Source organism: Telmatherina bonti (assembly GCF_933228915.1).
Source record: "Telmatherina bonti genome assembly, chromosome: 2".
Taxonomy (NCBI): domain Eukaryota; kingdom Metazoa; phylum Chordata; class Actinopteri; order Atheriniformes; family Telmatherinidae; genus Telmatherina; species Telmatherina bonti.
Window position 1 is genome coordinate 6,019,604 of NC_136620.1, and position 64,164 is coordinate 6,083,767.

Below are 64,164 nucleotides of genomic sequence, written 5' to 3' on the forward strand. Positions count from 1 at the left end.
TTGGTAGGATGGTGCAGGTCTCCGACGATGGTTGGCAGTGGCGGCATAGCGATCCACAGACTGAAGGAGAGCCGAACGAGCCCGGAGCCATGTCCGGTGACAGCGGCGGATGAAAGCTTGGACTGATGGACAGGACACCTCCATTTCCTGAACCTGGAACAAAGGAGGTTGGAAGCCATAAGCACATTGAAACGGAGAGAGACCAGTGGCAGAGCTGACGAGGGAATTGTGAGCATATTCCACCCACAATAACTGTGAAGACCAGGAAGCAGGGTCTTGAGAGGCCATACAACGCAAGGCGGTTTCCAGATCCTGGTTCTTACGTTCAGACTGGCCATTGGTCTGAGGGTGGAATCCTGAGGACAGACTGGCAGTGGCAGCCAAGAGACTACAGAACTCCTTCCAAAACACAGAGGAAAACTGGGGCCCTCTGTCAGAAACAACGTCAACTGGAAGGCCATGAAGGCGGAAAACGTGATGCAGAACCAGCTGTGCAGTCTCTTTGGCAGAAGGGAGTTTAGGCAGAGGCACAAAATGGGCCATCTTACTGAAACGGTCCACGACTGTCAGGACTACGGTGTGGCCGTTGGAAGGAGGCAGACCCGTGACAAAGTCCAACGATATGTGCGACCATGGGCGGTGAGGTACCGGAAGAGGCTTAAGCAGTCCAGCTGGGGACTGGCGGGAGGTCTTGTGTTGGTTGCAGGTGGGACAGGCCTTGACAAATTCCTGGACGTCCTGCTGCAAAGTAGGCCACCAAAACCGTTGGAGGAGGGCTTGTCGTGTGCGAAAGACCCCTGGGTGACAGGAGAGTTTGGATGAGTGGGCCCATAGCAGCACATCAGATCTTAAGGCTGGGGGAACAAACAGACAGTTAGTAGGACAGGAGCTGGGACCAGGTTGACCATCGGTGGCAGCCTTAATTCTCTCCTCTATGTCCCAGGTTAGAGATGCCACCAGGCAAGATACAGGGAGAATAGCAGTTGGGCCAGCAACTGACTCATCTGTCTTTTGGAACTGGCGAGACAGGGCATCTGGCTTAATGTTCCGGGACCCTGGACGATAAGAGAAGGAGAAGTTAAAACGGGTGAAGAACAGGGACCAGCGAGCCTGCCGAGAGTTCAGCCTTTTAGCTGAGCGAATGTATTCTAAATTCTTGTGATCAGTCCAGACAAGGAAAGGCTCCTTAGAACCCTCCAACCAATGACGCCACTCTTCTAGCGCCATCTTAACGGCTAACAGTTCTCTGTTGCCGATGTCGTAATTCCTCTCGGCAAAGGACAAGCGTTGAGAAAAGAAGGCACAAGGATGGAGCTTGTGATCAGTAACAGAGTGTTGGGACAAGACGGCCCCCACGCCGACATTGGAGGCGTCAACTTCGACCACAAACTGCTGCCCTGGGTCAGGCATCTGGAGGATAGGAGAAGAGGTAAACCGCTCCTTGAGTGACTGGAAAGCAGAGGCAGCTGACTGTGACCACTGAAAAGGCACTTTAGAGGAGGTTAGAGTGGTAAGAGGAGCAGCAACAGAGCTGTAGTTGCGGATAAAGCGCCGGTAAAAGTTGGCAAATCCCAGGAAACGCTGGAGCTGTTTACGATTTTCGGGAACAGGCCAGGCCGAGACAGCAGAGACCTTTTCTGGATCCATTTTGACCTTCCCCTTTGTGATTATATGTCCCAGAAAAGACACTGAAGAGACATGGAACTCACATTTCTCAGCCTTGACAAACAGGGCATTCTCCAGAAGGCGCTGAAGGACTGACTGAACGTGATGGACGTGTTGCTCCTTGGATCGAGAGAAGATGAGAATGTCGTCTAGGTAAACAAAAACATACCGATTAAGCATGTCCCTGAGAACGTCATTCACAAGTGCTTGGAAGACAGCAGGAGCGTTTGTGAGCCCAAATGGCATTACAAGATACTCATAATGTCCTGTTGGGGTATTGAAGGCCGTCTTCCACTCGTCCCCCTCCCGGATTCGGACAAGGTGGTAGGCATTACGCAGGTCGAGTTTTGAAAAAATGGTGGCCCCCTGGAGAAGCTCAAATGCAGTGGACATGAGAGGCAACGGATATCTGTTCTTTATTGTAATATCATTCAATCCACGATAACCAATACATGGCCTTAGAGTCTTGTCTTTCTTTTCAACGAAAAAAAACCCTGCACTAGCAGGAGAAGAAGAAGGACGGATGATACCAGCAGCCAGGGAGTCGTTGATATAAGTCTCCATGGCCCTTCGTTCAGGTTCAGACAAGGAGTACAGGCGTCCTTTGGGTGGAGATGTTCCAGGAAGGAGATCTATGGCACAGTCATAGGGGCGATGGGGAGGCAGAGACATGGCCCTTGCCTTATTGAAGACCTGGCGGAAGTCATGATATTCAGGAGGCACTCTGGCGAGGTCAACCAGAGAACAGGAATTGGAGGAGTGAAGCGGGGATGAGGCTTGCTGGAGGCATCTTTGGAGACAAGAAGGACTCCACTCCAAGATGGCCCCAGTAGTCCAGTTGATGTGTGGGTTGTGGAGACGAAGCCATGGATACCCAAGGATGAGTGGCAGGCAGGCAGAACTCAGGATGTGAAACTGGATGGTTTCCTGATGATTTCCTGATGTCAGCAGACGAACAGGAGAGGTCTGATGTGTGACAGTACCCAATACATGGCCATCTAGTGCTCTGGCAGGAACCGGACGGGACAAGGGAATCCGCTCAAGTCCCAGCTGATGGACCATACCCTCGTTAATGATACAGGCTTCAGCCCCTGAGTCGATAAAAATAGGCAAAGTCTTGGGCCCCTCGGGCAGAAGGAGACGACCCTGGAACATGAGTCTCTGGCTGTGAGGAGTTGACAAAGCTGTTGAGCTCACCAGTGCCTCCTCCCTTACTGGTGAGCTTTGGCTTTTACTGGACACCCAATGGCGTTGTGTCCAGCAGCCCCACAATATAGACAAAGATTGGACTTACGGCGACGGTCCTTCTCTTCCGGAGGGAGGTAGGTGAGTCCCAACTGCACAGGTTCCAGATCACCCGTCTGCTGCACTAATGGGGCGGTAATGCCTGAAGGCCGTTGGCAGGGGTGAGGAAGAGGAGATCTCCGGGTTCTCCCTTGGCTCCTCTCCTGTTGACGAGTCTGGATACGATTGTCTATACGTATTGCCAGTTCAATCGCCCCATCCAAGGAGTTTGGGGTGTCATGAGACACCAGCTCGTCTTTAATGTTGTCAGACAGACCATGAAGGAAGGCATCACAAAGGACTGAACAGTTCCAAATACTTTGACTGGCCCTAATGCGGAAGTCAATTGAGTAGTCTGCCACTGTCCTTGTGCCTTGTCTTAGTCCCAGCAGGCCCCTTGCAGAATCAGAACCACTTCTCTCGAACCCAAAGACTTTGCGAAGCTCGGCAGCAAACAGGTCAAAAGAGGAACAAACAGCTGATCTCCTTTCCCACTCTGCCGTTCCCCATAAGCGAGCTCTGCCAGACAGGTGGTTGATGACAAACGCAACCTTCGCCGACTCTGATGCGAAGGTTCGGGGCTGCAGGGCAAACAGAAGAGAGTAGTTGGTGAGAAAGGGACCACAAGTCTCTCGATCCCCTGAGTAACGCTCTGGCGTTCCCACCCAGGGCTCAGGAGTGTCACTGGGCAAAGAGACCGAGGCAGGAGCTGACACATCAGAGGAAGGGGAGAAGAAGCGAGCTGTGAGAATTGAGCCGTCAGTTGTTGCATCTGTGCTGTCAATGCCGCCAGAGAGCGGCCTTGGATCTCAGCTGCTTGTCTGGCCTCCGCAGCCGATGCAGTCAGTATGGCTTCATGTTGCTGCAGAACCCCCTCTATTGTTTCCAGGCGGTTGAGTGGAGTGGGATTGTGCGCTGGGTCCATCTTATGGCCAGATTGTACTGAAATGATCAGAGAAAGGACCCAAAAGCAGCACAAGAGATCTGGGCAGGTTAACAGTCTTTATTTTAGCCACTTGGTGAGGTTCGGTGCTGGAGTTGAACTCTGGTTCCCAATGAGCAGAGCAGAGCAACTTTCCTCTGGGCCGACAGAGTAGACACCTAGCACAACAAGGTGAGTGAAGATCCACAACTCACGGTTGGGGGTCCTCCAGGACAGAAACCCAGTAACCGCTGGGGAGCAGGCTCCAAGGGCAAGGCAGGAAGCGGAAGTCGGGGACGGATCAGGTAGGTAACGGGCAGGCAATTGTGGTCGGAGTGCTGGAAGGTCAGTCATGAGAGCAATGTTGGAGGAAGCAAGGCTGATTGTGACACTGTACACATTTAAACATTCACATTTGCATTTTCACCTCCAAAATGCTCACATTTGAGCTCACATTGACATTCACCTTTTTCACATTTATTCAAGTGCAATTGACTGTGGTAACATTTGCACATTTACATTTCAGCATTCATATCCAGCTTTTTAATTTTACACGTACAGTTCAATCCCTCTTCACATTTATATGTTCAAATCCGACCCTGTTCAGATCAGACCCTCTGTGATATGTGGGTATTAATGACTACAGTAGTAAACTGCTTGTTGTTCTTGGGAACAAGTTTATTGCAAACATACAATCTGCAGATCCTGACTGGCTACTGGGTCTCTAGAGTGTTTCCTCTGCACCGAACTTTGCTAAACTACATGTCCACAAAGAATCTAGCTCCCTGGTGGCCATAAATTTTCATCACAGGTGTCACAGGCAAACACCCGTTCACCTTGCACATTCATTTCTAACCCTGCTGACATGTACGCCTTCACATCTGAATCCATTCCCATTTAATAATTCAAATAGATACAAACTTGAGACTGCTTTAAAAATGGACTGATAATTTTATTTTAATACATTTTTCTCCTTTTTATATCACTACCATTACCTTAGATTTAGTTTATTAATGTAGAGAGAAGTAACTAAAATGGATCATAGTGTGAAGCTGTAGTTCCTTCTGATTCAAACGCTCTCGGCTGAGTGCTTCCAATGTATTCATTAAACTTTGATGCTCCAGACACAGAAAAAGATACCTGGAATATCACTGATACAACAAAGCTTTGGTTATTAATAAAAAAAACTTGAATATGAGAAAGTTTCTAGAGAGCAAGTTAAGCTTATGTTAAGATAATCTAAAGACCCATTTATCATCTAAAAGGAAAACTCAGTATCAGCTGCCTGAGTTGACCCATGTTTCCCAATGGAACCATTATATGCAGGTTCTTATTGTACCACTGTGTGTTTAAGGTCAATATTGGATTTTTAATGCGGCTGCTTGCTTTGCTGTGTCAGGAAACCCTACCAGGAAGCCCCCACCTCGAAGGACTTCATCTAGTGGAACACTTCTTCTGGTTGGCAGGAACAGAAGCATTGGACTTCACAGCCTAGAGTCTCCAGAAAAAATTCCTCTGAGTTTCATAAAAACCAGGATGATTGTGCACCAAAAATTCCTGGCAGAAATTAATCTTTTCAATATAACACAAACCTTTTCTGACTTTGAATGGATATTTCATCTTATCGTTCTTTAATGAGGAAGGTTTTCAAACTTTGTCATGAGGTGTGCTTCCATTATACCTTGAATTGTGCAAAAACTAAATGCAACTGCGATGGACTGGCTAGCTGTCCAGGGTGTACCCTGCCTGTCGCCCAAAGCCAGCCGGGATAGGCTCCAGCTTCCCCACGACCCTGAATTGGATTAAGCGGGTCAGAAAATGAATGAATGAATGAATAAATGAATAAATGTTGCAATAAAAAAAAACACTAATGGAAACACCTACATTTTTAAAAAAAAGTCTCAAATATCGCTAAAAGGTTTTTGTCATGAGGTGGTTTTCAGACGTTTCAATTAAGAGATATATCACAAAAGTGAAATGGAAACACTTTTTTTGGAGTTACGTGTCCCTGGGCGTAACATGGGGGTCAAGTTCATTAGTTTGGAACAAATAACAGCGACTTACAAAGTTTTAGAAAAGAAAAGCTTTGAAAAGCCATAGTAGATTCTCCACAGCAAATAGAAAACCCCAAAATAATGCCATGTTGCGTAAGCCACAATTCCTGAGACTTTTGCACTAAACACTGTTTAATGGAAACACCTGCTTGTCAAAACTTCTAATTATTCGGGATAGCTGATTTGACGGCACAAATTGAGCTTTATTTGGATAGTCCCACTTCACAACAATGTTGTCTCAGGGCTGTTCACAGACACATCAAACCAATTCATAAATAGCAAGGTTAATAAAAACCAACTGATTGCATCGAGACATGACTTGGATCCAATCTCCCATCCTGAGCTGCACGAGGCGACAGTGGGAAGGAAAAAACTCCCCTTTAACAGGAAGAAAACCTCCAGCAGAACCCGGCTCAGGGAGGGCAGCCATCTGCCTCGACTGGTTGGGGTGGAGAGGACAGGAAAGACAGATCAACATGTACAACTGCACTTATTCAGGAAGACCTGCGGAAAAAAGGAGAAAGAGGAAGAAACTGTAACGTCCACAGACCTTTGTCTACGTTCTGCCACCGCAACAGTGTGCATGTTTCTGGGATAAAATCTTGGGAATACTCCTCCAGTCCTGCATCCCGTCCTCTGGATGGATTAAAAGCAGTAGAGATAAAGGAATACATCCCAACATCTAATGTTGTGTTTGGGAGAAGAGAGTTGACATCTCTGTCTGTAAACTATAATATTAATACTATTAATATTAAATAGATACAAGGAAATTAGTTAGGCATTGTTTCAAGACAACTTCCCAAAACTTAAAGACAATGTTAATATTTGGCAGTCATCACTTGAATCTAAACGATGCAAAAGTTATACATTCCCACAGAGGAATACTCTCTTCAGGTAGGTATTAGAGAGGTTCCATATAACCTAAAATGCTTATATTGTATTGCATTTGTAACAGAGCAAGTTAGACAAGTGTTGATCAGTCATTTGTGCTTGATGGGGCCGCAAAATGGTGCTACTGTGGCTGAAAACTCGCTCCACTGAAGCACTGGCATCTCAGTACAGCGAAGGAAGGGACCAACTGAGGTGTCCTGTGCTTCTGATATGTCAAGCTATAGAGCTGGAGAGGCCGCAACATCTTCAACCCTCAGAACGAGTGTGTGTTCAAAACTTCTTTCAGGGTTAGATCAAGCCAGAGCTGATCATGCTGACCTTCATCTCTTTGCTTAATGGGAAAGCAGACAGTGAACGCTTTGTGAAACATTGCCATTAATAACGCAGTCCAATTTATCGTCACCGTTTATTCATATATGGACTCAGAATGCTTGGAGAGTCTTTCAGCTGCATGGAAAAGTTTGGAGCAGAGGGTCAGGGTTAACCGGAACCTGCTCACGTCACTTTAACCAGTTTCAATACATCTACACACCAATTTCAGCTTCAGACACTTCATGTCTTTGTCTTGTCGTTTTCTACTTACGTCAACAAGCACATTCCAACCGTCCATCTTTATCGCTCTGCTCTTCTGCCTCTGTCAGGATGGTGGGGGCTGTTGTCACAACAGTTAACTCACTGACTGCCAAAGACGTCTTTTGGATGGCATTGTTTCCCCTTCTGTCTTGTCCTCCATTTTCTCCTCTTCCCTGCCATCTGTGTCACACACAGTGTGAGGTTGTTCTAGCACCAGCAACTAAAGCTGTCTCCACTGCTAGGAACAACGAATGGGGCCGTAGCACAAGTTCAATTATTTTAAAAAATAGTTCAATACCAAACAAAATGCCTAAAAACAGTCCAATAACAGTCATGAGAAGGGAGCCTGAAAGCAATTAAAAGATAAAAAGTCAAAGAGGCGTCTGGCATGTTCCATGTAACATGGAACATGTAACATGTTCCATGTTACATGTTCCACGTTACATGTTCCATGTTCCATGTTATGTTCCACGTTATGTTCCATGTTCCACATTATGTTCCATGTTCCACGCTACATGTTTCACGCTACATGTTCTATGTTATGTTTCTACGTTATGTTCCACGTTCCACGTTATGTTCCATGTTACATGTTCTATGTTATGTTTCTACGTTATGTTCCACGTTCCACGTTATGTTCCATGTTACATGTTCTGTGTTATGTTTCTACGTTATGTTCCACGTTACACGTTATGTTCCACGCTACATATTCTGTGTTATGTTCCACGTTATTTTCCATGTTCCACATTATGTTCAATGTTTCACGCTACATGTTCCACGCTACATGTTCTATATTATGTTTCTACGTTATGTTCCATGTTCCACATTATGTTCCATGTTACATGTTCCATGTTATGTTCCACGTTATGTTCCATGTTCCACATTATGTTCCATGGTCTATGCTACATGTTCCACGCTACATGTTCTATGTTATGTTTCTACATTATGTTCCACGTTCCACGTTATGTTCCACGCTACATGTTCTATGTTATGTTTCTACATTATGTTCCACGTTCCACGTTATGTTCCATGTTACATGTTCTATGTTACGTTTCTATGTTATGTTCCACGCTACATGTTCTATGTTATGTTCCACGTTATGTTCCATGTTCCACATTATGTTCCATGGTCTATGCTACATGTTCCACGCTACATGTTCTATGTTATGTTTCTACATTATGTTCCACATTCCACGTTATGTTCCATGTTACATGTTCTGTGTTATGTTTCTACGTTATGTTCCACGTTACACGTTATGTTCCACGCTACATATTCTGTGTTATGTTCCACGTTATTTTCCATGTTCCACATTATGTTCAATGTTTCACGCTACATGTTCCACGCTACATGTTCCACGCTACATGTTCTATATTATGTTTCTACGTTATGTTCCATGTTCCACGTTATGTTTCATGTTCCACGTTATGTTCCATGTTACATGTTCCATGTTATGTTCCACGTTATGTTCCATGTTCCACATTATGTTCCATGTTCTATGCTACATGTTCCACGCTACATGTTCTATGTTATGTTTCTACATTATGTTCCACGTTCCACGTTATGTTCCACGCTACATGTTCTATGTTATGTTTCTACATTATGTTCCACGTTCCACGTTATGTTCCATGTTACATGTTCTATGTTACGTTTCTACGTTATGTTCCACGCTACATGTTCTATGTTATGTTTCTACGTTATGTTCCACGTTCCACGTTATGTTCCATGTTACATGTTCTGTGTTATGTTTCTACGTTATGTTCCACGTTCCACGTTATGTTCCACGCTACATATTCTGTGTTATGTTCCACGTTATTTTCCATGTTCCACATTATGTTCAATGTTTCACGCTACATGTTCCACGCTACATGTTCTATATTATGTTTCTACGTTATGTTCCATGTTCCACATTATGTTCCATGTTACATGTTCCATGTTATGTTCCACGTTATGTTCCATGGTCTATGCTACATGTTCCACGCTACATGTTCTATGTTATGTTTCTACGTTATGTTCCATGTTATGTTCCATGTTACATGTTCCATGTTATGTTCCACGTTATGTTCCATGTTCCACATTATGTTCCATGGTCTATGCTACATGTTCCACGCTACATGTTCTATGTTATGTTTCTACGTTATGTTCCACGTTCCACGTTATGTTCCATGTTACATGTTCTATGTTATGTTTCTACGTTATGTTCCACATTCCACGTTATGTTCCATGTTACATGTTCTGTGTTATGTTTCTACGTTATGTTCCACGTTACACGTTATGTTCCACGCTACATATTCTGTGTTATGTTCCACGTTATTTTCCATGTTCCACTTTATGTTCAATGTTTCACGCTACATGTTTCACGCTACATGTTCCACGCTACATGTTCTATATTATGTTTCTACGTTATGTTCCATGTTCCACGTTATGTTCCATGTTCCACGTTATGTTCCATGTTACATGTTCCATGTTATGTTCCACGTTATGTTCCATGTTCCACATTATGTTCCATGTTCTATGCTACATGTTCCACGCTACATGTTCTATGTTATGTTTCTACATTATGTTCCACGTTCCACGTTATGTTCCACGCTACATGTTCTATGTTATGTTTCTACATTATGTTCCACGTTCCACGTTATGTTCCATGTTACATGTTCTATGTTACGTTTCTACGTTATGTTCCACGCTACATGTTCTATGTTATGTTTCTACGTTATGTTCCACGTTCCACGTTATGTTCCATGTTATATGTTCTATGTTATGTTTCTACGTTATGTTCCATGTTCCACGTTATGTTCCACGGTACATGTTCTATGTTGTGTTCCACGTTATGTTCCATGTTCCACGTTATGTTCCACGCTACATGTTCTATGTTATGTTCCACGTTATGTTCCATGTTCCACATTATGTTCCATGCTACATGTTCTATGTTATGTTCCACGTTATGTTCCATGCTACATGTTCTATGTTATGTTCCACGTTATGTTCCATGTTCCACATTATGTTCCACGCGACATGTTCTCTGTTATGTTCCACGTTATGTTCCATGTTCCACGTTATGTTCCACGCTACATGTTCCACGTTACATGTTCTATGTTATGTTTCTACGTTATTTTCCATGTTCCACATTATGTTCCATGTTCCACGTTATGTTTCATGTTACGTGTTCTATGTCATGTTTCTACATTATTTTCTATGTTCCACATTATGTTCCATGTTCCACGCTACATGTTCCACGCTACATGTTCTTTGTTATGTTTCTATGTTATGTTCCATGTTCCACGTTATGTTCCATGTTACATATTCTATGTTATGTTTCTACATTATGTTCCACGTTCCACATTATGTTACATGTTACATGTTCTGTGTTATGTTCCACGTTATTTTCCTTGTTCCACATTATGTTCCATGTTCCACGCACATGTTCCACACTACATGTTCTATGTTATGTTTCTACGTTATGTTCCATGTTCCACGTTATGTTCCATGTTCCACATTATGTTCCATGTTCCACACTACATGTTCCACGCTACATGTTCTATGTTATGTTTCTACGTTATGTTCCATGTTCCACGTTATGTTCCATGCTACATGTTCTATGTTATGTTCCACGTTATGTTCCATGTTCCACATTATGTTCCATGCTACATGTTCTATGTTATGTTCCACGTTATGTTCCATGTTCCACGTTATGTTCCACGCTACATGTTCCACATTACATGTTCTATGTAATGTTTCTACATTATGTTCCATGTTCCACGTTATGTTCCACGCTACATGTTCTATGTTATTATCCACGTTATGTTCCGTGTTCCAGGTTATGTTCCACACTACATGTTCTATGTTTTGTTTCTACATTATGTTCCATGTTCCACGTTATGTTCCACGCTACATGTTCTATGTTATGTTCCACGTTATGTTCCATGTTCCACGCTACATGTTCTATGTTATGTTCCATGTTATGTTCCATGTTCCATGTTATGTTCCATGTTCCACGTTATGTTCCACGCTACATGTTCCACGTTACATGTTCTATGTTATGTTTCTACGTTATGTTCCATGTTCCACGTTATGTTCCACGCTACATGTTCTATGTTATGTTCTAAGTTATGTTCCATGTTCCAATTTATGTTCCACGCTACATGTTCTATGTTATGTTCCACATTATGTTCCATGTTCCACGTTATGTTCCACGCTACATGTTTCATGTTACATGTTCTATGTTATGTTTCTACGTTATGTTCCATGTTCCACGTTATGTTCCACGCTACATGTTCTATGTTATGTTCCAAGTTATGTTCCATGTTCCACTTTATGTTCCACGCTACATGTTTCATGTTACATGTTCTATGTTATGTTTCTACGTTATGTTCCATGTTCCACGTTATGTTTCATGTTACGTGTTCTATGTTATGTTTCTACATTATTTTCTATGTTCCACTTTATGTTCCACGTACATGTTCCACAATGCAACACATCACATGTTCCACGATACATGTGAGATGTTACAGGTTACACGTTACCTGTAACATGTTACATGCTTCTCTTCCTTTAGCTTTGCAGCCACCGTCCAGATCAAAGTCACTTTTCTCCGTTTCCATGGAAATGTTGTTCTTTGTCAGGACCCAGGATAAAAACCGTCTTCTAGAAGAATCTAATTCTCAGTTCTGGTAATATTTTGCACATGAGGTAATTAAAGTGACGCTTACAAGAAGGACTGTGTGAATGGATGCAGTCAACATTCTAACCTCCATGTTTCCGTGTCAACAAGAAGACAGGAAACAACAAGGTGGAAATTTCTTTGAATACAAACTCGTCCACCATGTTGCATGAGTTTCATCTGTAATGAAAGGCATGTTGTCCTTGGAGTTTAGTCCTCTATGACTGGCTGTTTTTCTGTTATTTTGCCTTGTGAAAGAAAATTCCTCTGTGGTTGAAGTGATGAGATTATAATTCAGAATACTGCAAATCATTTTTACTGAAGCTGATTCACACTGAAGTGAATCAACCCACCCAATGCTTTATATTCTTTCATCCAACCAAGGACGTTCATGATGATTCATAAGTGGAAAATATGCCGGATATTGGTTAAATTGACCTTAATTCAGTCTAAAAACTTTACTGCAACATTCCTGAGACAATAAATATGAAGTGGACATGAGTGAATCCCATTTTAGTTTGAAAATAAATGACACATCTAGAATTAAAGACCATTAAAGACAAAGTGAGTCTAGTTGAACACAGAAACAGATAGAAGACCAGTGATACAGGCCACACCGGATGGATGGGCATTAAGTCGTACGTTACAACTTCCTTGTATTCGTTCCAATTCTCTTAACTCCAAACTGCTGCACAGAGCCATATCTCACTGGAACCAGCGCCAACGTCCCACATGTACCATTAAAGTTAAGTTAAAACAGATTCTGACATAATTGCTGCAGATGACGATAAAAGTTTTGCTTCAAAATGTAATCAAATTTTTATTATAATTTCAACTTTTTGGTTTTATTTTTGTTTTGTTGCAAAGAGTCTGCACGGGACCCAACTGTCCAGGTTATGCTCTTAGTTAGGGATAGCCTGGACATCCATTAGTTATGCAGCAATGAGGACATCACCTGATGCAATGAGAAGCACTTTGTTCCATTTTTTTAATGTATTAATGTATAAATATATGACAGTGTTGCCATCTCTAACTTATTTCTCCTTTTTTCCGCAGGTCTTCCTGATTAAGTGCAGTTGTACATGTTGATCTGTCTTTCCTGTCCTCTCCACCCCAACCAGTCGAGGCAGATGGCTGCCCTCCCTGAGCCGGGTTCTGCCGGAGGTTTTCTTCCTGTTAAAGGGGAGTTTTTTCCTTCCCACTGTCGCCTCGTGCAGCTCAGGATGGAGGATTGGATCCAAGTCATGACTCGATGCAATCAATTCTATTATGGGATATGTATGAATTGGCTTGAAATGATGTGTATGTAAAGTGTCCTAAATGATGTTGTCGTAAGGTGGTGCTACACAAATAAAGCTGAATTGAATTGAATTGAATTGAATTGAATTGAATTGAATTGAATTGAATTGAATTGAATTGAATTGAATTGAATTGAATTGAATTGAATTGGATGGATGGATGGATGGATCTTGATTGTCCCAAATGGTGACAAGGTGTCTTCTATAATAACAGGTGATATTTCAGAATCAAACCTCTGCTTCAGACGTTCATCAGATGATCCTCCTTTACCTCCTGTAGCAGATTCAGATCCAGACTGATGTCATTCTGGTGAAAAGAACACTAGAAGCAGCCTGGACGTCCTTCATTAGCATCACAAAGGACGCAGTTTACCATTAATCCTGGATATTCTCCATCACTGCTTCTTCTGACAACCCATGTATGACGTTTCCAGCAGACTCACATCAGACTCATGATTTGTGTGTTGGTGATCTATCACCTGCTTATTATTATAGGATACAGATGTGTGAAACAGATGTGTGGCTGGAAGTAATTATTAATGAGCTGCAGAAAGCAGCAGGTTCATCTCTTAATTCCTGATTCATGACACCAGTCGAGGTTAAGCATGATGTTATCTGCCTGTACGTGTTACCTTACATACACCTGTCCAGTTGCAACCTGGTACCTAAGCAGACTGATAGTCGATCTCCGACTGACCTGGTTTAGTTTCCTGTTGTGTTCTTTTGTATTAACTGGAACACTGTTGAATTTGAAGCCGATCCTCAGAAGACCGATGGACAGAATCTGATGTTTCACTGAAGAACGTTAAATTTCCTCATCCGGTCAAACCAGTCGTTTTTATTAACCTGCAAATAAACTTCCAGCATTTGTCTTCGTTATGTCTGTCCTCTGATTCACATGAGACACAATCCTAAAACCTGTCAAACACCTGTCCCAGGAAACACAGGGCTGGAGGTGGAGACAGAGAACGTCCCAGGAGACAGATGGGCTGGAGGTGGAGACAGAGGATGTCCCAGGAAACACAGGGCTGGAGGTGGAGACAGAGAACGTCCCAGGAGACAGATGGGCTGGAGGTGGAGACAGAGGACGTCTCAGGAGACAGACGGGCTGGAGGTGGAGACAGAGAACGTCTCAGGAGACAGACGGGCTGGAGGTGGAGACAGAGAACGTCCCAGGAGACAGACGGGCTGGAGGTGGAGACAGAGAACGTCCCAGGAGACAGACGGGCTGGAGGTGGAGACAGAGAACGTCCCAGGAGACAGACGGGCTGGAGGTGGAGACAGAGGATGTCTCAGGAGACAGACGGGCTGGAGGTGGAGACAGAGAACGTCCCAGGAGACAGACGGGCTGGAGGTGGAGACAGAGAACGTCCCAGGAGACAGACGGGCTGGAGGTGGAGACAGAGAACGTCTCAGGAGACAGACGGGCTGGAGGTGGAGACAGAGAACGTCTCAGGAGACAGACGGGCTGGAGGTGGAGACAGAGAACGTCCCAGGAGACAGACGGGCTGGAGGTGGAGACAGAGAACGTCCCAGGACACAGACGGGCTGGAGGTGGAGACAGAGAACGTCTCAGGAGACAGACGGGCTGGAGGTGGAGACAGAGAACGTCCCAGGAGACAGACGGGCTGGAGGTGGAGACAGAGAACGTCTCAGGAGACAGACGGGCTGGAGGTGGAGACAGAGAACGTCTCAGGAGACAGACGGGCTGGAGGTGGAGACAGAGAACGTCCCAGGAGACAGACGGGCTGGAGGTGGAGACAGAGAACGTCCCAGGACACAGACGGGCTGGAGGTGGAGACAGAGAACGTCTCAGGAGACAGACGGGCTGGAGGTGGAGACAGAGAACGTCCCAGGACACAGATGGGCTGGAGGTGGAGACAGAGAACGTCTCAGGAGACAGACGGGCTGGAGGTGGAGACAGAGAACGTCCCAGGACACAGATGGGCTGGAGGTGGAGACAGAGGATGTCTCAGGAGACAGACGGGCTGGAGGTGGAGACAGAGAACGTCTCAGGAGATAGACGGGCTGAAGGGGGGAGGTGTTTCTGTTGTCTCTGCAGGGACAAGTGTGTTAACAATCCTTTCCCTAAAATGTGTCTTTAACTCTCCTCTGGATTTAGGACCTGCAAGACTTGTTCTTACTCCTCCTCCTGCTCCTGCTTAGCAGCTCAGCAGTGAACCTGGTGAACCTTCATCAGGCCTGGGGACAGAGGTTGCCCAGATGTGAATGTGGTCCTGGTGCCTACAGCAGGATTAATTAATGTGTTAATTAGTCCTGCAGATGTCAGAACATGTGAAGCATCTTCCTGTGATTTCAGCTTTGTGTGGAGTTCACAATCGTTCATCCCTCTATTTACACTTTAAGATGAATGGATGGATGGATGGATGCATGGGTGGATAGATGGATGGATGGATGGATGGATGGATGGATGGGTGGGTGGGTGGATGGATGGATGGATGGATTGATGGGTGGGTGGATGAACGGGTGGGTGGATGGGTGGGTGGGTTGGTGGATGGATAATGGATGGATGGATGGATGGATGGATGGATGGATGGATTGATGGGTGGGTGGGTGGGTGGGTGGATGGAATTGGGTGGATGGATGGATGGATGGATGGATGATAGAAGGATGGATGGATGGATGATAGATGGGTGAGTGGTTTGGTGGATGGATGGATTGATGGATAGATGGGTGGGTGGTTTGGTGGATGGATGGATGGGGTGGATGGATGGAATGATAGATGGGTGAGTGGATGGATGGATGGATGGATGGATGGATGGATGGATGGGTGGATGGATGGAAGGATAGATGGATGGATGGATGGGTGGATGGATGGAAGGATAGATGGATGGATGGATGGATGGATGGGTGGATGGATGGAAGGATAGATGGATGGATGGATGGATGGGTGGATGGATGGAAGGATAGATGGATGGATGGATGGATGGATGGAAGGATAGATGGATGGATGGATGTATGGATGGAAGGATAGATGGATGGATGGATGGATGGATGGATGGATGGATGGATGGATGGAAGGATAGATGGATGGATGGATGGATGGATCCAGGCTGAATTCTTATGTAACAGCATTGAATCCGTATGATGTGATCATGCGATCCAAGCTATTATATAAAGCGGATATTCTACTTTTATGAAGTCAGACCCCCCTTTAGCTGTGTTTTGTAAACTATCAGCTGTGTCTGTCAGGCTCAGGTGGGCTCCACTGGACCGTCTTTGTTTTGGTTGTTTTGAAGCCTTTAACATGTTATTGTGATCAGCTGCATTCTGAACGAGGCCAACACACTGAAGGAGGAAACCACCCTGAAAGTGAATCTCTGACACAAAAGGATTTATAAAATCTTAAAGATCCTTCTGATCAGCGGGAATTTATCTGGAATAAATAATCTGATGTGCTCTCTATTAGATCCAAGTATGCGGTAATAATTTGCATATGCAAACTAGAATTGTGTGCGTGGGGCTGAACCATGGTTTACGGGTGATTTACTACGAGTGATTGCGTAAATGGGTGGCAGGTGCAAACATGCTGGAGATTCCCTATTTAAATTAACATTTTACACGTGACGTATTTGGCAGCATGCCGAGTTTGGAGAGAAAACATAACCTACAGCAAACCCATCTGACTGACACAATAAACCCTGTATGGGCGCCAATTTATGAAAAAGTTAATGCTGTTGGTAAAACGATCCGAAGAGGGGATGATGTAAAAAGATGTAATTAAAGACATTAGAATGTGAACAAAAGAAATTTGGCATATAATAAAACAGGTGGGGTAGGGTGTATGCAGCACTGTCACCCTAAAAAAAAACATGAATAAATCCGACAAGGTCTCTTGTTTCTAATGCAGACCTCATTTATTTTTACTCAGGATTTCATAAACTGACCCATCTACAAGCCAGGCGTCTAAAAGCTCACCAGCTCTCAGCTAGGAGAAAAGAAGACTGTTTTTCAACATAAAAACATCATACACTCACAGCCTGGTACAAAAATCCATTTTAGGTTTAAGTCAGGATTACCATTGTGACAACTGGGGGGGGGTAATTCATGTAACTAATCTGTTTATAACATTTTATCAAAGGCAGAATGTGGCACAGTCCTGCATTTTAGCCATCTAACTGCATGATTTAGTTTTAGTCCGCTTACCTCTGCTTAGCTGGCTAGCTCCTGTTAGCTCCAGGTTAGCTCAGTTAGCTCTTAGCTACAAGGAGGTTAGTGTGGATAGATGTCCAATCATCGACCCCCATGCTTACAGCCCCCCTTTGCCAAATTTTTGTATTTTCTGGAAAACACAGTACGTGTGATGCTGCTAAGATGACAATGGTGAGAACTGCTCAATGAGCTTCAGTTCCACACTTCAGAAACCTAAGGGAGATGTCACCCAAGTTCCATCCATCTATTATATACTATCCACCGTGGCAACCTAAAAATTGTGACCATCTGGTATGACATTTAGGACTTAGACAGCACATCTGGAGGATCCCAGCTGTGACATGCAATAAATGTCATTTGCAGGTATGTGTGACTCCTCTCCAATTCCACCCTGAGTTCCTCCAAAATGCTGGATACGCTATGCTTTGATGATTCTTTCCATGTTCATCCCAAAGATATTCACACAAGGGTAAAAAAGCATGCTCTGTGTCTCTTTGCTTTGTTTCAACGTGTTCCAGTTGACATTTGGGTCTGAAGATCTGAATGAACGTGATGGTCTGATTTCACTAACAGAGAGAAGAAAACATCAAAATCAGTCAAATATGGAGGGAGAATGAACCCTGTAAAACCATCTCTGAGCCGAGTGTCAGAAATACTTTGATAGATTCATCATATAATCATATAATGCATCTTTCACATTAAACATCTTGTCCACATATGAACAGCTCTCTCCATATTTATGACGGCATTGATTCATTGATGCGCTTCCTCAAAATCTTTCTTGACTCTGCATTAATGTTGACCAGCTCCACGAGCCATGCAGAAAACCTGAGGAATCTGAGCTACGCCTGCATTTTCAGGACATGCCTTCACACTTGTTCAAGCAATTTCAGCCTGATATGAAGCAGAAATGCTGAAAAAATAAACTGACTGTACAGAATAAATTAAATAAAATTGATTTTATTTATTATGATAGTTTTTTGGATAATCCTGCTGGATATCAAGAATTTAGCAGGAATTTTGCTCCCGATTACAGTCGGTTGGATTTTTTTTTTTTTTTTTTACCAATAATAAGCACCTTTTTAATGACTTATGTCAGAGAGAAATTGCATTTAAACCCAGATTTATATTACCAACAAGAAATATATGACTGTATGCATTTGCCCTTAAAGCCACAGGCAGTTTGTATTTCTTTCCCCCTATAAAGCCTCCTCAGTGGGTCGGATGACTTGAGTCTGTAATGAAACACAAACACAGCCTGAATCATGTCATGTCCAGAGTGAAGCGCAGATACTCATCTGGTGAGGAGTTGGGTAAAGAAGCTGCTCAGTAATATCCTTTGGCTGATGGATGAACTCCTAGCTGGACCGATAGCAGGAGTGCTGTTGTTCTGCGAGTGGCCTAAATCCAGTTGGCACTTTGCTTTGCAATAAAACTCTGATAAACAGGAAATGCTTCTTTTTAACGTGGTTGGAACTGTTGCTGCGATGCTTTCACAGTCCACCAGATTTTTATTTCAGCTCATTTCCTGCAGGGTTAGCGTTAGCACTGCAACAGTTCTGGGTTAAAACACAACCATCCAGTTTCTGTTCCTCTGGTTTCCATTCAGGATGCAGGTTGGAGCCTCCCAGCAGCTGCCAAGGAAGAATAGTGGTTCAACCAGAAGGTTGGTGGAAGGTTTTCCCTGACTACCTTGAGCTTCATGTTGCCTCCTGGTGTCTATCAAGGAAAGAAGCTTAGCATAAGAGAACTGCTGTGTGATCAGCTGATTGGGGGACATGTGATGTAGAAGTCCTTTGAGTCTTTTGTCTCTCTGTATGTACAGGTCATCACATTTATCAGCCCAGAGGAAACTGGACCTGTGCAGACCAATTAAAAGATAATTATATAGAATTATTCAGAATTACGGCCTGTTTAAAACGAAAAACCACTAATATTCATCCGGGCCGACAAAAACCCTGAAACTACAAAACTGGATAAAAATCATCTAGTTTTGAATATCAGTGTTTTATTTTGTTCTTTAACCGTTAAACTCTTTAAGACTGATGGGAGAGACGTCCCACTAGCAAGCGGAGATCTCTGGTTAATGAACCATCTGCAGATCTGATCCAGTGTCCCTGAAGCGGACTCAGACCAGGGACGACGTCTCTGACTCACATCAGGAAGACACCTGATCAGTCAGCTCCAGAATGATTGATCACCAGAGTTTTAATCTGATCTCTGATAGATTGGAGTTTTCTCCAGCAGAAGAAGAGTTTCTTTATCTTCACAGTGAAAAATATAATTCTGAACAGAAAGTCATGTGTTGCAGAGTGGGCTGATGTGCTGGGACTCGGCTCAGTCTAACATCTGGATGTAGGATCAAACAGAGGGCCTTGTTCGATAGGAATAGGAGGAAATTTGGTGAAGGAGAATAAGAAGTTGTCTAGACAGAAATGGCTGAACAGCGGCTGGGTAAGGATCGGTTCTGCTCAACACAGCATGTTTTTATTTCTCGTGAGGTTGAAGGTACCGTGCAACATCAGCACATAATGTTTCATTATTTATGACGTGACAGTAGCAGAAGGAAGACCTCCTGCCTCTGGGTTGTGATCACCGTCCAGAATCGTTTCCTGGAGGAGCGCTGAGTGCTTATTAGGATGCATGGCTCTGATTGGTCCAGCAGGGTAAAATGAATTCAGTGGTTTGTTTTCAGCTGCAGTCCTTCCCTGTCCTGCACCGCATGAACCCAGATCCAGTATGGACCTGCTGGCCTTTGCTTTCGCGGCCGAGAGGGTCAGGTCTTTCATTTGTATTCGGATGACCCCTTTATTCCTCATTTCCTCTTTTCATCATGTTCTGTGTTTACATTTAGAATCAGTCTGACATCATCTTATTCCCAGCAGACCAGATGTCACCTGAAAGGACGTTGAAATTAAATGCTCCCACACCAGCAAACATCCAGGGCTCTAAATGTTTTATAAGCTAACGGGGGCTTGAACTCGGCCCCGCTCCATCTCCGTCTCTTTAGAGCCAGAAGCAACAGGTCAGAGCTGCAGCAGAATTCTGATTAGTTCTGGAGTTTTTCTCCCAGAAACCAAAGATCTGCTGTGTATTCAAGTATCTCTGAAATCTTTTTTTAATGGGAGTTTGTAGGAGCAGAAGATGATGCTGGTCGCGCCCACCTTTTCTACCCAACTCAAGCTTTCATTTGTCACGCAGCTGTCTCTTATTCAGCATTTTCACTAAATGAAGCTGAAACTGATTCACGGTTTCACGTGTTACAGAAAGTCCATTGGGTCTGGTTTTCATTCAACCTGGACTGGTGAAAACAATGATGATGATGATGGAAGCCAACGTACTTCAGTCTCTGCTTGACACACAGACATGTGGGTCTGTTGGTTCTGAATTTAGCAGAAAGAATGTGGAAAGGAGGAGGGTAATTAAAGAGCTGGAGGAGGAACAACATCTCCTTTTCCTTCCTGTCAGAGTTTTGGAAAGACCTTCAAGAATCTTAGAGACTGCTGAACATCCATGTTTTATAGAAAAACTTTTACAGTCCAGCAGGTTGCGCTCCAAATCTTTCATGTCTTCCTGCCAGAGGAAGACATGAAAGCACACCCACACACATCAGAGTCATAAACACACCCAAGACCTGGTAAATCTTCTTCCAAATAGACCACAGTGGAAACACACCTGTAGCTGAGGAGGAGGAGGAGGTGGCTCCTCCTCCGGGAAATACAGGACTATAGCACAACTCCTCAGTCCGATGATGGCAGAAGGTGCTCCAGAACATTTCACAAGTGCTTCTGAATTTACATCCCGATGCAACATGTAAGTCTGAAAGAGTGATCATGCATTGGTTACCCAGTTAAGAAAACATGCTATGATACACATTTAATTAACTTTTCACAATTCACAACACATTAGTTAACATAAATGTTGCCTATAAAACACTCCCAATAAAAAAAAAACTATATCAGAAAGTATAGCTTAGAAATGCTAATTTCTGGATGTTGGGAAATACTGGACATCAAGGCGCTAATTTTTAATAACAAATGTTATAGGAACAAATCAAATAAATACAATATTTTTGGCACTAACTAAATAGGAACAATATTCCATTTGTTCACCTGCTTTATTTAAGTATGCCAGTGAAAGGACAATAACCAAACATGTCCTGAACGCAGTCAGGCTTTCCTGTGTGTACATGTGTCACCCTGAAAGGGGCCGGGAGTGAAACATTCTCTATCTCCCCCTGAGCCTTCAACACATGTAAACGAAGGCTGAAAAACAGTTTGATAACAACAGTCATAACAACAAATGCACAACGAGACACAAGGATGCACCAAAACAAAGCGGCCTGGCACAAGGACTATGTTGTGGGGTAGCCTTCCTTGGTTTTTCTGGACAATGGATCAAATCTGGGTTTGAACCAACGTAAGCCCGTCGCAGGCAACACAGAGGGTGACAAGGGTGGGGCAGTCGCGGGGCCACAGGAGCTGGTGGCGTGAAGGAGGTGTCTCGAGCCGGGGTCGCCGGTCTGACAGGGTAAAGCCACACATCCATCTGGGGAAAGTGTGTGGGAGCCGGCGCAGGCGACGAGGTGAGTCCAGGTGGCAAGGCAGTCCCCTGCCCCGTCACATGCTTCGCCGGGCCACTCAGGGGTTCAGACGGTAGTGGCGGCGGGACAGGCACCGGGTTGGTAGCAGGTTGTCGTAAATCAACTGGGGGACAGGTAGGTCATTGCGAATGGGGAGGAACTTGCGCAGAAATCGCCGATTGCGAAGCGAGACCCTGCCCGAGCCGTCAATCCTAACCATGTACTGATCGTACTGGAACACCTCGACAATGTGGCCCGTCCTGTCGCACTTGTTAGGGTGCGGCCCCGTCTGGTTCTGCACATGCACAAAGTCCCCCACTCTGAGGGGTGGGAGGCGCTTGGTGTGCTCCTCCCAACTGTCAGCCAGGCGGATGTGGCGCTTGTGGAGGGCCTCCTCCCTCACCGTCTCCCGCCACATAGCATGGGGCCTGAACTTCCCAGAGGGAATGGGGATGAAGTCCCGAATGGGTCAGTCGAAGACCCAAGTGTGGGGGAGATCTTTGTGTCGGGGTCGGGTGTGTTGCGGTAGCGCAGAATTGCCCTCTGCACAGAGTCAATGTCCAGTTCCCCACTTGGCCCTGTGTTGTTCGTGTAGAGCCGCTTTATCATTTTGACGCCAATCTCAGCGCGGCAGTTGCTGTGGAGAAAGGCAACAGACGCAAGGCGGTGGTGAACGCCCCACCTGCGCAGGAAGGATCTGGTCTCGGCAGAGGTGAATTCGGGCCCCCCATCTGATGCCAGCTCCTCAGGTGTCCCTTACGTGACAAAGGCCCGACGCAGGTGGCATATGAGGTCAGCGGCACCGCCCTAGAGACGATCGGCCAGTTAGAGTAACAATCCACAATCACGAGGTAGTGCACACCCCTGTGCATGAAAAAGTCAGCGCACACAACTAAAGAGTAAAGAATAGACAGGGACAATGGGGGTAGTCGGTGGTGCCGCCGGTTGAGAGGGCGCCATCCGGTGGCAGTGTTCACAGCCGTTTTGAGTGGCAAGGATGTCGGGAGACACGCCCGGCCAAAACATGGATGGATCCGCACGGGCAGTTACCATGGAGACACCCTGGTGTGCGGCATGCAGGGCACTCCGCACCTCGCAGCGGAGAGAGGGGGGTACCACCCTGTCTCGGTAAATGACCACCCCATCAGCCAACGTAATGTCCTCGCAGTACTGGAAGAAGCCGTGGATCCCTGCAGGCATCTGCGCCCTGGACATCCGCTGCCATCTCCTCCAGTGTCATTGTCGCTGCTAGTGGCCTCCCTGACATGGTCCCACGTCACGGACTGCAGCGACTCAAGCCCCGCAGCACACCAGGTGACATCACCGCCCTCTTCATCCTCCATATGAGCGACAGGACGTCAGTGTGTGTGCTGGGCGGCAGCTGAGTCACCACGGCGGCGTTGTCATCAGGGAGGTCCATGGGTGACGGGCATGAAGTGCCTACCAGTCTGCGTGACATGGTATCGGCAGCTCTGTTCCTCATGCCTGCGGAATCTGTAACGCAGGGTCTTTTCTTTGAGGTTCCTGAGGCGGGGATTGGGTATGTCGTCGAGTGCCCTGTCGCCGAGGAGTCTGAGCAGTGGCTTGTGGTTGACAGCCACGATGAGGTCCTAACATCCCAACTCGAAGTAACGCGCCTTGTCCAAGGCATCAGCGACTGCAAGTGCCTCGCCCTCTATGGGCTCGCATCTGGACTCAGCCACGTGGCTGAACCTGCTGCCGACCAGGGTCACCTTCCAGCCATTGGTGCAGCAGGAGGGCTTGACTGGCACGCACAGACAATGTTTCTGGAACAGCCAGAAGCCGACTCCGTCCCTTGACCAGTCTGTGGCGAGGCATGTGGGTTTGGATTTGTCAAAGATGCGGACGCCATGCTCGATCTCCCGGTAGATCGTCTCCTCGGACTCATGGAAGATATCCTCCAATTCCAGAGACCACTCAAAGCGCACACCGTTCTGTAGGATCTTCTGGAATGGTTGCATGCCATCAGCCATGCTGAAGGCATAGGCCACCGGGTTGACCAGTCCAAACCAGGACCTAACGTCGGTGACGTTCCATGCTCATGAAAGTCCCTGATCACTTCTAGGTAGCGACTGCACGGCCACACGTTGGTCATGGTGATGGTGAAGCCCACGAAGTCTACCGTCGGTGAGGCAAAAACTAATTTGTCAGGGTTAAGGATGATGCCGTTCCTGCCACAGATGTCCAGCCATTCCACCACTTGGAAGTAGGCCCCCTCTATAGTGTCAGCCCACAGCAAGGTGTCATCAACACACTTGAAGAGACGGGGCGAAGACGATGTCGGATTGGACAGGGCAGTCTCAGAGAAGAGACGGGGCGAAGATGATGTCGGATTGGACAGAGCAGTCTCAGAGAAGAGACGGGGAGAAGACGATGTAGGATTGGACGCCGTCAGAGCGGTCTCGGAGAAGAGACGGGACGTAGACGATGTCGGATTGGACACCGTCAGAGCGATCTCGGAGAAGAGACGGGACGTAGACGATGTCGGATTGGACACCGTCAGAGCGATCTCGGAGAAGAGACGGGACGTAGACGATGTCTGATTGGACGCCGTCAGAGCGATCTCGGAGAAGAGACAGGGAGAAGACAATGTCGGATTGGATGCCGTCAGAGCGGTCTCGGAGAAGAGACGGGAAGAAGACGATGTCGGATTGGACGCCGTCAGAGCGGTCTCGGAGAAGAGACGGGGCGAAGACAATGTCGGATTGGACAGAGCAGTCTCAGAGAAGAGACGGGACGAAGACGATGTCGGATTGGACGCCGTCAGAGCGGTCTCGGAGAAGAGACGGGACGTAGACGATGTCGGATTGGACACCGTCAGAGCGATCTCGGAGAAGAGACGGGATGTAGACGATGTCTGATTGGACGCCGTCAGAGCGATCTCGGAGAAGAGACGGGGAGAAGACAATGTCGGATTGAACGCCGTCAGAGCGGTCTTGGAGAAGAGACGGGGAGAAGACGATGTCGGATTGGACGCCGTCAGAGCGGTCTCGGAGAAGAGACGGGGCGAAGACGATGTCGGATTGGTCAGAGCGGTCTCGGAGAAGAGACGGGAAGAAGACGATGTTGGATTGGACGCCGTCAGAGCGGTCTCGGAGAAGAGACGGGGAGAAGACGATGTCGGATTGGACGCCGTCAGAGCGATCTCGGAGAAGAGACGGGGAGAAGACGATGTCGGATTGGTCAGAGCGATCTCGGAGAAGAGACGGGGAGAAGACGATGTCGGATTGGACGCCGTCAGAGCGATCTCGGAGAAGAGACGGGGAGAAGACAATGTCGGATTGGTCAGAGCGATCTCGGAGAAGAGACGGGGAGAAGACAATGTCGGATTGGTCAGAGCGATCTTGGAGAAGAGACGGGGAGAAGACAATGTCGGATTGGTCAGAGCGGTCTCAGAGAAGAGACGGGGAGAAGACGATGTCGGATTGGACGCCGTCAGAGCGATCTCGGAGAAGAGACGGGGAGAAGACGATGTCGGATTGGTCAGAGCGATCTCGGAGAAGAGACGGGGAGAAGACGATGTCGGATTGGACGCCGTAAGAGCGATCTCGGAGAAGAGACGTGGAGAAGACGATGTCGGATTGGACGCCGTCAGAGCGATCTCGGAGAAGAGACGGGGAGAAGACAATGTCGGATTGGTCAGAGCGATCTCGGAGAAGAGACGGGGAGAAGACGATGTCGGATTGGTCAGAGCGATCTCGGAGAAGAGACGGGGAGAAGACGATGTCGGATTGGACGCCGTCAGAGCGATCTCGGAGAAGAGACGTGGAGAAGACGATGTCGGATTGGACGCCGTCAGAGCGATCTCGGAGAAGAGACGTGGAGAAGACGATGTCGGATTGGTCAGAGCGATCTCGGAGAAGAGACGGGGAGAAGACGATGTCGGATTGGACGCCGTCAGAGCGATCTCGGAGAAGAGACGGGGAGAAGACGATGTCGGATTGGTCAGAGCGATCTCGGAGAAGAGACGGGGAGAAGACGATGTCGGATTGGTCAGAGCGATCTCGGAGAAGAGACGGGACGTAGACGATGTCTGATTGGACGCCGTCAGAGCGATCTCGGAGAAGAGACAGGGAGAAGACAATGTCGGATTGGATGCCGTCAGAGCGATCTCGGAGAAGAGACGGGAAGAAGACGATGTCGGATTGGACGCCGTCAGAGCGGTCTCGGAGAAGAGACGGGGCGAAGACAATGTCGGATTGGACAGAGCAGTCTCAGAGAAGAGACGGGACGAAGACGATGTCGGATTGGACGCCGTCAGAGCGGTCTCGGAGAAGAGACGGGACGTAGACGATGTCGGATTGGACGCCGTCAGAGCGATCTCGGAGAAGAGACGGGATGTAGACGATGTCTGATTGGACGCCGTCAGAGCGATCTCGGAGAAGAGACGGGGAGAAGACGATGTCGGATTGGACGCCGTCAGAGCGGTCTCGGAGAAGAGACGGGGCGAAGACGATGTCGGATCGGATGCCGTCAGAGCGGTCTCGGAGAAGAGACGGGAAGAAGACGATGTCGGATTGGACGCCGTCAGAGCGGTCTCGGAGAAGAGACGGGAAGAAGACGATGTCGGATTGGACGCCGTCAGAGCGGTCTCGGACAAGAGACGGGGCGAAGACAATGTCGGATTGGACAGAGCAGTCTCAGAGAAGAGACGGGACGAAGACGATGTCGGATTGGACGCCGTCAGAGCGGTCTCGGAGAAGAGACGGGACGTAGACGATGTCGGATTGGACACCGTCAGAGCGATCTCGGAGAAGAGACGGGATGTAGACGATGTCTGATTGGACGCCGTCAGAGCGATCTCGGAGAAGAGACGGGGAGAAGACAATGTCGGATTGAACGCCGTCAGAGCGGTCTTGGAGAAGAGACGGGGAGAAGACGATGTCGGATTGGACGCCGTCAGAGCGGTCTCGGAGAAGAGACGGGGAGAAGACAATGTCGGATTGAACGCCGTCAGAGCGGTCTTGGAGAAGAGACGGGGAGAAGACGATGTCGGATTGGACGCCGTCAGAGCGGTCTCGGAGAAGAGACGGGGCGAAGACGATGTCGGATCGGACGCCGTCAGAGCGGTCTCGGAGAAGAGACGGGAAGAAGACGATGTCGGATCGGACGCCGTCAGAGCGGTCTCGGAGAAGAGACGGGAAGAAGACGATGTTGGATTGGACGCCGTCAGAGCGATCTCGGAGAAGAGACGGGGAGAAGACGATGTCGGATTGGTCAGAGCGATCTTGGAGAAGAGACGGGGAGAAGACGATGTCGGATTGGTCAGAGCGATCTTGGAGAAGAGACGGGGAGAAGACGATGTCGGATTGGACGCCGTCAGAGCGATCTCGGAGAAGAGACGGGGAGAAGACGATGTCGGATTGGTCAGAGCGATCTCGGAGAAGAGACGGGGAGAAGACGATGTCGGATTGGACGCCGTCAGAGCGATCTCGGAGAAGAGACGTGGAGAAGACGATGTCGGATTGGACGCCGTCAGAGCGATCTCGGAGAAGAGACGGGGAGAAGACGATGTCGGATTGGTCAGAGCGATCTCGGAGAAGAGACAGGGAGAAGACGATGTCGGATTGGACGCCGTCAGAGCGATCTCGGAGAAGAGACGGGGAGAAGACGATGTCGGATTGGTCAGAGCGGTCTCGGAGAAGAGACGGGACGTAGACGATGTCGGATTGGACGCCGTCAGAGCGATCTCGGAGAAGAGACGGGGAGAAGACGATGTCGACGTCTCCTTAATGCTTTTTCAGAGGTCTGGAAGGCTGTAATGGTTGATGGTCTCCCTTCAAAAGGTCGTGTCCTTGCAGAAACCAGAAAACGGGATCTAGATGGTTCTTACGCCTCTGCTCTGAATGGTTGTGGTCCAACATGAGACGAGACGGAGTATTTAAACACCATGGATGTTGAAAAATGGCCTCCACCTTGTTCATGCAACAAGTTGCTTTTCTTTGGCCTTGCTGCTTGTTGCCAGGGAACGGCTCGCCTAAGAGTTACCTGCTGTAATGGAGGTCGCTGTGGGCTAATTTAGTTCATATAAAGCATAACGTTTTATTTTCCTGAACTGAGCAGGTGGGAGACCACCTGAGTGCAGACGTACTTGCAGCATGGCTTTATCTCCTGCTCCTCGCGGCTTTATTCCCTGAACCCTGCCGCCTGCAAGCGGGTGATAGCTGAGCAGGAAGCAGACAATCCTGTTTTCTTTCCCTCTGCTACCATTTCTCTGCTGATGCTGAGATTGCTGCTCTCGTCATCTTGAGATTAGTCTGCTCAGTCATCGGCTGACTGCTTGCCTGGAAATTTGCAGCAAAGCTTCGCTCGTCAGATTTATGTTATTCCAGAGACGATTGAGAGAGCACCTCCAACCATCAGCTGTTCTGATGGAGGCAGAAAGGCTGGAAGCAGGAGGAAGGGACAGAATGAGTTCTCTCTGTGTGTTTGATGCAGGTGAAAAGAGGACACATCTTCTCCTGCATGTGGGAGGAGAATGTGATGGTTATGCCGGGACGAACAGCTTTGTGACGTCTGAGGAAACAATCAGCACCTGAAGGCCAAACAGCTGCAACGTGCTGGATGGTAGCTGATGAGCAGAAAGTCAAACACCGGCATGATTACCGTTACTACATGTGTCCTAAAGCCAACACACTCCTGAAGTTTCCATTTCACATGTTACAAGCAGACAAGTCCAAGTCAGCATCATCACAGCATTTATCTGTTTGTGCTGAAAGTTTTCCTCCTTCTGTCTGGGTTTGTAGGATCAATAAAGTTCCAGCTGATGTGACCACCGTCAGCCATAACAGAGGCAGAAACAGCAGGGGATGGGGAGTTCTTCCAGAACCTGGCTCTCCCTCTGGCCTTGAGGTCCAGCAGGTCCATGCTGCTGCCTCGTCACCTGACTGAGAAGTCGGTCCATATCTTGAGCATGACTTGAGCCTTTCCACCAGACTTCCAGATGTTTCTGAGAAAGCTGAGAAGAGGTGTGGTTGTCCTGCTGTTTGCTGGCTGGAAGCTCATGAAGCAGACTATCTTCTGCTGTGTGTTTACAGCTGTTTTCCTCCTCTCTGCGTTTAATCTGAGAGCTGTGAGGTGAAATCTTCCCAAACGTTCCTGCTGCCAGCCGACAGCGGTTGGCATGAGTAAATAATAACAAATAACCCTGATGAAAGAAGCCTCGTGGGACTGATGCAGCGTTTTGTTGTGCTGTTTGCAGGATGGGTCACTTATTCCCTGCTGAGTTTCAGTTCACTTTGCAGCTAAACGCACCTCCAGGAAAGCTTTACTTTCACCTGGCACAGGACACGGCTTCCTGACCAAATGTGTTCTCACAAAAAATGCAGAAAACACTGATTCAGAGCTGGGAAATGACCCGGAAGCGTGTCATCCCGTCTGCAAACAGAGGCAGGAAACATGGCTAGGCATTACGGCAAATGTAAGTATCACTCCAATATCAAGCAAATCCAAGGCAGGCATCGCAGATACTGATGCTTTTTGCTTGAAATATCACAATCATTTTGTTGTTTCTGTCATTATTATTATTTACCATAAATATTATCATAATGAAACAAAGAATTTAGTCAAATTAAGCAAATTTTATTAAAAATGAAGTCAGAACTGAGAAAATCAACTTTCATTTGTTTGTAAACAATATAAAATAATATCAACAATGTAACAACATGATAAAATAACTTTTTCTCCCTCATCACAACGTTGTTTGAGAAAAATAAAAGAGATAGGGTGAGGAGCTCGGTCATCCGGGAGGGGCTCAGAGTAGATCCGCTGCTCCTCCACATCGAGAGGAACCAGTTGAGGTGGCTCGGGCATCTGGTCAGGATGCCTCCTGGACCTCCCTGGTGAGGTGTTCCAGGCACGTCCCTCGGGGAGGAGACCCCGGGGAAGACCCAGGACACGCTGGAGGGATTATATCTCTCGGCTGGCCTGGGAACCCCTCGGGATCCCCCCGCAGAGTTGGCAAATGTGGCTGGGGAGAGGGAAGTCTGGGCTTCCCTGCTTAGGCTGCTGCCCCCGCGACCCGACCCCGGATGACAGTTAAAGATGGATGGATGGATGAAAGTCAGACGTTGCGTTTCAACCAGGCATCAACAGAATTATATAAAAAATAAAGTCATGAAACAGGCCTGGACAGAAATTATGGTACCGTTAATATTTTGTTGCACAACCTTTTTCAGGCATCACTGCAATCAAACATTTCCTGTCAATGAGACTTCTGCACCTCTCAGCAGGAATTTTTACTCCTCATGAGCATGATGAACTCACGTCGAGTTGCTGCTTCAAAATTATCACCCAAATCAAAGCAAAAATGGTTCTTTTTGTGTGTTTTTCCACCTTATATCCGAAAAGATGAGGCAGGAGCTTTTTTATTTAGATGTACGTCCGATCAGAAGCCTTCCCAGCCCACCGATCTAAAGCGGAACTACAGCCAAATAAACATGTTTATCATGACAACCTCAATTCAGAATCATTATTGCCACGTAAACCCAAAGGAGAATACTGTAAGTCAGAATGATTTAATTCCGAATTATTAATTTCCAATTAAATAACCTCATGTAACCACGCTGGATCAAAACCTCTGAGGAAAGTTTTCTCCGTCCTCCATCTATCACGCTGGGAATTAAAGAGGAGGTCCGACTCCATACTGGAAGACGGTCCATCAGTGTTAAATGTATGAACTAGAAGCAGGACAGGAAGCAGGAACGTCAACAGAAAATCATTTATTAAGCTGAATAAAGATGCTGACAGGAAACCACAGAACTGCACATGTAAACCTGATCATTCCAACACGTCACTGCAGGATGAAGGTTGCTTTTGGAACCCGCATTTATAATCTGCCATTACATTCAGAAACACAACACACTAGCATGTTGAGATGGTCATGTACATCATGACCCATCTAAGTCTTTTCAGTGTATTTTCAGACGAGTCAAATGTTACGCCACAGAAAGTCTCATTCGTCCTCCTGAAGCCGTTAAATCGACATAAAACGAGCGTCTGTCTTTCCACCATCAGAAAGTGCTTGAAATCAAAACATCCACACACAGCGCTCAACACTAAAACACTTGAAACAACAAAGAAAACATCACAACTTAACAAGAAAAGGCTGCTTTTACCTCACAACATCATACTGAATTAATCATAAATAACATGCTTTACAACATTTAAGTAATGATTTTCAAGAGTTTCACATCAGTCTGCAGCTTCTTCTATGATCCCATTCCAACTCTATAAATCCCAGTGACTGTGTTGTGCAATAGAGAGAATACGGCACTGGAACATCCCCGCGCCTCATTAATATGAAGCAATTCCACATCATGAGCTACAGTAACTCCTGGGGGACCATTTTCACTGCTGCACCACTAAACCTGCAGCGCGAAGCTGTCTGAAGGGGACGGTTTTCACCGCTGCACCACTGAACCTGCAGCGCGAAGCTGTCTGAAGGGGACGGTTTTCACCGCTGCACCACTGAACCTGCAGCGCGAAGCTGTCTGAAGGGGACGGTTTTCACCGCTGCACCACTGAACCTGCAGCGCGAAGCTGTCTGAAGGGGACGGTTTTCACCGCTGCACCACTGAACCTGCAGCGCGAAGCTGTCTGAAGGGGACCGTTTTCACCGCTGCACCACTGAACCTGCAGCGCGAAGCTGTCTGAAGGGGACGGTTTTCACCGCTGCACCACTAAACCTGCAGCGCGAAGCTGTCTGAAGGGGACGGTTTTCACCGCTGCACCACTGAACCTGCAGCGCGAAGCTGTCTGAAGGGGACGGTTTTCACCGCTGCACCACTGAACCTGCAGCGCGAAGCTGTCTGAAGGGGACGGTTTTCACCGCTGCACCACTGAACCTGCAGCGCGAAGCTGTCTGAAGGGGACGGTTTTCACCGCTGCACCACTAAACCTGCAGCGCGAAGCTGTCTGAAGGGGACGGTTTTCACCGCTGCGCCACTGAACCTGCAGCGCGAAGCTGTCTGAAGGGGACGGTTTTCACCGCTGCACCACTGAACCTGCAGCGCGAAGCTGTCTGAAGGGGACGGTTTTCACCGCTGCACCACTAAACCTGCAGCGCGAAGCTGTCTGAAGGGGACGGTTTTCACCGCTGCACCACTAAACCTGCAGCGCGAAGCTGTCTGAAGGGGACGGTTTTCACCGCTGCGCCACTGAACCTGCAGCGCGAAGCTGTCTGAAGGGGACGGTTTTCACCGCTGCACCACTGAACCTGCAGCGCGAAGCTGTCTGAAGGGGACGGTTTTCACCGCTGCACCACTGAACCTGCAGCGCGAAGCTGTCTGAAGGGGACGGTTTTCACAAGATTTCTCCCGACTTATCCTGTTCATGACGCACGGAAGTCTCCCGTGACATTTTACTCTTCATCAGTCATCATCATCCTGCCGTTTTGGGGCTGTCTCACCACTATCATTGTCCAATCAGATGAAAACAGGATCGCAGCTACTAGTATCTGCACCTTCAGCATTATTAACTGGTCTCATGGGGAAGAGAAGAAATTCATATGTAAATAGACACAAATCAGATGTTTTTCTTCAGGCATGCAAGAAAAACCGTGCAAACCTGCAAACACTGAAAAATACAGACATATCATGTGTCTGCGCACACCCAGCACCAATAAACTCACAGCATCAGACGTCCGGCTTTTCAGGCGGAACAACCAGAGATTATAGGACCACGTTAAAACTAGAAAATCCAACTTTTCTTTTGACTGGAAACGTCTCAGTATTCACTTCTAATAAAGCTCCACTTAAAGCGCAATAAAGCATCAATTAATTCATTTTAGTGCCAGTTTCAGCTGCAGGATCATCGTAGACGCGTATCACCGCCAGCACTAATGAAAGCAAGCGGAGCAAAAGATAGAGAAGTATTTACAGTATACATACATGCACATTTTTACACATCCTCCGCTGGCTGTTTCTCCTCATCCTCGATGAATCTTTTCGCATCAGAAGAACAGTGAAACCACACCCACTCCACATTTTCAACCAATCACACCACAGTTCTTTATGCTGCAAGTGAAAACGTTGCGGGGATGATTGTTGTCTTGTGTTTGTCGTAACGCCAGTCATGACTCATTATTGACGCATGCCACCGGGCCGATGGACGAGTCCAGCTGTCCCACATGGAAAGTCACCAGCTGGATGAGGCTGAACTCATTCACAAAAACATGAAAACTGGGACAGATTCTGGGTTTTTAGCTTGAAATATTCACACAATCAGAAATTTAGTTTTATATAAGAATCAAAATGATTTGTTATTATTTGCTCCATTTCAGCTTCTCCTGGTGAATTCCTTAAAAGTAGCTTTTGGCTCCATTTCTTTTACCTGAAATGGAGCCAAAAGCACTGGAGGACGAGCGTGACGGCCACCGCTGCTGAAAGTCAGCAGGTTTCATCCGAATCACAGTCTGCTTCTGAACGGCAGCCGGCTCGTTCATTCTGCTGCTTCCTTTCATTTGCAAACACACACACCCACACACACACACACAAATATCTATCAGAATATCCTAAAAATCCTACATTAATAGCTGCAACTGTTTGCTGTTCCTTTGAGATGAACTGAGCAGCAGAGCTGAAAATCTACAGAAATCTCACAGCTGAACACGTGGATCATGTTGCTTAGATCAGGTAAACAAAGTGGTCGTCAAACACACCAAAACAGCTGATGTGCAGGAAAATTCAGCTTTAGCTAACAAATCCAAGCTAACAGGACTCGACCTGATGATGGGGAGACCCCTCCACATATTCCATGGCAACCAAGGCTGACTGCCACTTCATGCCATGTATGGAGGGAGCTTATGTGAATACGAGCAGTACATCCACTCAGCTTTCGCCTCCAACACTAGAAATGTTGGGTTTTTTTCTCTTTTCTGCATTTCAGAGAGAAGAACGTGGATGCTAATGTTTACATACAAAACAATGTGAAGAATGGCAACGTTTCCATGGTTTTCCATGCGTTTATGTCTCTGTGCTGTTGTGCATCGTGGACTGATCTGACCCTTCATCACCAGCTGGCGACGACGTCTCATCGGGATCCCGTCCCCCCTTAAGTACGGTTGGGTCCATGTCCGTGTGACAGTCGGCTATCGCCCCGTTAACCGTCTCCTGATGTCCATCCCTGTTGAGCTGCATCGTGACATCTGTTGAAGTCTCAGTGATGGCTCTTCTCTTCACATCACCTCCGCTGCTGTGGGCTTGGATCGGGCGCAGGTCTCGGATGGTACCGAAGCCGGACTGTATAGCTGACAGACTCCACAGATTTCCATTCAGCAGCTGGCAGCTGTAGAGCCCACGAAATGCTGAGCGAAACTTCTGAGACATCACGTTATATATGACAGGATTTATAGCACTGTTAGCATAGATGCACGTCCGACAAAACAGAACGAACCAGGCGTCCAGGTAGGGCGTGGAAACAAACGAGTTGATCAGAACTAAAGTCCGGTAGGGCATCCAGAGCAGAGCGAAGAGGATGACCACCACAGCAAGCATCTTAGTGACCTGCAGGGAAACAGATCCAAGTCAGTGACACTGAATAAACCCAAGCCAGAGTATAATCCGCTACAGACATTTAGAGAGAAACATGAGCATGAAATGTGTTAGACCACCAGCTTGGGAAGGAACCCAGACTCTACAGACCTGCTAACAATAACCATGGCAACAACAGAGGAGGTTTCTGCTGGACTTATTTTGAGATCTGGGCAGAAGAAGGCAGTGGTATTGTAGATGGATGAAAGACCCAACAAGACAACATGTTGTGTCCTTTGACCTTTGACCCTGCAACCTTCCATCTGCTTTAACTGGTCCCTACACTCCCTCTACTGGTTACTGTCATGTTGTAGCGTGCAAACATTATGTACATCCTCAGAAATGGCCAAACAATGATTCCAATCAACACGAAGCAGCCATGACAAACATACATGGATTAAAAAACAAGTTGCCTACTTATTCCTGCAAGCATAGATCCAGTTATGTCCAAACTGCCCCAGATGTCCTGCATTTCCTCTGCTTCAGTGTAAGTTTTAAATGCAGAGAGCTGTAAAGCCCCTTGCAGGATGGAACTAACATTGTACCGGTTGTTTTGCTTTGTGACATGAATAAGTCAGATATGCTGAGAAAAGACACATGTCCACCTCTGGTAGCAGACTTGGGACATATTTCTTCACAAAAAATGGATTCATCTCCTGTTTCTAAAGCCCCAGGGTGTCAGAATTACTGCCATCTAGTGGTAAAGATGAGTATAACGTATTAAATGTAGAGTAGAGTAGACGCTTCGACGGGAGTCATATCATATTATCTATCCAAAGCAACTTACATGTGAAAAGTGAACCCACACACTTATGGGACAAACATGCAAACGCCTTACAGAAAGGCTACTGTTAACCCCTCCACCCCGTCCACTCATCATAGTTCTTTCTCTTTCCCTCTTCCTTCCTGTTCATAAAAAATGTTCTCGTATTTTCGTCCTTCCATATTGATAACTCTTTGATCCAACAGCATTGCCTTTGGACGAAAACTCTTGTGTTCACAAGCACTCGGGAGAAAAAATGCTACAATATGCGGCCAAAACAGCGTCTTACCATTACTAGCAGCATTTCACTCACCTATTCAACCAAAGTAGAAAAAAATCTTTCAGCCTGATTTATGTATGAAAATCTATTGTCCTCGTTTCCTCTTGCATGTCATGTATAATCCATGTCCAGTTCATGTCCACTCCATGACAAGTTCATGTCCAGTTCATGTCCAGTTCATGTCCAGTCCATGTCCAGTTCATGTCCACTCCATGTCCAGTCCATGTCCAGTTCATGTCCAGTCCATGTCCAGTTCATGTCCACTCCATGTCCAGTTCATGTCCAGTCCATGTCCACTCCATGTCCAGTTCACATCCACTCCATGACCAGTTCATGTCCAGTTCATGTCCACTCCATGACCACTCCATGTCCAGTTCACGTCCAGTTCATGTCCAGTCCATGTCCAGTTCATGTCCACTCCATGTCCAGTTCATGTCCAGTCCATGTCCACTCCATGTCCAGTTCACATCCACTCCATGACCAGTTCATGTCCAGTTCATGTCCACTCCATGACAAGTTCATGTCCAGTTCATGTCCAGTTCATGTCCACTCCATGACAAGTTCATGTCCAGTTCATGTCCAGTTCATGTCCAGTCCATGTCCAGTTCATGTCCACTCCATGTCCAGTTCATGTCCAGTTCATGTCCAGTCCATGTCCAGTTCATGTCCACTCCATGTCCAGTTCATGTCCAGTCCATGTCCACTCCATGTCCAGTTCACATCCACTCCATGACCAGTTCATGTCCAGTTCATGTCCAGTTCATGTCCACTCCATGACAAGTTCATGTCCAGTTCATGTCCAGTTCATGTCCAGTCCATGTCCAGTTCATGTCCAGTCCATGACCACTCCATGTCCAGTTCACGTCCAGTTCATGTCCAGTCCATGTCCAGTTCATGTCCACTCCATGTCCAGTTCATGTCCAGTCCATGTCCACTCCATGTCCAGTTCACATCCACTCCATGACCAGTTCATGTCCAGTTCATGTCCACTCCATGACAAGTTCATGTCCAGTTCATGTCCAGTTCATGTCCAGTCCATGTCCAGTTCATGTCCACTCCATGTCCAGTTCATGTCCAGTTCATGTCCAGTCCATGTCCAGTTCATGTCCACTCCATGTCCAGTTCATGTCCAGTCCATGTCCACTCCATGTCCAGTTCACATCCACTCCATGACCAGTCCATGTCCAGTTCATGTCCAGTGCATGACCAGTTCATGTCCAGTCCATGTCCAGTCCGTGACTAGTCCATGTCCAGCTCACGTCCAGTCCATGACCAGTTCATGTCCAGTTCACCTCCAGTCCATGTCCAGTTCACGTCCAGTCCATGACCAGTCCATGTCCAGTCCATGTTCAGTTCATGTCCAGTTCACGTCCAGTTCACGTCCAGTCCATGTTAAGTCCATGTCCAGTCATGTCCAGTTCATGTCCACTACATGTCCAGTTCATGTCCAGTTCACATCCACTCCATGACCAGTTCATGTCCAGTTCACATCCACTCCATGACCACTCCATGTCCAGTTCACGTTCACTCCATGACCAGTTCATGTCCAGTCCATGACCACTCCATGTCCAGTTCACATCCACTCCATGACAAGGTCATGTCCACTCCATGTCCAGTTCACATCCACTCCATGACCAGTCCATGTCCAGTCCATGACCACTCCATGTCCAGTTCACGTCCACTCCATGACAAGTTCATGTCCAGTCCATGACCAGTCCATGTCCAGTCCATGACCACTCCATGTCCAGTTCACGTCCACTCCATTACCAGTCCATGTCGAGTTCAAGTCCACTCCATGACCAGTCCATGTCCAGTCCATGTCCAGTCCATGTCCAGTTCATGACCAGTCCATGTCCAGTCCATGACCACTCCATGTCCAGTTCACGTCCACTCCATTACCAGTCCATGTCGAGTTCAAGTCCACTCCATGACCAGTCCATGTCCAGTCCATGTCCAGTCCATGTCCAGTTCATGTCCAGTCCATGACTAGTCCATGACTAGTCCATGTCCAGCTCACGTCCACTCCATGACCAGTCCATGTCCAGTTCAAGTCCACTCCATGACCACTCCATGTCCAGTCCATGACCAGTCCATGTCCAGTCCATGTCCAGTTCAAGTCCACTCCATGACCAGTCCATGTCCAGTTCATGTCCAGTCCATGACCAGTCCATGACTAGTCCATGTCCAGCTCACGTCCAGTCCATGTCCACTTCATGACCAGTCCATGTCCAGTTCACATCCAGTCCATGTCCAGTTCATGTCCACTCCATGACCAGTCCATGTCCAGTTCATGTCCAGTCCATGACCAGTCCATGACTAGTCCATATCCAGTTCACGTCCACTTCATGACCAGTCCATGTCCAGTTCACATCCAGTCCATGTCCAGTTCATGACCAGTCCATGACCAGTCCATGTCCAGTTCATGTCCACTCCATGACCAGTCCATGTCCAGTTCACGTCCAGTCCATGTCCAGTCCATGTCCAGTCCATGACCAGTCCATGACCAGTCCATGTCCAGTTCATGTCCACTCCATGACCAGTCCATGTCCAGTTCATGTCCAGTCCATGTCCAGTTCACGTCCAGTCCATGTCCATGATCAGGATTGTTTCTGAAGCATCACTTTGATCAGAAGCTGCTTCCTTCATTTGGAGATGATCGAACACGTCCCATCAGTGGTATGAAGGAGAGATTATGATGCTTTTATGTCTGCATCATAGAAGAATGTAATGTACTGTAACTACATGCCACGATGAGAAGGAATTTATTTTCAGCTCATTAAAAAATCTGCTTGTAGACTTCTGGCTTCATTCTAAAGCAAGAAGGGAAGAAAAGAGGATCCATAACACTTAGTGTGAGATATTTTAAGGAATGAAGAGATTGTTTTGATGACAAATAAATAAATAAATGTGATTTTTAATTATCAAAGGGATTTTTTCTGGGTTTACTTAGAGAGATTGTGAAGGTTTCGTCCCAGACTCACTGGGTTGTGCAGGGCTGGAATAAACAGAAGGCAGTGAGCCGGAGACATCATTTTCACACATGGATTGTCCAGACCTGAACTCCATGGAGAATATTTGAGGTGGTCTGGAAAAGTCTATGTGCAGCAGTCAGACTCTCACATCATTAAAACAAGATGTTGGAGAAACACTGTGTGGAAATGAATCTGCTGACGTTGCAGAAGAAACAATAATTCTGGAATCAGAGATGTTGTGTGGGACATTGTGATGGTTTTATATGGCTTGGCAGAAGGATCTTTTGAAAATGGTTTTGATATTGACATCAGTCCGTGTCACCATGCAGGAACAAGTTCCTTAATGTCCACACCAAACCTCAGAGGCCCAGTAAAAGCTGATGCATCATTATAATGTGTGCGATTAGCTGCAATTGCTTGGTGATTACTGGAGAGATCGGTATGTCATACGCAGCTCAACCAGAGCGAGAGCCTGCCTGCGCGGAGGAGTTGGACGCATTAATGTGTTTGTGTCTCAGAGTGCCCGATAAGGCGTGCTTGACGAATGCTTGTTCGTTGATTGAGTCGTTTAGTCATTAAAAAAGGAGAAGTGAGGTCAAGCAGGAAATGTTGCCGCTTTTAAAATAGATTTATTGTCCTGATCATTTATTATCAATAACTACAAAATAGACAGATGGATGGATGATGGATCATGGATGGATGATGGACGGACAGACAGATGGATGATGGATGGATGATGGATGGACAGACAGATGGATGATGGATGGATGATGGATGGATAATGGACAGACAGACAGACAGATGGATGGATGATGGATGGACAAACTGATGGATGATGAACAGACAGACGGATGGATGATGGAGGGACAGACGGATGGATGATGGACGGACAGACGGATGGATGATGGACGGACAGACGGATGGATGATGGACGGACAGACGGATGGATGATGGACAAACAGACGGATGGATGATGGACGGACAGACGGATGGATGATGGACGAACAGACGGATGGATGATGGACGAACAGACGGATGGATGATGGACGGACAGACGGATGGATGAAGGACGGACAGACGGATGGATGATGGACGGATGGACGGATGGATGATGGATGGACAGGCGGATGGATGATGGATGGACAGACGGATGGATGATGGACGGAAAGACGGATGGATGATGGACGGACAGACAGATGGATGATGGACGGACAGACAGATGGATGATGGACGGAAAGACGGATGGATGATGGACAAACAGACGGATGGATGATGGACAAACAGACGGATGGATGATGGACAAACAGACGGATGGATGATGGACGGACAGACGGATGGATGATGGACGGACGGACGGATGGATGATGGACGGATGGACGGATGGATGATGGATGGACAGGCGGATGGATGATGGATGGACAGACGGATGGATGATGGACGGACAGACGAATGGATGATGGATGGACAGACGGATGGATGATGGACGGAAAGACGGATGGATGATGGACGGACAGACAGATGGATGATGGACGGACAGACGGATGGATGATGGACGGACAGACGGATGGATGATGGACAAACAGACGGATGGATGATGGACAAACAGACGGATGGATGATGGACAAACAGACGGATGGATGATGGACGGACAGACGGATGGATGATGGACGGACAGATGGATGGATGATGGACAAACAGACGGATGGATGATGGACAAACAGACGGATGGATGATGGATGGACAGACGGATGGATGATGGACGGACAGACGGATGGATGATGGACAAACAGACGGATGGATGATGGACAAACAGACGGATGGATGATGGACGGACAGACGGATGGATGATGGACGGACAGACGGATGGATGATGGACGGAAGGACGGATGGATGATGGACGGACAGGCGGATGGATGATGGATGGAAAGACGGATGGATGATGGACGGACAGACGGATGGATGATGGATGGACAGACGGATGGATGATGGACGGACAGACGGATGGATGATGGATGGACAGACGGATGGATGATGGACGGACAGACGGATGGATGATGGATGGACAGACGGATGGATGATGGATACACAGACGGATGGATGATGGACGGACAGACGGATGGATCATGGACGGACAGATGGATGGATGATGGACGGACAGACGGATGGATGATGGATGGACAGACGGATGGATGATGGACGGACAGACGGATGGATGATGGATGGACAGACGGATGCATGATGGACGGACAGACGGATGGGTGATGGATGGACAGACGGATGGATGATGGATGGACAGACGGATGGATGATGGACGGACAGACGGATGGATGATGGACAAACAGACGGATGGATGATGGACAGACAGACGGATGGATGATGGACGGACAGACGGATGGATGATGGATGGACAGACGGATGGATGATGGACAAACAGACGGATGGATGATGGATGGACAGACGGATGGATGATGGACAAACAGACGAATGGATGATGGACGGACAGACGGATGGATGATGGACGGACGGACGGATGGATGATGGACAAACAGACGGATGGATGATGGACGGACAGACGGATGGATGATGGATGGACAGACGGATGGATGATGGACAAACAGACGGATGGATGATGGACGGACAGACGGATGGATGATGGACGGATGGACGGATGGATGATGGATGGACAGACGGATGGATGATGGACGGACAGATGGATGGATGATGGACAAACAGAGGATGGATGATGGACAAACAGACGGATGGATGATGGACGGACAGACGGATGGATGATGGACGGACAGACGGATGGATGATGGACGGACAGGCGGATGGATGATGGACGGACAGACGGATGGATGATGGACGGACAGACGGATGGATGATGGACGGACAGACGGATGGATGATGGACGGACAGACGGATGGATGATGGACGGACAGACGGATGGATGATGGATAAACAGACGGATGGATGATGGATAAACAGACGGATGGATGATGGACGGACAGATGGATGGATGATGGACGGACAGATGGATGGATGATGGACGGACAGACGGATGGATGATGGACGGACAGACGGATGGATGATGGACGGACAGACAGATGGATGATGGACGGACAGACAGATGGATGATGGACGGACAGATGGATGGATGATGGACGGACAGACGGATGGATGATGGATGGATAGACGGATGGATGATGGACGGACAGACGGATGCATGATGGACGGACAGACGGATGGGTGATGGATGGACAGACGGATGGATGATGGATGGACAGACAGATGGATGATGGACGGACAGACAGATGGATGATGGACAAACAGACGGATGGATGATGGACAGACAGACGGATGGATGATGGACGGACAGACGGATGGATGATGGATAGACAGACGGATGGATGATGGACAAACAGACGGATGGATGATGGATGGACAGACGGATGGATGATGGACAAACAGACGGATGGATGATGGACGGACAGACGGATGGATGATGGACAAACAGACGGATGGATGATGGACGGACAGACGGATGGATGATGGATGGACAGACGGATGGATGATGGACGGACAGACGGATGGATGATGGATGGACAGACGGATGGATGATGGACAGACAGACGAATGGATGATGGATGGACAGACGGATGGATGATGGACAAACAGACGGATGGATGATGGACGGACAGACGGATGGATGATGGATGGACAGACGGATGGATGATGGACAAACAGACGGATGGATGATGGACAAACAGACGGATGGATGATGGACGGACAGACGGATGGAAGATGGATGGAAAGACGGATGGATGATGGACAGACAGACGGATGGATGATGGATGGACAGACGGATGGATGATGGACAAACAGACGAATGGATGATGGACGGAGAGACGGATGGATGATGGATGGATGATGGATGGACAGACGGATGGATGATGGACGGACAGACGGATGGATGATGGATGGACAGACGGATGGATGATGGATGGAAAGACGGATGGATGATGGACAAACAGACGGATGGATGATGGATGGAAAGACGGATGGATGATGGACAAACAGATGGATGGATGATGGATGGACAGACGGATGGATGATGGAAGGACAGACGGATGGATGATGGACAGACAGACGGATGGATGATGGATGGACAGACGGATGGATGATGGACGGACAGACGGATGGATGATGGACGGACAGACGGATGGATGATGGACGGACAGACGGATGGATGATGGACGGATGGATGATGGATGATGGACGGATGGATGATGGATGGACAGGCGGATGGATGATGGATGGACAGACGGATGGATGATGGATGGACAGACGGATGGATGATGGACGGACAGACGGATGGATGATGGATGGACAGACGGATGGATGATGGACGGACAGACGAATTGATGATGGATGGACAGACGGATGGATGATGGATGGACAGACGGATGGATGATGGACGGACAGACGGATGGATGATGGACGGACAGACGGATGGATGATGGACGGACAGACGGATGGATGATGGACAAACAGACGGATGGATGATGGACAAACAGACGGATGGATGATGGACGGACAGACGGATGGATGATGGACGGACAGACGGATGGATGATGGACGGACAGACGGATGGATGATGGATAAACAGACGGATGGATGATGGACGGACAGACGGATGGATGATGGACGGACAGATGGATGGATGATGGACGGACAGACGGATGGATTATGGACGGACAGACGGATGGATGATGGACGGACAGACGGATGGATGATGGATGGATAGACGGATGGATGATGGATGGACAGACGGATGGATGATGGATGGACAGACGGATGCATGATGGACGGACAGACGGATGGGTGATGGATGGACAGACGGATGGATGATGGATGGACAGACAGATGGATGATGGACGGACAGACGGATGGATGATGGACAAACAGACGGATGGATGATGGACAGACAGACGGATGGATGATGGACGGACAGACGGATGGATGATGGATGGAAAGACGGATGGATGATGGACAAACAGACGGATGGATGATGGATGGACAGACGGATGGATGATGGACAAACAGACGGATGGATGATGGACGGACAGACGGATGGATGATGGACGGACAGACGGATGGATGATGGACAAACAGACGGATGGATGATGGACGAACAGATGGATGGACAGACGGATGGATGATGGACGGACAGACGGATGGATGATGGATGGACAGACGGATGGATGATGGACAGACAGACGGATGGATGATGGACGGACAGACGGATGGATGATGGACAAACAGACGGATGGATGATGGACAGACAGACGGATGGATGATGGATGGACAGACGGATGGATGATGGACAAACAGACGGATGGATGATGGATGGACAGACGGATGGATGATGGACGGACAGACGGATGGATGATGGACGGACAGACGGATGGATGATGGACGGACAGACGGATGGATGATGGATGGACAGACGGATGGATGATGGACGGACAGACGGATGGATGATGAACGGATGGATGATGGATGGACAGGCGGATGGATGATGGATGGACAGACGGATGGATGATGGATGGACAGACGGATGGATGATGGACGGACAGACGGATGGATGATGGATGGACAGACGGATGGATGATGGACGGACAGACGGATGGATGATGGATGGACAGACGGATGGATGATGGATGGACAGACGGATGGATGATGGACGGACAGACGGATGGATGATGGACGGACAGACGGATGGATGATGGACGGACAGACGGATGGATGATGGATGGACAGACGGATGGATGATGGACAAACAGACGGATGGATGATGGATGGACAGACGGATGGATGATGGACAAACAGACGGATGGATGATGGACGGACAGACGGATGGATGATGGACGGACAGACGGATGGATGATGGACAAACAGACGGATGGATGATGGACGGACAGACGGATGGATGATGGATGGACAGACGGATGGATGATGGACGGACAGACGGATGGATGATGGATGGACAGACGGATGGATGATGGACAGACAGACGGATGGATGATGGACGGACAGACGGATGGATGATGGACGGACAGACGGATGGATGATGGACGGACAGACGGATGGATGATGGACAAACAGACGGATGGATGATGGACGGACAGACGGATGGATGATGGACGGACAGACGGATGGATGATGGACGGACAGACGGATGGATGATGGACGGACAGACGGATGGATGATGGACGGACAGACGGATGGATGATGGACGGACAGACGGATGGATGATGGATGGACAGACGGATGGATGATGGACGGACAGACGGATGGATGATGGACGGACAGACGGATGGATGATGGACGGACAGACGGATGGATGATGGACGGACAGACGGATGGATCATGGACGGACAGATGGATGGATGATGGACGGACAGACGGATGGATCATGGACGGACAGATGGATGGATGATGGACGGACAGATGGATGGATGATGGACGGACAGATGGATGGATGATGGACGGACAGACGGATGGATGATGGACGGACAGATGGATGGATGATGGACAAACAGACGGATGGATGATGGACGGACAGACGGATGGATGATGGACAAACAGACGGATGGATGATGGACAAACAGACGGATGGATGATGGACAAACAGACGGATGGATGATGGATGGACAGACGGATGGATGATGGACGGACAGATGGATGGATGATGGACGGACAGACGGATGGATGATGGACGGACAGACGGATGGATGATGGACGGACAGATGGATGGATGATGGACAAACAGACGGATGGATGATGGAAGGACAGACGGATGGATGATGGATGGACAGACGGATGGATGATGGACAAACAGACGGATGGATGATGGACAAACAGACGGATGGATGATGGACAAACAGACGGATGGATGATGGATGGACAGACGGATGGATGATGGACGGACAGACAGACGGATGGATGATGGACGGACAGACGGATGGATGATGGACAAACAGACGGATGGATGATGGACGGACAGACGGATGGATGATGGACGGACAGACGGATGGATGATGGACGGACAGACGGATGGATGATGGACGGACAGACGGATGGATGATGGACGGACAGACGGATGGATGATGGATGGACAGACGGATGGATGATGGACGGACAGACGGATGGATGATGGATGGACAGACGGATGGATGATGGATGGACAGACGGATGGATGATGGACGGACAGACGGATGGATGATGGACGGACAGACGGATGGATGATGGACGGACAGACGGATGGATGATGGACGGACAGACGGATGGATCATGGACGGACAGATGGATGGATGATGGACGGACAGACGGATGGATCATGGACGGACAGATGGATGGATGATGGACGGACAGATGGATGGATGATGGACGGACAGATGGATGGATGATGGACGGACAGACGGATGGATGATGGACGGACAGATGGATGGATGATGGACAAACAGACGGATGGATGATGGACGGACAGACGGATGGATGATGGACAAACAGACGGATGGATGATGGACAAACAGACGGATGGATGATGGACAAACAGACGGATGGATGATGGATGGACAGACGGATGGATGATGGACGGACAGATGGATGGATGATGGACGGACAGACGGATGGATGATGGACGGACAGACGGATGGATGATGGACGGACAGATGGATGGATGATGGACAAACAGACGGATGGATGATGGAAGGACAGACGGATGGATGATGGATGGACAGACGGATGGATGATGGACAAACAGACGGATGGATGATGGACAAACAGACGGATGGATGATGGACAAACAGACGGATGGATGATGGATGGACAGACGGATGGATGATGGACGGACAGACGGATGGATGATGGACGGACAGACGGATGGATGATGGACGGACAGACGGATGGATGATGGATGGACAGACGGATGGATGATGGACGGACAGACGGATGGATGGACAGAGAAAGTAGACACCGCTGGTGGCGGATGATAAGAATAATGACCTGACTCTTACCGGCTGACTGCCTCCCCCCGCCCACCTCCACTGCCTCACAGGGGTTCAGGAATGTCTGAGCTGTTGCCATGGCCACCAGGCAGTGTTGAGGGGCGAGACAGGGAGTCATGGCATCCGGAGGGATGTCACACACAGAGACAAACATGCAAACATGCACAGACTCATCTGGGTGAGACATGAGGCGAAGAATTTCCTGCTGATGGTCACCTGATCAGTTGAAGGGGGGCTGTCCACTAACCGATCATGTATTGAGTCTTGATCAGGTCCAGAGCAGGAAACACTGAGACTTCCAGGTGTGTGGGAGGTTTATGCTTTATGGAGGCAGTTAAGGGGAGGACGCACAGGAAGGAAAGAATCTCAATAATCAATATTCCTGAGTGAGAATAAAGATGATGTTTGATGAAAGCGACTGTTAATGTTGCATCACACCAGGCGAGTCCAGACTAAACCCCACTGAGAGTCTCTGTTGGTCCCCCATCATACTGGAACCACAGATAAACCCGGTCCAACGAGGTCTGAGGCCTGCTGGACTGTGGTTGGACAGGGAGTGGGCTAAAGCTCGACAACGATGACACTTAGAGTGAAAGTAATCCTGCCTGGATGCTGGATCCAGATGGGATTCTGGACCCAAGGTCAGATTCTGGACCCAGGCAGGATCCAGCATCCAGGCAGGATTCTGGCTCCAGTGGATCCTGGATGCAGACGGGACCTTCCTTCCTGTCTGTAGCTGCAGCATCTTATTGCCTAAAGAAGTCATGGACGGACGGTTCGTCCCACCGAGCCAAAAAAATTAGCATTTACCCTGCGATACTATCGAGTCACGCGGAGTGACATTTGCTCGCATCCATCTTTATCCCCAACATGCACTTGAGGAGATCAGAGAAAGTGTGAGATTAAACCCGTCCAGTGATCTCACACCCAGCCGGATTAATCTCCCATCATAAAAGCGCCATTCTTTACTACACACAAGTTTATCAGCTGAAGTTTATCTATCAAACGATGAATGAGGGAGTGTGAAGTGCCTATTGAAGAACTGAGCAGGGAATCATGTGTGTATTAAATGCACTTCACTGTAAGTCCTAAATGACATTATGCAAATCTTCCACTCAGATGGAGCTCCTTCAACACAGCAGATTAAGATCTTCCAGAGTTCTCTCTGTGTTCACAGAGTAACAGCAGCACCGAAACAAACCATGGCAGAGTTGTAGGCTGCAGGAGGTAAATTAAGTTCTGACTGGGTTTAAATGCTCAGCGGGTGACTGCAGACCCAGCTCAGACTTCCAGTACATCACTGGTCAATTCAGAGTTTACATTGGTCCATAAATACAGGTGCTGGATCAGTTTGCTCATGGCACCATCCATCTGCACCAAAAACCTGCTTGTGCTCATTGATACACCATCCGGGGTGTCAACGTGGTGTCCTGGCAACGCTTTCCTGCCGGTTTCTATCAGGAAGTGATGACGAGTTAAAGGATTAGTGGGACAATGTGAGAACTGCAGCCAATAAGAGAGAGAAGAAAGAATTGCAATTTACAGTGAGGACAAATGTTGTCAGCGTGCTCAGTCAGTTATAGGATCATGCTGGTCATTTCCACAGAGGAGGCATACCGACCGCAGTTTTAAATAGAAAAGGACTGTCAGCAGGACAAAATACAGGTCTGACATCTTGATAAAGCAGAGACGTCATGAAACCAAAGACAGGCAGATTATCCATGTTTCTCTCAACAGTTTTCTATTTCTGTCACTTTACACACACCAAAACACGTCACGCCATGACGTTACCATGAAGTCATGTAGACATGTAGCCATGACGTCATGTAGACATGTAGACATGTAGCCATGAAGTCATGTAGACATGTAGCCATGACGTCATGTAGACATGTAGACATGTAGCCATGTAGACATGTAGACATGTAGCCATGACGTCATGTAGACATGTAGACATGTAGACATGTGGCCATGTAGACATGTAGACATGTAGCCATGAAGTCATGTAGACATGTAGCCATGACGTCATGTAGACATGTAGACATGTAGCCATGTAGACATGTAGACATGTAGCCATGTAGTCATGTAGACATGGAGACATGTAGCCATGAAGTCATGTAGACATGTAGCCATGAAGTCATGTAGACATGTAGACATGTAGCCATGAAGTCATGTAGACATGTAGACATGTAGACATGATGTCATGTAGACATGTAGACATGACGTCATGTAGACATGGAGACATGTAGACATGTAGACATGTAGACATGACGTCATGTAGACATGTAGACATGTAGACATGACGTCATGTAGACATGGAGACATGTAGCCATGAAGTCATGTAGACATGTAGACATGTAGCCATGAAGTCATGTAGACATGTAGCCATGACGTCATGTAGACATGTAGACATGTAGCCATGAAGTCATGTAGACATGTAGCCATGTAGACATGTAGCCATGAAATCCTCTAGACATGTAGACATGAAGTCATGTAGACATGTAGCCATGAAGTCATGTAGACATGTAGACATGTAGCCATGTAGACATGTAGCCATGAAATCATCTAGACATGTAGACATGAAGTCATGTAGACATGTAGCCATGAAGTCATGTAGACATGTAGCCATGACGTCATGTAGACATGTAGCCATGAAATCATCTAGACATGTAGACATGAAGTCATGTAGACATGTAGCCATGAAGTCATGTAGACATGTAGACATGTAGCCATGAAATCATGTAGACATGTAGCCATGACGTCATGTAGACATGTAGACATGTAGCCATGAAGTCATGTAGACATGTAGACATGAAGTCATGTAGACATTATACACACTCGTGGTGGAAAGTAAAGATAACTAAATCCCAGATTTTCCTGCCGCCTCTCGCCTGCCTGCAGAAGGCATGAAGAGGAACCCTTTTGCAGGTTTTTGTGGCTCACTGGACAGTTGGCTTACAGTACAGCATTTTCGGCATGTTTGCAAAAGAATGACAGGTTGTGTTTTAAAGTAGAGATGCTAAACCTGGTTCTTTTAGCCTCTAATGAAGCAAAAAAGCCCATTTACTCCTTATTACATAATGCCTTTAACTCCAACTGACAAACAGTACTGTCCTTATAGGTGATCACCTAACTGCAGTAAAATCAGGAGGATAAACCTCCAGAGGTTGATTCCAGATTTACCTCCCTGAACACTAAAATGTCCCATACATTAGGAGATGAGTTCATCAAAGCAGTCTGAAGTGTTGCTGATGGCAGGTGTGTAAATGTGTATTACTGGTGACGAATAAATTATGGATGATGTCTTACTTAATTTTATGACATATTTTATGTACTTTTTATGTATCTACATATTACTTACGTTTACTCTTATTGTTGTGATAGTTGTGTTACAGAATTATTGATTTAGTGACTTTATCTTGTGTGTCTTTGTTTTATCTTTTTAACCTTTTAGCTCCAGTGTTTCTTCTTACTCATGGGGATCCTCCATGTCGGGGGCCGCACCTGTTTGACCGACAGAGCCGTTGTGGCAGGGGTCATCTTGGGTTCTGCACTGCAGCCATATGGCTGTGGTGTGGACCCCGGGCTGCCCTGGCCTGAGTGTTCCCTGTGGCTCTGTCTCTGTTGGTTATTCCTGGGGCGGCTCCTGACATGGATGGATTCTCCAGATGTCGTTTCATCGCAGCCGTGTCAAGCCAGATACAGAAGACAGAATCCTGAAGTTATTAGTTTTTATTTTGGCGTTAATGGTCAGAGGATGGGTTGTGTGTGTGTGTGTGGGGGGGGGGGGGGGGGGGGGGGGGGTAAAAGTGTAAAACTGCTTTTATTTTTATGTGGTTAAGCACTTTGATATGCTTTTGTATGAAAAGTGCAATACAAATAAAGTTGGATTTGATTTTGATTTGATTTGATCATACATGATTAGGTGAAGCAGAACAAAATCAGGAGGAGTCTCTGGCGTGGACATTTTGTACAGTTTGGTACCATTCCAGTCCCAGGTTTTCATGTTTTCTTGTCCATAAACAAAGCTGTGAGTAGTAAACATGATGAACGATGCCCTCAGAGAGCAATTTAACAAGAGGCCTTCTGCAAAGATGCAAGAAGTCCTTCACCAGCACCACCTCCAGAACTATACAACCTGCAACTAATACTCGTAAATACGACTTTATTGTTTTCCCTCATGAAATATTTCTCATTTAATTTCAGTCTTATGACATAAAACCTCACATGTCTCTACAGTCCTGTCCACCGGGGGGCGCCTTCCCACAATGGAGTATTTTCAGGACAATAAGTCACTGAGAACTTATACCATATATAACCTGCAGTCACCTCATGTTTCAGTCATCTTCCAGAAAAAATGTAAAAAAAAATCCTTTTATAAGTGTAACTGAAATAAAACATTGCGTTGGCAAATAAATAAACAAAGCAAATAGAGTATTTGAGCGCACCCTAACCCAGAAATCCGTGAGCTGTGGGTTTATAAATAACATGAAAGGATCTAACATGGTCAGAAAGAAAAACCCCTTCAGGATTAAAAACTACTCTGAGTGGATGCGCTCGCATGATGCTTTCAGGACCAAACAGCCTGAGAAAATACATGTGTTTTACATCCAGCAGGAGAGAGCTCGCTGTGAATGCTCCCACATTACCGCCCCCCGCGGCCTCCCACCAGAACATCATCACTGTGCTGCCACAGCCAGGAGCACTGGGCGGTCAGACATGACGTGGCAGCAGGAAAAAGCAGATAAGTGTGAGTCTCAGACCTGTTTCCTGGAGGACAAGGCCTTCTTCGCGCCACCCTGGCGGCACGTTCTGGCCATCTCAGAGGACTCCCTGCAGACCCTGCGTGACATGGTGGCGCTGGTGTCGGGCTGGTTGGCCAGAGGGCTGCAGGATCAGACAGATGTGTCAAATGAGGGAGACGAATTTCTATAATTGTGTTCAGATGGTAGACAACCTGAAGAAAAACACCTCCACAGCAGAACATGATCAAGTCATCACAGTGAAGTACACAGGTTCACAGGTGGTGACCATCAACATGGTTCAGAGCTCTGCCAGGAGACATCCATCTCCAGAACATTCATCCATCTCCAAGACATTCATCCATCTCCAGAAGACTTATCAATCTCCCGGATTTGGACAATTTGGACCATTTCTGGCCCACATCGGTGGTCTGGTTTGGACCAGTTCTGGCCCACACAACCTTGTCACAACTGAACTACATTCAATGCAGATTAGGTCTAGTCGTGCCTGCAGTGATTCTTCAGCTGATTCAGGATTCAGGATTCAGGAGTCTTTAACTACAGACCTTCAGTAGGAATGAATAAAGTTATTTGATCCTATTCCATAAATAAAAGAGTTTATTAGAGTAAAAGTGAATCACAACTTTTCTTCATTATCTTCTTAGTTCTTTGTTCTATGAAAACATGGAAAATGAAGGTTCTAATTCTGTGGTCGTGAAGCACGATCTTCTGGTTCTACAGTTTGCTCCCATTTATCATGGTCAATGTCACTGGGACATAATTATCCTAAAGCAATGAAAACAAGTGCATGGAATAAACCTCTGTCTGATCCATCAGAGACCTAACGAGCTATAGAAAAATAAGTCGCCATGATGACATATCAGCATGTCATGGAACTGTGAAACCACATCATCCTGTTCAGTACCTGAGGTAGAGGATGCGTGCTATCAGAGCATACAGCACGATGGCGAGGAGCAACGGGATGACATAGAAAATGGTGAAGTCGATGAGGTAGATGGGCAGGTAGAGCTCCCGTTTCACTTTGTATCCACAGAACTGCTGTCCGTCCTGTCCCACCTGGATGTCACAGATGTAAGAACAACTTTAGTGATGCACCAACCAAACTAAAACAACAAAACAATCTGTAAGACAGCAGCTACAATGCTCTGATGAAGAATAAAAGAAGATATAAACAATCATAAACATAAAGGAAGACCTTTCCACCGTGTCCTGGTGTGTGCTCAGGATGGGATCCAAGTCCAGTTAATGACGCAGGCTGTTGGTTTTCCTTAACTAGGCTATTTATTATAAATTGACCAGAGCTGATTAAGTATCCTGAGATGATAAATAAAGCTAAAACTGAACTAACAAAAACCTACAACTGAGATCCATCCTGCTTTGGATCAACGGGACCTCCTTCCCCTTTCGACTGAGTGTTGGAAGACCATCTATCCCGCAATTGCTGCAAAACTCGACTGCATGTGCACTTCCAGATCAATTTTAACGTCCTTTTTTTTAAAATAGTTTTTAAATGTCTCAATGGTTTTGGGCCTTTTTTCATCTATTTGACCTGCTTTTGTCATATCAGCCCTTGCAGACCCAGAGTCTCTTGGCAGTCATAGTTTAATCATCCCAAAGGTTACGAGTAAAGCCATGGGAGTGCTGCATTCAGCCATTATGGTCTCCATCTATGGACCAGCAACTGGAACAGCTTATTTTCATATTAAAACCACTTTGTGCCCCCCTTGCTTTTTGTTGCAGCTTTTAACCCGGGCTGTACCAAGTGGGGGCTCATCGCTTTGTTTGACCCGGTGTGGTTTACAGTGCAGCTGATTGTTGGGGCTACAACTGGTCTCTTCCCTGGTCAGAGTGGTTGGTGGGAATACCATGCCATGCTTGGCTGTATTTTGGTTAGACTCAGCAGATTGGGAGGGAGTGTTGCTTGTGGTATTTTTGTTGTTGGCCTGTTTGATGATGAAGTTGTTGTGAACCTGTGGGGTTCTTTTTGCTGCTTCAGTGCACACCTTGAGTGAATTGCTGTGGTTCTGTCCCTATAGGCTTCAGAACGGATTCCATTGGAGTGCGTTTGGGGGGGATATGGTAGTGTGTGTTTTCACGGGTTTACAGGTCTTGTTGCATAAGTACTCACAGCAGACACTTGAAGATTCAGGGGGAGCTTAGTCAGTTCTGGTAGACAGTTAGAGGGACTGGACTTGGTGATGCTGTAGCTGTGTCTGGGGTAGGTCTGGAAGTTTTTTCTCTTGCATCAGTCTTGCTGACTTGGGTTCGTTGGTTGGGCTGATTTGGTTTTGGCATTTTGTCTGCAGTAGAGGAATTTTTTTAAACTCCATCCGAAGAGTTGTTGGAGCGCTGTTCAAGGAACAGTTGGTTAAGATTTCAAATGGATTTTAAAATGGATGTTTGTGATAAACATTTGAAGGAGAATATGAGATTGATTTTTGAAGAAGAATCTGGTGGACGCTGGGATTCTCCAATAAAACAGGCCAGTGGCTGGTCTGGGGGGGCCACTGCATCTAATGGGAGCACTGAGCTGACATATGTGCAGCGTGAGTGTGATGTTTCCAGTAGTCTCCGTTTGGTGTCCCAGTTTTGTGACAAAGATCCAGATACTTTCTTTTCACTTTTTGAGTGGGTAGCTGACAGTAGAGGTTGGACTGATGAGCGCACATTGCTGCTTCAGTGTGCATTAACTGGAAAAGCACAAGCAACATATTCAGCTCTTAGTGTTGCTCAGATTAAGGTTTATTTGACACTGAAAACTGTGGTTTTGATAGCTTACGAGTTAGTGCCTGAGGCATATCGCCAGAGGTCTAGATCTTGGATGAAACTGAGTTCGTAGATGCACATGGAGTTTGCTAGGGAGCTAGTCACTCACTTCCACCACTGGAGTGAATCGCTGGAGGTTGCTACGTATGAGGCTTTGTGTGGCTTGATCATTCTGGAGCAGTTTAAGAACTCTGGTTCCATTCATGTTGTGACTTACATTAGTGATCGCAAGGTAAGCCCTGCTGCTGAGGTTGCTGCGTAAACAGATGAGTATGTGTCACTGCACAGAATTGATCAACAGCCTAGAGATTATCTGGGGGCTAGGGCTGCTTACGCCCTGGTTCATATGAGGGGTAATGGATAGCCTGATATCTTGCCATTTTCCATTGTCTATTGTATGGGAGATTACATTCTGGTGAAGGGAATGTAGCTCTCTGTTCACAGTGCACAGATTGGAGCTTAGCTGTGAGCTGGTGCAGGGTGAGGTCCTGATGGGTGTACGTCTGGCTTTGCCAGTTGAGGGCGTTCATGTCATTTTAGAGAATGACCTGGCAGGTGGCAATGTTTGGGCTGGTGGTTTGTCATCTCCTGTTGTAACGTCCATCTGTTGCTAAACCTGATGACAGTGTGTTGCTGTTTCTTGAGGTATTTTCGGCTTGTGCCATTACCTGGACGATGTGTGGTGATTTGTCTGAAGCTGCAGGTAGTAGCACAGATGAGTGTGAGCCTGTGGCTAATTTACTGTTGCCTGTTTCAGCTAGTAAAATTGTGGCTGAACGTGCCAATTCCACACTCAGTGGGTTCTATCCGGGTGTTCTTTCAGGTGTTGATGCCTGGAACACTGTCAGGGGTTATCAGGGGCCTGCTAGTGAGGAAATGGGTCTAGCTGGTGGATGCCTTGATGGGTGATCCTGTTTATCAGGTGGTTGACTTGGTGTTTAGTCATGCCTTTGAGTCTGTTGTATGTGTGATGGCCCTACAGGATTAGTTTGGTTTGGTTTTCCGTTCCACTCATTGTGTTTTTCCTTCTTAAAGTGGTGGGTGGAGCTCATCAGGCCAACGAGGAGCACCTGGCCAGTCCTCCTTATATACCATCAAATCAATTGAGGTGCACCAGTTTAATCCTGGTGACCAGGTTCTTGTGTTATTGCCGCTTGCTGTGTCACTTTTTCAGGCCAGGTATTTCTCTCTTTAAACAACTTTGCGTCGGGTTTTTGAACTGAATTATTTGGTGGCTACCACAGAGCCTAAGTGGAAGTCCAGCTTTGCATGAATCTGCTTAAGCCCTATTGCTGGGACTGCCCACTCTGTTGAGAGTCTGTGGGACACTGGGTCTGTGCAGGTATAGCACTGTTTTGGTTTCAGTTGGGTTACGTGTTTATTTTTGTCATGTTTCTTTAATTAAGTTTATATTTGTTGTAAAACCACAAACCTGCCTCCCTTTTTGTTGCAGACTTTGAGTCGGGCTGTAACAATATTGCTTTTAACCTGCAGATTGTAATTGTTTATTGAAAAGTTTATATTGACTGCACAAAAGTAGAGTTAGTAGGACGTTTGATGTAAAGCATCAACAGCTGTTCATACATCTGTTACACTGATGTGTGTGAGAGAGCGGGGGGCTTAATAAGCAAGGCTTCTGCCTACTCCTTTTCAGACATTTTATGTGGTTTGTTTTTTAATGTCTTTTTATTTGTCTATTATGCTTTTTTTTTTTTTCAATGTTCAGGAAGTCTGAATAAAAAATAAAAATAAAAATTCCTTCAACTTTATTTACCTCCAAGGGGCAGTTCTGCTTGCAGACATGATCACAGAAAAGCACAGGATAATATTCACACACATGGTTCACATGTCTGTTAATGTCAGCATGCAAAACATGATGAGAGGATCACAAATAGACAAAATCATGGCGTGTGCTTATGTGTAAGGAGGAATGTGAGTGCAGAGGGAGGAGGGGTTAAGCTGTGTATATAGAGTGAAGTGTGTGGGGAGCATGGCACGATATGTGCCATGCTCCCCAGGCACATATCGTGTTCCCTGGAGTCCAGACCAGATGTCTGAAGTTGTACAAGATCAACAGCAGTCGAAGAGCCTTCATTGCAATGTCGGTGAGGCATTTGCAGAGCACCCTGGAGGCAAACTTCAAGCTACACAAGTCTCTATCAAATGTGGCATTTACCAAGGACAAGCCCTGTTCTGCATAGACCTGAACCCCTTCAGCCAATAGATCAACAGGATTGGCAATGGCTCAGGAATGGGGCCACCGTCAGTCACCTGCGCTACATGGATGACACCAAGCAGTACGCTGAGAGTGAACGACTCACTGATTCACACCACCAGGATTTACAGCATAGACATCATTTTTCTGTTTTACTGTGACTCATAAATGGTCTGGTTGTAGGTCAAACATACTTTCATGGAGAACATGACGACAGAGTTTCTCACCATGCGTACTGAGGCAGTTTCTAACACACCCCAGCCTGGACCCAGTCCCAGTCTAACCTGAATGTCCACCAGGAAGAACCACTGCATGCAGTAGATGCAGGTAGAGATCCAAACCCCGGCGATGATCCTGATGGCGCGGGACACCGTGCAAACGGTCTTAGCCTTCATGGGATGGCAAATAGCAATGTACCTGCATGTGAGAAGGAAACATTGGGTCAGCATCACCGTGGTTTTACTGGTTTTATTTTTAATCTGACACACAGTGCAGAGCTGTTAAAGCAGGTCTGAGCTGCTGGGCTGTTTGCACGCAGTTCCTGAAGCTTTTCAGTCACAGGTGGTATAAAACCGTCAACAAACAGAGGTCAGATCATTACGGCTGTTGTTGGAGGATTGTTCTTTAATCTCTCCAGTTCCGGCTTGGCAGAGGGAACAAACACTGACTGATTGGACATGTGAGGTGTCGGGATGCTTTCCAGCCTTGAAGGTCTACAGCCGGACCACACTCCCAGATTCCGTAGCACCCCCATTTTCTGTCTAGACTGTTTATCTGACAGAGCCACAATAGAATCCATGCAGCGGTATCACCAGCTGGTTTGGGAACTTAACTATCAAGCCCAGGACTTACATTTACAAGCTAAGACCTTCCTCCAACTCCAGGAGCTTTTTGATCAGGCAGTCATCTCAAAGCCCAAAAGTATGTAACCTGATTGGTTTGCACTTGAAAAATCCCATGTTTAAAATCAGGGAGGACGTGTGCAAACACGTCAGGTATAAACTGGTTTTCTTCCACTGTCCATAAAGCCTGTCCATGAACAGACGGTGATGTTCTGATGTGTATGTTTATTTCTGTTTCCTTTTTGTTTTTATCCTGTTGCTTTTGGGTGTCAGATGTTTTACTGTTGTTTATTGTGCAGGCTTGTAAAACTTCAGACATGTTTTTCAGCTGTGCAAATAAAACGATGGTGTGGGGCTTAAGAGCTTAACCTGCCATCAGATTAACAAAAAGGTTTAAAGTCTACAAACATCCTGCAAGGAATATGAGATATTTCTCATGGACGGGCTTTTGCTTTTTAATGACATATTTTTTATCAGTCAGTTTTATTTATCTGTCTATGGGAGTCCTGCAGGGGGACTTTACATGCAGTTGCAGTTAAACTTCATCTTTGTGAACCATTAATCATCATATTTCCATCCTTGTTGGAAAATACACCCAACCCAACATTTGTTAATGATCTTCTCCTCGGTAACAAAAGATAGAGACAGATCTGCATCAGCAATGGATATAAACCGTTTCACAGGCATTCACAGAGAACCACAGGGATCAAACTATCTAAAAGGCCAAAGCACAAGTCAAGCTTCAATAAAATCACAAATAATCTCCTTTGGTTGCTTATCTGTGCTTTCTTGTTCCAACACCGCAGATTCAGACGAAATGGATCCATTTCTGCTTATTAATGTGATTCACATGTGTAGAAGCATGAAACATCTAAAACCTGCAGGGCTGATTCCCAGATTCCTCCTCCTGCCTTTTTTTTTGAGAAGCACCGAGTTTCTATTCCTGCTATGATTTATTTCTAATGTTTTCCCTGGATAACAAGGCAGGTTTTCACATGATAAGTTTATTGTCGCCTTCATCTAGTCATTTATTCACAACAACGAAGTTGCGTTGTTGGTTCGGAGCTTTGTTTTCTGAGATCATGAGCTGATGGAGGTGAGCTTGAAAACAAGCATTTACTGCATGATTTCATGTGTAATAGTCTGCTGAGAAGATGTGGTTGAGGCAAAAAACAAAGCCTTTTCCAAGTTAATAAAGCTTTTTTTCATCACAGTTTGGAAATAATGAAACAATAACAAAGACATAAGATAGTTTTGTTTGTTGTAATGATCGCTAACTCCTCATCTCAAGATGGTAATGAAGGAAGGGGTAACCATGGGGCTTCCATCATCATCAGCTGAGCTTTGGATTAGACATCTTTACCAATGTGTTTACAAAACCTGATGTTGTGCCACCAAACCAACATTTACTTTTCTCCTTGGTGTTGAGGGAAGGTACAGTTCATCAGGGTACACTATAGAGCTGAATCCTTATCCTGTTTAGAAACACGTGAGGTTTACAGGTACATCTCAGAAAATTAGAATATTATGAAAAAATTTTATATTTTTGTCACTCATTTCAGAAGGTGAAACCCAAATATTTTATAGATTCATTACACATAGAGTGAAACATTTCAAACATTCAATAGCATGAAGGCTGCTATCAAAGCAACCTGGGCTTCCATTACACCTGAGCAGCGCCAAACGCTGATGGCCTCCATTGCCACGCCCCATTCATGCAGTAATTCATGCAAAAGGAGGCCCAACCAGGTACTGAGTGCATGGAAATTATCATACCATTCAGAAGCCTGACATTTCTGTTTAAAATATCCTTTTTTTCATTGATCTTATGTAATATTCTCATTTTCTGAGATGCTGAATTTTGGGTTTTCATATCTATAGACCACAATCATCAAAGTTTTGTTGTTTGAAATGTTTCACTTTATGTGTAATTAATCTATATAATATCTGGGTTTTACATTCTGAAATGAGGGATGAAAAATATTGAACTTTTTCATGATATTCTAATTTTTTTAAATGTATCTGTAGAGCAAGATTCAACTACAGGGTGATTTACAGATTACACATTAAAGCGTCACAAAACAAGAAACATGGGTTAAAATTTAAACAACAAAGAAAGAAACATTAGAAATGTGTTCTATCTGCCAACGTTAGAACGTCAGAAAAAATGATTAAAATTATGATCAAGTCCAGCTGAAAGAGAAATGCAGGTTTGGACTTCACCTCCAGTTTCACATAAGAACTACTGAAATGTAACGTACAACATGTGGTTCTCTAACATGTATTTAAATAAACTATATATATCATTCATAAAACCAAAATAATTCTTCAATCTTACCTCTCCACGGTGAAAGCCGTGATGGAACAAGAGGACACGTTGATCCCCAGGTACTGAAAGTAGGTGATTCCCAGGCACCCGGCATCTCCAAAGACCCACGTTCCAGTCAGACTGTCCGCCACGTTAGGCAGCCCCGCCGCCACCAACACCATCAGGTCAGCTATGGCCAGGCTCACCAGGTAACAGTTAGTAGGCGTCCTCATGGGGCGCGTGGTCAGGACTACAACCACCACCATGATGTTGCCCACGATGCCCACCCCACACACCAGCAGGACCAGGAACACCGACACTGTCTTATATTCTAGCGAGTGGGCGACGGCTACGTTGGAACTCAGCGAGATGTTGGTTGGCGCGTCGATTCTAGAGCTGATGTTGTTGGCCATGTCTGCTGACTGCTTGTTAATCACAGACGTTATATGTGCAAAGATAAATCAGAGAGGTTGAGGTTGAAAGGTGGCCGCGCTTTTTCTTCTTCATTTAGAAATCTCTCTTTCATTTCAGGTCAGAGTATAAATTGGACTACTGTAAGTCAACAGGTGACTGATCGCTGACTGAACAAAGTTCCCTTCAGGCCAATGGAATTCCAGACTCAACTGTGCATGCCCATCAATCACCTGAAAAAAGGAAATGAGGAAAGTTAATTGGAAAAATGTGGGATTTGACATAAAAAATCACAAGCAGATTGAATTTCTCCAGTCAGTTTTCACATCGTGTATCTATACTTGTAGTTCCCGGTTCTAAGTTAGGCTGGGTCTTCAACATGTTGCCTTGATTCATTTATTATTTAACCTTTGATTTTAAGAAAACTCTTTTCTTGATGCTGTGGAGAAGCATACGGTTGTAACATAAAAGGCAGATTTCTGCTGCAGTTCTTAACTGGTTCAGATCCTATTTAGAAGGCTGGAGTAATTTAGTCACAATAAGCAGCTATGAATCTGAGCGAGTGGCCATGACTTGTGGAGTCCTTCAGAGGTCAGTCCTTGGGCCTCTCCTGTTCAGCTTCTATCTGCTTCCTTTTGGTCAAATACTACAGAACTTTAACATCAATTATCTCAGCTATGCAGATGATACACAACTTTATGCCTTTGTCAGCAGAAGATTAGAAGGCTATTAGACTTACTGTGCCAATGTTTGGAGCAAATAAACACCTGGAAGAGAGAGAATTTATGACAATTATTCATTCATTATCCTAACTGCTTAATCTGATTAAGAGTCGCGGGGAAGCTGGAACCAACCCAGCAATCTTTGGGCAAAAGGCAGGGTACACCCTGGACAGCTCGCCAGTCCATCGCAGGGACACACAGAGACAAACAACCACTCACGCTCATTCCTATGGGCAGTTTACACTACCCAGTTAACCTAACATGCATGTCTTTGGACAGTGGGAGGAAGCCAAGTACCCGGAGAGAACCCACAAACACACACATGGGGAGAACATGCAAACTCCCACCCTGGCTGATGATCAAACCAGCAACCTTCTTGCTGTGAGGCCCCAGTGCTAACCACTATGCCACCGTGCAGCCTTTATGACTATTAAATGAGGACAAAACTGAGATGATTCTGTTTGGTAGCAAAGAGAAGTAAACACCTGGTGGTAAACACCTGGAGACTCAGGCCTTCAAAACCACCGACCAAGTTTGTAACCTTGGAGTCAGACTCAGATCTGACTTTCAGGAACCACATCAGAAACATTAACAATTTAGTCTCCCAGAAAAACCAGTAGAAACTCCTCCATCATTCAGTTGATGGGATTACTGGAATGGTCTTTTCACAGGACTTCCTAAAAAGAGCATTAAACATCTGCAGCTCATCCAGTTGCTGTTGCTGGACCTTTAACTGGGACAAAGAGATCTGAACACATTGCACAGGTTTAAGCATATTTACACTGGTTTTCAGTTTATACTGGTTTCCAGTCTGTCAAAAGGTAGATTTGAAAACCCTGCTGATGGTTTACAGAATCCCAGGAGGGCTTAGGCCCAGAATCTATCTGTGACATGTTCAGAGATTATAAACCGAGCCGAGGTCCTAAATCCAAAGTCTCAGGTCAACTGGTCCAGACCAGAGTCCAGATCCAGACCAGAGACCAGACCAGAGACAAGCCCAGACCAGATACCAGACCAGAGTCCAGATCCAGACCAGAGACCAGACCAGACCAGAGACAAGCCCAGAGTCCAGACCAGAGACCAGACCAGAGTGCAGACCAGAGTCCAGACCAGAGACCAGACCAGAGTGCAGACCAGAGACCAGACCAGAGACCAGACCAGAGTCCAGATCCAGACCAGAGACCAGACCAGAGTCCAGATCCAGACCAGAGACCAGACCACACCAGAGAAAAGCCCAGAGTCCAGACCAGAGACCAGACCAGAGTGCAGACCAGAGACCAGACCAGAGTCCAGACCAGAGTCCAGACCAGAGACCAGACCAGAGACCAGACCAGAGTCCAGATCCAGACCAGAGACCAGACCACACCAGAGACAAGCCCAGAGTCCAGACCAGAGACCAGACCAGAGTCCAGAGCCAGACCAGAAACCAGACCAGAGTCCAGATCCAGACCAGAGACCAGACCAGAGTCCAGACCAGAGTCCAGACCAGAGACCAGACCAGAGACCAGACCAGAGACCAGACCAGAGTGCTGATCTTTTAGCTGATCTTGCTATTAATTTTTAATTTAATCCAGAGCTACACTCCCTCTCAACAGTCATGCTCTGAAAGACGCCTCGTCCCACAACATGGCGCAAAACCAGTAACCAAACTCTTCCTTGCTTGTTCCACAGTGGTGAAAATCTATCAAACCTTCAAAGGCCTTATCTGTTTTTAAGAGCAAGCTGAAGACTCAACTGAAAAGCAAGTCTTTCTGAACTTAACTTTTCTACTCATCAAAATGAGTTAAAAAGATTTGTCCATCCCTTGGACAGAATTCAGTATTATATAGGCTGCAATGACACCCAAGACAATGTTCTCATTTTATACCTTCTTATTCTAGATTGTTTCATTCTACACGTTCTCATTCTACATGTTCTCTTTCTATAGCAAGGATGTCCAACTCCAGTCCTTTAGGGTCGGTATCCCACAGTTTTTGTTGTTTCCCTGCCCCAACAGGCTGAATCAAATGGATACAACAGCTTCTTATCCACATCTTAACAATAGCCCATAAATTTCAGTCAGGTATAGTGGAGCACAGAAACCACAAACCAGGATACCAGCCACCAAGGACAAGATTCTGATACATGCTCTAGAATTCATATTCTACAGTTTCTTACTTAAGATGTTCTTACTGTTCTCATTCTACATGTTCTCATGCCGGATGTTCTTATTCTAGATGTTCATATCAAACAAACTCTCATTTGAGATCTCCTTATTCTAGATGTTCTTATTCTAGATCATCTCATCATGTTAATAAACTTACTGCAAGTTAATTTTCTTTTGTGGAGAAACAAACAGAAAACATTCATCATGAAACTAACCCAGTAACTCAGTTATCTGGATTAGATCATATTTCATCCTCAATGAGAAGCCTGAACTTTATTCTTCTCCTGGAGGTCACAAGACAAGACAAAAAGAAGAACTGGAAGAAGAATCAGAAGAAAACCAATAGTAAGAGCAAGGAGATGAAGAAGAAGAAGAACAGAAACAGGCAGTTAGTTTTGTTCTGGTCTTCATCCTCCATGAGAACTCCAACCTGATGACATTTTTTAAAAATGTTTCTATTAAAAATGGAGGAATGGATGGATGGATGGATGGATGGATGGATGGATGGATGGATGGATGGATGCATGGATGGATGGATGGATGGATGGATGCATGGATGGATGGATGCATGGATGGATGGATGGATGGATGGATGGATGGATGCATGGATGGATGGATGGATGGATGGATGCATGGATGGATGGATGGATGCATGGATGGATGGATGGATGGATGGATGGATGGATGCATGGATGGATGGATGATGGATGGATGGATGGATGGATGGATGGATGGATGGATGCATGGATGGATGGATGGATGGATGGATGGATGGATGCATGGATGGATGGATGGATGGATGGATGCATGGATGGATGGATGGATGGATGGATGGATGGATGCATGGATGCATGGATGCATGGATGCATGGATGGATGGATGGATGGATTGATGCATGGATGGATGGATGGATGGATGGATGCATGGATGCATGGATGGATGGATGCATGGATGGATGGATGGATGGATGGATGGATGGATGGATGAACTGGGCTGAATGATCCATCACCACTGGGATCCGTTTCCCACATCAGTTCAGTACTGCCTGATGGAGAGAAACTCTGGTTAAATCGCCAGCAGACGACTGACGAGTCAGAGCTTCAGTCCAGACTAACTGGGAGTTGCTATGGGAATTCTGTCACTGAATCACACCATTCCCGGAAAAGGAAGGAGCAGCACAACGCTGGTTTCCTGAACACTCAAACTAATTCTAACAAAGTTAGAGGAAATGTTTTTATGCATGTCGGTAAATTATCTAAACTG

The 64,164-nt window shown here is 46.7% G+C and overlaps 1 protein-coding gene across 1 annotated transcript; it reads right to left on the reverse strand.

Annotated features, from left to right (window-relative positions):
- Positions 1-34,080: 34,080 nt before the first annotated feature.
- trhr2 (thyrotropin releasing hormone receptor 2) lies at positions 34,081-60,038 on the reverse strand (the record flags this gene model as incomplete). The annotated part of the gene is made up of 5 exons (XM_079251890.1): positions 59,653-60,038; positions 56,757-56,889; positions 52,396-52,547; positions 51,492-51,615; positions 34,081-34,620 (listed from the first exon to the last, which is right to left on the reverse strand). Exons 1-5 carry the CDS (start codon positions 60,033-60,035, stop codon positions 34,081-34,083), a joined length of 1,332 nt encoding a protein of 443 aa, XP_079108016.1. The 5' UTR covers positions 60,036-60,038.
- Between the last annotated feature and the right edge of the window lie 4,126 nt (positions 60,039-64,164).